This window comes from Astatotilapia calliptera, chromosome 2 (genome assembly GCF_900246225.1).
Source record: "Astatotilapia calliptera chromosome 2, fAstCal1.2, whole genome shotgun sequence".
NCBI lineage: Eukaryota > Metazoa > Chordata > Actinopteri > Cichliformes > Cichlidae > Astatotilapia > Astatotilapia calliptera.
This window is the reverse complement of record NC_039303.1, coordinates 2476601-2548689: the sequence shown is the minus strand read 5'-3', so window position 1 is coordinate 2548689 and position 72089 is coordinate 2476601. Positions and strand designations below refer to the sequence as shown.

Genomic DNA, 72089 nt, shown 5'->3' with positions numbered 1-72089 from the left:
AAGAACCGGTTTTACTGACATAGTTAAGCACTCAGATGGTAACTGAAGGATCTCTCCTATCTTAGGCAGCGGTAAGACAATCAGCCAATGACACCAAGGAAGGTCCAGGGTATAATTGGCCGTTTTTGACTACTTTGATTTTACCTCTATATTTCACCTGTAAAATATTTTTTTCTTGCCTTGTTTGGTACCATTATTTTCAGCACAGCCTCAAATATCTGAAATCTGAGTTATTTTTTCATTTTAGTATACTATATTAGCACAGTTGATCAAAATTCAGACAAAAAATTCAAAATTTTCATAACTTGAAATGCAAATAGAAATTGTATATTTCTAAATAATTATGTGTTTTTAATATAACCATTTAAATCTATTTACAGAACAATCAGGTGTTCTGCATCAAATAAGAAGGCACAGAAATTATTTGTGCCAGTCCAAAAAAATGGTTTGTGTTCAGTATAAGACAGAGGAGAACAGCACAGGCCTAAACCTGCAGGTCTGACAGCAGGAGGTGCATCAGTCCAGTTTTCCATGTGGGAACAGCGTTTACACTGGAATCTGCCTTTGACAGCTTTTTTGGAGGAAATGTGACATTCAGCAGTCTAACTGACACACAATACAAAACAATAACTACAGCCTCCAAACACACTAAATGTCACTAATGTCTCACATATGAAAACTCACTCTCTCTCTGTCTTTCGCTCGCCCGCTTTCCGTCGCAGGTGTCACTCCTAAAAACTTCCCCTTCTCCCCAAACAACCAAATGTCACATGTTGCCATATCATTGTTTTGATTGGCTGACATGGTAAAATCTAACACCAATAGGGAAGGGGTGTTTTTTCTTTTTCTTTTTTCACTCGCAAGCGGAGAGTGTTTGCTAGCGCTGTCTGTAGAAAACGCCGTTTTTACCGTTTTTACCGCTGTAAACGCCACTGTTTTGTTCAGAAAAAAACATCGTGTGTAGTTTTTATCATAACTCTGGTTTTACGTGGCCCATCGACACAATTCAAAAACTGGTATGTAGTTTGAAGTCCGCACTTTCGACCCAAGTTGAAATGGAGACTCTGAATCGCTGCGTCTTGTAGCTGTGTCGTCTTAAATTGGTCATGTGATTTTCCAGCGACCCAAGAGGGTTAAAAAAAAAATCTGCTTAGCTTGCGAGAAACCGCCTCTGTCCTCCGATCCAGCAATGTGAATTCTTTGCATTCCAGGATACTGTTCTTTAATAAACGGGAAGCATTATACAGGTTGTCCTTGCAACATTGGAACGTCATAAATGAATGAATTGCTTGGATTGCAAAAGTATGACGTCACAACAATGTGATTGGTCACTTGCAATGTTGAACCTGGAACAACATTTATTATGATGATGTGGGAACAACACCATCACAAGGATATCAGATCAGCCACCAAGGAAGGTGTGCAGGAACAAGGGCAGAAAGCACAAAGGGGCCCTGTGCCTGCGAGCCAAGTGCCTGGTAATGCTAGCACTTAGCAGAGAGAGAGAGCAAAGGGAGGAGACAGATATTTTCATATTTTATAATATTAAAAGATATAACACATCTTTAGTTATTTTTTGACATATTTTTTTTTTAATTTATTTTCATCTATTTTCCTTTTTAACATATTTTTTACACGTTTCAGGTCATCATATTGAACAAAGATATGGGTTATCTTTGTTCAAGGAAGCTGTAAAAGCTGCCTTTTGTATTTGCTTGGGTAGCAAATACAAAAGGCAGCTTTTACATTATTGTTTTATTTATTAGAGAAAAAAAACTATTCAAACCTACAGAATATCACCAAAACTGGTAGTATAAAAGCGAAAAATAATTTTAGTATTCACTAAAATGGAAGTCTTATTAAGTCAAAGTAAACTTTATTGTCATCTCTGCTGTATCCAGTGCAGCATACAGAGAGATGAGACGACGAAGCTCCGGCTACATCAGTGCAAAAACAAGCTAGTAAATAGATATAAAAAAGAGAAGAAAATAAATAAATATACGCGTGAGAGTTACTTTTCCCTTTAAGGTGGCAGCAGTTAAGACAGTGATTTTTTTTTTAAAGTAATGGTTAATCTAATTATAGGTCAAACTCCAAACTTCCTTTTATCTAAAAACAATCTCAAAAGATTTGTTTTAAAGTAGTTAACTGACCATCATGCAGTACTTCTCACAGCACAGAAACACTGTTGGACTAATTGTGTTTATATTACACATGCAGTATCATTCAAAGTGTCGCAGTCAGCAGACGCAGACTGTGTGAGTGCGAACAGAGGATCCAAATGCAGAGTACATGAAGCGTGGAAACAAAACTTGATTTTAACAAAAAGGCGAGCAGTTTATTGTGGCTGATAAAAATGGACAAAAAAATGGCGAGGCAAATCAATACGACGCTAAACAAAACCTAAACTGGGAAAACTAAAAACTAGATATGGAAACCTGGTGTCGATGGTTGGATACCTGGAAACACGGCGTGAACATTACAGACGGCCTGACAAAGAATGAACGACAACAGACCACGTAAATACACAGGAGGGTGACGAGGGGAGTGCAAACACACTGGGAACACGACTGATACAAATGACGATACGCCACACGGGAGGCTGAACTAAACACATTAAACATGGAACATGAGACTGTCGCAATAAATAGGAACTAGGCAGACTAAGACACTCAGACTTAAGAGTAACAGAAGTAACAGAAGAGCAAGAGTAAGGTAAATATATCCTTGTGCTTTGTTTCTGTCATCTACAACAAAGAAGATAATTACAATGTTCAAGACCAGAGCTGTCGACAGTGAAGCTAGCACTTGAGGACTGGAGACACTGGCTGGAGGGAGCTGAACAGACATTCATCATTTGGGACCATCATAAGAACCTTGCTTACCTCAAAGCAGCCAAACAACTGAACACCCAACAGGCTACGTGGGCCCTCTTTTTCACTCGCTTTAAATTCATCACCTTCATATCAGCTCCCAAAGGGTGAAACCTGACGCCGTATCCTATCATTTCTCAACTTCTCAACGAAATACCTCTTGGTGCTGTTTTGGATCAGGAACCACTGTGTATACCCACCAAACTGTTTATGAGTGGCTTCAGTTGCTGGAATCTCCTGAAATCGTTTTCTTCCTTGCTGTGACACCAAAGGACATACTAAGGTTAAACCAGAGGAGAAAGAAAATAAACACAACAGGATGAATATTACATGTGTCACTTCTGAAAACAACATTTCAACAGCTAAGAAAACTTCACACAGTTGACATTATTTATTTTTATGTTTTAAGGAGGCAAAACAATTTGTTTTGACAGAGTAAAAAAGCCAGAGGGTGAAGCCTAATTGAGGCTGCACAACAAAGAAGGGAAAGACAATAAGGCAGAAATGGTGAAAGGAATGGAGGATGCGAATAGAAATATGGGGAATCTCGGGAATAAATGCAGAACATATCACGGATCCCCACCAGTGAGTAAGTGCCTATCTCTTTGATTTCTGACCTCCTTTTCAGTAATGAGCACTTTAAATGGTTCCTTGGAATGTCAACTCCCAGTCTGCAACCAGTTTAGCTGTGTGTGGGTGGCAGAGAGACTGGGGGGATAGACAGCAGTGGGAACGAGGAGAGGGAGCATGGAGAGGAGAGAACTCTATACTCCGACCCAGCATATTTGTCTGATGGAAGTAATTATATTTAATTCTGCTTTGAACTAATTATGTTAACTGAGCCAATAGGGTCAGTGGAAAGCACAGATGTATGTGTGTGATTATTTCCTAAAACAGTTGGGAAACTTTGTTTCTCTCTGATGATAAATATCTGCGATTAAATATGTTTAGATTTTTCCTTGTGTTGCAATCAGAATAGTTTTCTGTAGGCCAAAAAATGCCAAACAGATTTACTTTCATGAGCAGAGCGTTATGGCATTCACTATAATACTTCAATTGATAATGATATATTATTAGAAATTTATTAGGATTTTTTATTTTGGATTATTACAACCATCACAGATAACACTAGGGCATGGGAAAGAAAAGAGGAAAGTGAAGTTGGAGAGAAAGAGAAGGAGAATCTGCTTCAACACCTGTTGAGAAAAAAAAACAACAGAGAAACCACGGCAACAAGCAAGATATGAATAAATAAATACAAGAACATTACTGAACAACACACAGTAGTACTAATACAAGCTATCGTTAGAGGCAGCAGCAGCTCATGATAGCGTGTCTGAGTACCTGTGTGCACACCTGTAAGCGCACTTGTGTTCATAAAGTTTCTCTATGTGGCTATTAGTGGGTGTGGGGAGCCACAGCCCCACCCCCCAGGACCTGAGGAAGGCATGGGGGAGACACAATGGAGAAGCCCCAGGGAGCTGCGGAGATGAACCTGCTCCGCCTGCAGCTGGCTAAACCAGAGCAGATTGAGCTCCAGCCCCAGAGATCCAGAGTTATGGGGCCCAGGCCCTGCCAATCAGCCATGTGGAGCAAGCCAGTACGCACCTGAGCACCCTGCCCCGGAGACTGAGAGCAACCAATTCACCAGCGGGTGACCACTGGCAGGGAATGTGGTGGGGGAAATAGGCCCCACACCTGTGGGAGCCTGAGATGTCCTAAGAGAGAGGTGGAGCCTAAGACCTGACCTGACACATAAACATACACAAACAAGCATACATTCCATCCCTCACGCACACATACACAAACACACACACATCCAACATGAAGACACACAGAAATGGACACTGTACACATATTCACCATCCCCATAGACAATCTGTATGTCCAGGTCCAGTCACTAATACCCCCAGAAGGCTACAGATACCGACTACTGAATGGAGTAGTTGTCAGCCACCTCCTATACATGGATGTTATACATACAACGAGACAACGATCCACTGATCCACACTACCAGGCTATACAGCAATGACATCGGAATGTCGTTCGAACTCGAGAAGTGTAGTCGGATAATAACGAAGAGAGGGAAGGTAGTCAGAACTGAGGGGATCAAACTACCAGAAGGCAACATTGCAGACATAGAGGAGAGCTACAAGTACCTGGGGATCCCGCAGGCGAATGGGAACCATGAAGAGGTCGCTAGGAAAGCTGCAACCACCAAGTACCTGCAGAGGGTCAGGCAAGTCCTGAGGAGTCAGCTGAATGGTAAGAACAAGATCCGGGCTATCAACACCTACGCCAGATACCCTGCTGGGGTAATAAGTTGGCCAAAGGAGGAGAGAGAAGCCACTGACATCAAGACACGGACGCTCCTGACCGTGCATGCAGGGTTTCACCCCAAGTCCAGCACAATGAGGCTGAACCCTAAGCGGAAGGAAGGAGGGACTGGTGAGTGTCAGCACCACAGTCCAGGATGAGACAACGAACATCCAAGAATACATTGGGAAGATGGCCCCAACTGACCGAGTGCTCAGTGAATACCTCAGGCAGCAGAAACCCAAGAAAGAGGAGGGAGAGGAGGAACCATCATGGAAGGACAGGCCCCTGCACGGTATGTACCACCGGCAGATAGAGGAGGTGGCTGATATCCAGAAATCCTACCAGTGGCTGGACAAAGCTGGACTGAAAGACAGCACAGAGGCACTAATCATGGCAGCACAAGAACAAGCTCTGAGCACAAGATCCATAGAGGCTGGGGTCTATCACACCAGGCAAGACCCCAGGAGCAGGCTGTGTAAAGATGCCCCAGAGACAATCCAGCACATAACAGCAGGGTGCAAGATGCTAGCAGGCAAGGCATACATGGAACGCCATAACCAAGTGGCCGGCATAGTGTACAGGAACATCTGTGCCGAGTATAACCTGGAAGTCCCGAGGTCAAAATGGGAGATGCCCCCAAGGGTGGTGGAGAATGACCGAGCTAAGATCCTGTGGGACTTCCAGATACAGACGGACAAAATGGTGGTGGCTAACCAACCGGACATAGTGGTGGTAGACAAACAGAAGAAGACGGCCGTAGTGATCGATGTAGCCAATTACACCCAATGACAGCATCAGGAAGAAGGAACACGAGAAGCTGGAGAAATACCAAGGGCTCAGAGAAGAGCTCGAGAGGATGTGGAGGGGGAAAGTAACAGTGGTGTCAGTGGTGATCAGAACCAGCATATCTATATATATATATATATATATATATATATATATATATATATATATATATATATATATATATAGATATAGATATAGATATATATATAGATATAGATATAGATATATATATAGATATAGATATATATATAGATATATATGTATATATATATATCTGTATATATATATATGTTAGATATATGAATGTAGCTTGTCTGTGCTTAGTACACGAGATTACACCACCGGTTGAAAGGAAACTTAGAGCTGCCACATGAACTCATTGAGAGCAAGTTGTCCATTGGTTTGATGAAAAGGAAAAATCTTATTTAGGTCTGCCAAATCTGGGAATCTTTATGGCATTATTCTGTTTTTTTCTTGCCCTTCATAGCTGGTTAAAAGGAAAGTTCTCAAGACATTTCAAGTGGTACTGTTAACCTTGATGCACCTTTAATCAGGTCTTCCTACTGAAGCTTATCTGTTTTTTCGTTTCCCCAAAGACATTCAGTGAAATTGCATGTTTCTGTAAGTAAACTTGAGATGTTGAAAATTATTCCTTACCAGTTTCTGGAAGACAGAAAATGGCAGCAATTATTGAGTGTTTTGAGATTTTCACTGGGAAACAATTAAATCTGAAAGCATGTTCTCAAATGATTTCCAGCTACAAGCACAACCACACTATGGAGTACTTACTGGGAGGTATACCCAGGGAAGACTTTTTTTTCAAGAGGCCAGAGAGGTCTGGGAAGGTACAAGTGACAAACTTATCACTCTGCACTGTGGGTTCCTTGGTAGTTTGTTGCTTGGAGACATCGACAGAGGTTTTGACATACAGAAATGTTTTGGCATATTGTGTGCAGAGGTCAAACAATGTTTACTAAAGGTGAATCATTGAGCTGTTAGCGATGTGGAGGAAACTTGAAAAACAGCACATTTGAGGATCCATGTTGAAAGGGTGGTTGGAAATATTTGTCACAGGTATGAAAAGAATAATAGCAAGCAACCTTGTGATTAGCAGATGACTCTTTCTCCTGAGCCTCAGTGTGTGTAAATATGATGATGGCTTTGCTTGCTAAGATAGTATGTAAAGTTTGTACACATGTTTTACATAATATCTAGAGGTCTTTATGAAGCTGTATTCTGCGTGGCACTTTTTAAACATGAACAATAAAGGTACCTCCCATGACGTCACCCAGTGTTTTGAGTTTCTTGTGTCTCTGAGTTTTCGTATCATGATCTTAGTTCTCTTTATTGCCCCAGTTTATTCTTTAGTCTAGTGTCTTAGTTTGGCTTTCTTGTATTCTCTTTAGTTTTCTGAGTATTTCGTAGCCGCCCTCTGTGTCTCCCTGTTGTTGTTCTCTGTGTTTCTTAGTTGCTCTGTCTCTCCTAGTCAAGTCTGCGTCTATGTTACATTTCCTGTTTTACTTTGAAGGTCTGTGTCCTACGTGAATGTATTGAGTTTCGCTTCCTTTGGGTCTCGTTATGTCCGATTTCTCCCAGCTGTGCTTCCCGTCTGTGTCTCATTCCCCTCGTTATTTCCCAGTGTATTTAAGCCCGGTGTTTCTCTGTGTCTGTGTTGTGATCTCGCTCATGCTGTGTGATTCTCCCCGTGTCTCCTGGTATACATTATAATTAGCTTTTCCAGTTTAGTTTTGTATTGTTTGTGATCTGTTTTCCAGCAATAAAGCTGAGCTTTTGAGTTCAAGTTCTGTCCCCGTGACTTTGCGTTTGGGTCCGATTCCTGCCACACGACAGGTAGACGACAGGTAGACAGTTATGTACAACAACGTTTAAGTCGTGTCATGTTTCAGTCTGGGTGCAACAACAAGAGAATATTCAATGTGTTCTAGGTAGCATGCTGCAGACCAATACAGTCACCTCGGGGTTTGATTATCACAGGCCACCATGTCATCTTTGCTCTCTGGTCCATGACAAAGGCATCACACATTGAAGGCCGTTTCCCTCTTCGTGGACCTTTCTGCTACTGTGCTCTGATGAGATGTTAGTCGACATGAGGAAGAAGAGGACACCCATACGGCACGATGTTTCCTCCACATTTCACCTTTAAAAACTATTTATTTGCCTTGTTTGGTCTCATCAGCACAACCTCACGTGTCTGAATTTACAGTTATGTTTTCATTTTGACAAACTGTGTTAACACAATTGATCTAAAATCAGGCAAAACATAAAGTCAGAGTAGAAAAAGTTATGTTTTATAGTTTAATGAATCATATTCCATAACTTTAAATGTAAATATAAATTGTCAATTTTAAAATCCTACGCACAAATTTTGTAAACAACAAAGTGATTTGCAGCCATTTACCTTTCACCCCTTTTTTAATAACCATTTCAAACTATTTACAGAACAATCAGCTGTTCTTCAATAAGATGCCACACAAGTTATTTGTGCCACTCCAAATATTTCTGTCCACTATAAAGGAAACATCACAGCCTGATACCTGCAGGTCTGACAGCAGCAGGTGTGTCACTGCTGTTTCTACCTGGAGACAGCAGTCGCCTCATTGTTCTGACACACAACTATCCACAACACTACACACTAACTACACAAGACAACACATGAACTACACACTCTAAACACGCTAAACTTCCCAAATCTCTCACATCTCAAAACTCTCTCTCTCTCTCTAAACTCTAAACAACCAAACGTCATGTTGCCATATCATTTTTGATTGGTCGACATGGTGCATTTTTCCACCAACACCAACGGGCTGTTTTTGTTTTGTTTTTATTATTTTTTGCTCATAAGCAGAGAGGTCTCGCTGCGCTTCCTTAGACAGTAAACGTGACGAAACTATTGAGGAACAAACAGCCGTATATCTTGTTTATCATGACTCTGGTTTTACTGGCCGATCATCACAGTTTATAAACTGGTATATGTCACCTTGTTGCTTTGTCTTTAAGTGGTCATGTGATTGTCTTACCACGACTACTTTGTTCTTCCTCAGTCCAACAGCAGCACTCGTGCGATTGTTTTGCCCCCTGAGCTCCAGGTGTTGTGCCAAAAAGTGATCGTTTACCAGAAAGTGATCACCGTCCGCGGGAACGCGCAGCTGCTTAAAGCTGCAGCGCTCAGATGACTTACAGCTACTTCTGTGCAGCTGATATAAGATGCTGTCAGCTGAACACAGCTTCAACTGTCTGTTTGTTGAAAAATAGCAACGCGACCGCATTTTCTTGTTAGTAACGGTAACTTCACCAATTGACTCCTGTTCTTTGTGTTGTTTACATGTGCAGTAAATTCAAAATGGTGCCTGGGTCATTTTGGCTGGTACATTCAAATGACTTTTACAGATCAAGAACTTGCTGCCGTTGTACAAGGTTCAACTGGCCAGTAACAGTGACCCAAATACCCCCTACTCCCAATGCACCTCCAATGGGATACCTCAATGGATGGCATCAAATTTAAGTTCAGTACAATCTAGTCAGAGTGGTAAGTAACGTGGACTCATGATATCACAACATCACACATTTCAAACCACAGAAAAATCACTGAGTTTGTAAGAGGCACAAAAGCATATGGTATTGTCAGGGCACCCTTAGACTCTCCCCGGTGCCGGACTCACCTGCATCTCCACCTCAGTCTGCTCTCTCGTCAACCAACACTTTTCTGGCAGGCATGTGGTCATATGACAAGGAGTCAACCGCCACGTCACCCTCGGCTCTGGTGGCATCAGCTTCCCTCACCCTCACTTCCAGAAGAAAGCGGCATCCACGCCGCCACCGTACTTTGCCACAGCCGGAGCTGAGGACACCACCGGAGCAACAGCTGGAGGTGTGTAATTGTGTTTTTTCTCCTCCCACTCTCCCTGTAGTGGAAAAGACTAATTCTGGGCAGGGCAGGGCAGGGCAAGGCAGGGCAAGGCAGGGCAAGGCAGGGCAAGGCAAGGCAAGGCAAGGCAAGGCAAGGCAAGGCAAGGCAAGGCAGGGCAAGGCAAGGCAGGGCAAGGCAAGGCAAGGCAGGGCAGGGCAAGGCAAGGCAAGGCAGGGCAAGGCAAGGCAAGGCAGGGCAAGGCAAGGCAAGGCAAGGCAAGGCAAGGCAAGGCAGGGCAAGGCAAGGCAAGGCAAGGCAAGGCAAGGCAGGGCAAGGCAAGGCAGGGCAAGGCAAGGCAAGGCAGGGCAAGGCAAGGCAAGGCAGGGCAAGGCAAGGCAGGGCAAGGCAAGGCAGGGCAAGGCAAGGCAAGGCAGGGCAGGGCAAGGCAAGGCAAGGCAAGGCAAGGCAGGGCAAGGCAAGGCAAGGCAGGGCAAGGCAAGGCAAGGCAGGGCAAGGCAAGGCAAGGCAAGGCAAGGCAGGGCAAGGCAAGGCAAGGCAGGGCAAGGCAAGGCAGGGCAAGGCAAGGCAAGGCAGGGCAGGGCAAGGCAAGGCAAGGCAGGGCAAGGCAAGGCAAGGCAGGGCAAGGCAAGGCAAGGCAAGGCAAGGCAAGGCAGGGCAAGGCAAGGCAAGGCAAGGCAAGGCAAGGCAGGGCAAGGCAAGGCAAGGCAAGGCAAGGCAGGGCAGGGCAAGGCAGGGCAAGGCAAGGCAGGGCAGGGCAAGGCAAGGCAGGGCAAGGCAAGGCAGGGCAGGGCAGGGCAAGGCAGGGCAAGGCAAGGCAAGGCAAGGCAAGGCAAGGCAAGGCAAGGCAAGGCAAGGCAGGGCAGGGCAGGGCAAGGCAGGGCAAGGCAAGGCAAGGCAAGGCAAGGCAAGGCAAGGCAGGGCAGGGCAAGGCAAGGCAGGGCAAGGCAAGGCAAGCTGATGTGTTGGAGTCTGATATGGACACTTCTGGTTGCTTAATATGTGCCCAGGAACCAAGTCATGGACTAAGTCATGTTTCTATTGACAGTTTTGCTAAGAATGTTAGTCATGTGGCCGAACCGGCCGCTTGGAGTTAGAAACTTTGTCATGTTTTAAACTGAAAAGACTGTGTTTAGCTTCCCTGTGTCGGAGGCAAAGGTCTGTGCTTTGAGGCCGGGCAGTTTTGAGACTGTTGAGACTGTTTGCTGTGGAACTGAACCACTGGCCAGGTCAGATGCAGAGGCTGAGCAATAGGTCTCAGTTTGCTCTGCATCCCTGGAGATGCTTTTTTCAGCTCTCCAACTAAAGACCTTCATTTTTTCTGGCGATTTTAAGCGGTCCTTGTTTTCAGTTATTGTCATAGCTGGACTGGCCATCGGGCATACCGGGCATTTTCCCGGTGGGCCGCTGGTGATTTTTCATTTTTATGGGCCGACGTTTTTTTGTTTGTTTGTTCTTTTTGTAATGGTATAAACAATAAAAGGTGGTGGATTGGCCAGTTGGTCATGATCGACTCTGGGCAGGACCAATTACAGACGATGAGGTCGAACTTTAAATTTCCGTATTTAGGTGTAAAGAAACGCGAATTGTCCTGAACTTCAGCAAAAATAAAAAAAATAAAAAAAGCAAAAAGACACAAAGCTGGAGTTAATCTTTATGCTGCAGCTGCCTCTTCTTCTCTCATTCTCTCCCCTCCCTCTCCTGTTGCTACTTCAACCATGAAACTGATCAATGATCAGCTGATTGGCTTTGCTGTCCTAAGTCCCGTCTCGTTTGTTTATCGTCGCGCTAAACAACAGCAGCACGTTTAAGCTTGATCAGCTGTTGTTAGAATTTATTTAATATTAATTTCTAGTATCAGCTGATGTTTGCTGGAGCCACAGCTGTAAAGCTGCTGGTCATGATGTCGGTTTGGATATGTGGTGAGAGGGAAACATGAGGATGAAACCAGGAGATGTCCTTACTGAATCATCAGAGCTGAACAGGTGATGGAGAAACAGGTTTACCTTTTAGGTGACATGGATGAGTTGAAGTTATGAACTGTTTCTGAGAGACGAATAACACCAGGATCCTTTTCTAAGTAGCTGACAGCTGGTAACTGTGCAGGGGCGGGTCTAGCAAAGTGTTGCCAGGGGGGCAGGTAGGGCATTAACAGGGAGAGGGGGGCACAAAGAAATACTTTTCTTTCTTATTCTCATTTAAAATTTCTCGCTTTTAAAAAATACGACCGAATCTTACAACCAAAGTGGTCATCTGATGTAAAATATATAAAAATTCATTATTGAATATAGTAAATATCAAGTCTAATATATGCCCTAATAAGCAATAGTACTGTTTCCTTTGGGAAGGTACCATGTGTGCAGTCTGCAATTCTGTTACAGAAAGATGTTGAATCTATTTAATGACTGTAGAAAAATAATTAGTTTCTGTGCATTTGTTTTACCCTGGCAGTAAATTAAAGTCGATTACGCTGATTCATCATGAGGCGGAGGGTGGGGGGTGGTTCCCTATTTTTTTGCTGGGAGTTGCCAACCTGCCAGTCAGGTATATGTAATTTGATATTTCCGGTAAGTACTGTTTAAAATAGCAGAATAGGGAGGATGGTGTAGGTTTAAGTTTATTAGACTGATACCAACATCACTGTCACGACAGCGTTTGTTTTCATTCAATGGCTTTATGGCTTTTCCTGTAATACTCGGTGGGCCGTAGTTAAAATGCCCGGGCTGATTTTTTGGCCCAGTCCAGTCCTCGTTATTGTCACTGTGATAGATAGATGGATATTACTGTGGTCCCTTTAGCATCATTATTTCAAAATAATAAGTTTGTGTCCACATCCCTGGTTTCTTCAGATTTGCTTGGCATTAAGTTAATGAGTTTAAAATTAACAACACACTGCTTTGGTGTTAATGAGATTAACAACAGGTGCACAACAGGGGGGTGGGAGACCACCCCCAAAACAGGTGTGGTTTTATTAAGTCATGGCCACCAACATTTGTTTCCCTCATCATCTTTTTTACACTGGTGCAGTGGGTCCTGGGTTCCTCCTGGTTCTTACCAATGCTGGGCCACATGTGGAAAGAGTATGCAGGCAGTTCCTGGTGCAAAAGGAACTGTTGATATTGATTGGCCCCTATGTTGACCTCAATCCAATAGAGCACCAGTGGGATGTTATGTTTTGGTCTGTCTAAGGCCACCAGGTTGCACCTCCAACTGTCCAGGAGCTCAGTGATGCCCTGGTCCTGATTATCTCATTAACAGCATGCCTCGACGTTGTCAGGCATGTATACCATCACGTGGGGCACATAGAAACTACAGTAGCAGTAGCACTGGCTGAAATCTCTCATAACAGCAGTAGTAGCAGAGTACCCTTCTATTATTGCTAGAAAGAAATGTGGGCAAAATGGACTAGCCTGATGGCCGAGCCGAGGTTGATCATTTTTATTTTATTATTATTATTATTTTATTTATCTAATGATGTGGCATCCTTTTGTTTTAAGCAGTGCATAGCTAAATAAGTCTGTCTGTCTGTCTGTCCGTCTGTCTGTCTATCTCCTGCAGGGTACATGTTCCCATTGTGTGTGAACTACCATTAGACTGCTTTATGTCTGGGTTTGTCTCTGTGTGTGTGTAGAGGTATAAATAGAGTCTCTTACCAAGCTGAATTGATTAATTGCATGTTGCAGCCAAAAAGAATGTGTTTGGAGAGGTCACTGCTGGAAGAGAAGAGACCCATTTGGATTTCACGATCATGTTCATCAGCTCACTCTCTCTCTCACACTAACACACACACACACACACACACACACACACACACACACACACACACACACACACACACACACACACACACACACTCCCAATACACATCTTGCATAAAGTCTTCTTCCTAGAGAGTTGATTCAGATTTTATAGAAAAGGCAAATCAAAGACAAATGTGCACATTCACCTGTACATGCACATTGTAGATCTCTGGCAATTGCAGCGTTGAGAGGTTTGAAGAGAATAAACGAAGCCACCTGCCTCAATTAACTTGAGGATGGTGGGGTAGATGCAGGGAGGTAATGACAGTGGGAGAGACATGAAAAGAGAGAGTGGGTGGAAAGAGGCTGCAGGGAGGCAGAGATTGAGGGAGAGAGCTCTAGTATAACAGAGAAAGGCGTGGGTGGGGTAAGTGGGGTAAAGAGAGATGTTTGTAGGTGTTAGTGAAAGCGAGCACATAGGCAGCAGCTGATTGGAGCTTTTAAGGCTGATACCGATGCCTCCAGATTTGACCTGAAGCTGTTTATTTCTAGTAGTTTGATACTCACGTGGAGAGGCCATGTTTTCCTTCTGGTATTCAGCCCTGTAGACAGAGCTACAGTTAACAGGCTTGTTTAATAGTCAGCTCTCTGCTGACTCTGCGGAGAGTGTTGGAGAGTGGCCAGCTTATTATCCCAGCAGGCTACCTGATCACGGGCAGGGCGTAGGTGTTGATAGCCCGGACCTTCTCCTTACTGTTCAGCTGACTCCTCAGGACTTGCCTGACCCTCCACAGGTATTTGGTAGTTGCGACTTTGCTAGCTGCCTCTTCATGGTTCCCATTTGCCTGGGGGATTCCCTGGTAGCTGTCCTTAATGTCTGCAATGTTGCCTTCTGGTAGTGCAACCCCTCATTCCTGACTACCTTTCCTCGCTTTGTTATCATCCGACTACACTTCTCCAATTTGAACGACATTCCGATGTCATTGCTGTATATCCTGGTGGTGTGGATCAGTGGATCAATGTCTCGTTCACTCCTGGCATCCAGCTTGATGTCATCCATGTGGAGGTGGCTGATGATTGTTCCATTCTGTAGTCGGCATCTGTAGCCAGTCAGTGATCCCACTGAGGGGGTTCGGTCCTATGCAGAGGAGCCCTACATTAACCCTTCATTGACAAATTTAACAGCCTACCTTTGGCAGCAAACATGACAAAGCTGTCAGGAAGATTAACAGTTTCTTTTGTGCAGGCCTTGTACCTGCTTTTTGTTTTTGTTTTGTTTTTTAACTTTTGAACTCACTTTGGCCATAAAACTCTGATAAGTGACCTATTAAAATGATAGATGACAAGGTCTGGGAACAGTGCCCAGAAAGCTATGTGACATAAGTGTTGGAGGTGAAAAAAAAGGGAGAACAAATACATAAAAATTGACATACTGACTGAATAAAACTTTGACAAGAATATTGAATCAATGAGAGTTGTAATACTGACATGTGTGAAAATGCTTATAGTTTAAACTTAAAACTAAATAAAAGACAACGAGTGGAAAGTTTCCAGCAGCTGGAGGCAGGGAATCACTGGAATGAGCAATGACTGTATGTCCCTATTGAAAATAAAGCCTTAAAAAGGCCCCCAAAAAATATTTTAAAAAGATATGCTCCGATCAGTCTGTCACTTAGGGAGACTCTGCTGTGCTTAAAGGCTCTTCACCCCGGGCTTTGCTTTGCTTGCTTTGCTTTACGTTGTCTTGCTGTTCACATGATTCTGTTTGTTAAACTCTGTTTCAAGAGTTTAACAAACAGAGGATCTTTTTGAGTGATTTGACTTTAATTGGATCTAAAAAGCTGGCTCTCCACATCATTGGCTAGACAAGGTTATCATATTTGCTTCAAAATTTGTGAACCAACTGTAGCAACATCCACTCAGCACAGCTAAGGTCTTCTTTGGGAGATTAGGACATATTCACTTTCGCAACATTGACTACAAGCAAACCATTCACTTGTCGGGACTCCTCTCTGCTGTTAACAGTATCCTTCAGCTCTTGGGATTACTGGCACTAGGGCTGGGTATCGTCACCGATTTCTAGAATCGATTCAATTCCGATTCACAAGGTCCCAAATCGATTCGATCCACGATTCGATTTAATTTGATTCGATTCGATTTAAATCTGGGAAATTTTGACAGTCAGAGATATAATTCAGATCAGAACATTTACATATTTTTGTATCTATAAAAAGGAAGCTGACACTCGCAAGACTTTATCCAAGGTGTGAGCATCACAGCAGAGGCCTTTGTGTCAAAGTAGCTGAGGATAAAACACAGAAAAACATGAAGGTGATTTTCCTGGCCTGGGATTTTATAAAAATATTCTGCAGTACATCAAAAACGAAAGAAAACCATTAATTAATGAACATTACCTCTGACGTTACAGCGGTTTTATTAGAGACATGGCTAAGCATTTTGCATTTTGAATAATATTAAAAAGTTTAAATTTATTCAGTATTGAACAGCAGAAATGAGGTTTTCTTTTCGGAAGAATGTAAAAGGGAAAAAAACAGCGGCCGACAGCCTGTAAACAACAGTAGACTTGTGCGTAACAAGCAAGCGAATAATGAAGAAAGCGAAACTGTTCGAGAGAGAGAGGGGGGGGGGGGGGGGGGAGGGAGAGAGGGGGAGGGAGAGAGGGAGAGAGAGAGAGCTGCGCATCGCAATGGAAGCAAAACAGTAAAAGAGTGAATTCATGACGATGTTTATGTGAAGCGTTTGGATCTTCTTTTGCTGCTGGTTCGGTCAATATTGTTTGGAGAGAGATCAAACTAACAGCTTTAGAATCAGCGCATAAAGGGCGTGAACACAAAGCGCGGACCCGCCGACAGATCAGAGTCAGCGAGCTGTCGGCTTTCAGCCCCGACTGTGAGAAAGGCGACATCTAACTGATTCTGATCCGCGGGTCGCGCTGTGTGTTTAAGTCTATGTGCAGAATCCCTGTACCTGCTCTCATTTACTGTTTGGTGGTTCTTGAAATTTTGTGAGGTTTAACCTGAGATTCTGGCATTTCGGACAAAATAAATTTATATTAAAAAATCGATTCAGGATTTTAATGAATCGATTTTACGTTATCCAAGCCAGAATCGATTTTAATCGATGAATCGATTATAAAAACCCACCCCTAACTGGCACCTGCTACAATACACGAAGAGCTCTTCTCAGGGAGCCACTGAACAAAATGACTGGGACACTCCACTACCCAAAGAGAAGCATGGAAAACAGGAATCCTGGAGTGACTTCACTCCATGACCTTAAGCAGCTTCTTGTTCCCTGGATGTACACAAAGCATCACTCAGCAGAGCTGTAAATACAGATTTGCATGTGTTTACAGATGCTTCACGTAAAGCCGTTGGTGCTCAGGCTTTAAAAATGAAGGACAAATTGAAGTGGGTTTTGTTAAGGCTAAGTCAACAATCCATAGGCTTAAACTTTGTCATCTTAGCAGTTGAGATGGTAAATCCCAGATATGAAACTAAATGAAGTCAATTCCAAAAGTGGATTCTGTTCATCTGGACGCAGCGTTTTGTGGGAGAAACGTTTCATCATCATCCAGGTGACTGCAGGTTTCAACCTTATAAACGGGACATTTGCACAATGACTGAATATTAATGATCAAGGAACTGACCTCTCAGCCCATTGTTCATTCAGTGGGCTAATTTCAGGATGATTGAGTTTCAAGACATAAATAAAGTCAAGTTCTACACTGAGAGCAAGGTGGTTCTTGGCTATACAGTATATGCAATGATTCAAGGCCAATTTAGGGGAATTGTGTGCATACAGAAGACACCAGGAAACTATGCTGCAGATGAAGCTGCAACAAAGGCAGGAGGATACATCCCACGCAGAGGGCTGCTGCAGAGGTCTAACTACCTGATGATGGCTGGTCCACTGTGCTTTATCAATTACAAAAACAGCACAGTATTAGAAAGAAGCCTGAAAAGCAAGCAAGCACAAGAAAATCCTGACCCATAAATACAGATGAAAACTGCTAACCAGATCAATGAAACCTTTCACTAGCTCCTTATATCAGCGATTAGACTTTAAAAGGGCAAATTTCACCTTTAACACAGCAACACTTTCAGCTTGAATCAGTCCTTCACAATCAAAGAGCAAGGTCTTCATTTAAGAGCTTATATTTTCCACTGCTTTCTTTGTAATCACAAAGAAAGAAAGAAGCTGTAGCATGCAGGCTGAATTATTCAGTTATGTCCAACGTGCTTTACATTCCCTCAAATGATATTCTTCATCAGTCACAGAATCTTATGGCCCCTTCCCTGCACACAGACAATCTGATCTCGTATGACAAAATATTAAAGAAGCGAATTATGCCGATATAAGGGTAAGCAGGGTAACTTAATTCTTTAGGGGCTTGAAGAGGTTCAACATCTTTATCTTTCAGCTGCTCTAACTTGTTGCTGCTGTCAGTGTCATCTGCAAACATCATAGTCCGTGGAGCTCCTGCCTGACGTTCAGCCTGTCCAGTCCCTCTGCAAACAAGAAGCAGCTCAGAGCAGACGTAATCCAAGCTTCACTTTGGACTTATCTATCACCTACTGCACACATCACTACTGTCTCAATGTCCTCATACATGTGCTGCACCACCCTCACATACTTCTCCACCACTGCAGCACCCCATCAGATGCCTCCTCCTCACTTACAAATCCAATGCACTTCATGAGGTGCAGACTGTCTCTCGCTCTCATTTTCTGCATTTATCAAATACTCAAAGTACTTGTTCCATCTTATCAATGCACTCTCTTCACTTATTAGTACATTTGTAATTATATTCTTAATCACCCTAACCTGCTGCACATCCTTTCCAAACAATACACCTTTTCCTTAGTGTTCAGCCTCACATACAACACACTATAAGCCTTTTTTCCCTTTGCCACCAGATCTCCTCGTCTTCTTTCATTTGTTGCGAGGGTTAATTTATTTTATGTTTTTACGATAAATAAATTATGCTTTAGAAACTTTTTTTAAGAAGGATTTTCACTTCTGATCGAACCATGTTACATGTACACAGAAAGAAACCATTACTAATATCATTTCGTTTTATAGTGGAAAAGCTGTTCCTGCAGGGAGAGGATCTATTGGTAATTTTTTGGGGACTTCCTGTTTAATTCGGTCTTAATTTTGTCAGTTTTCCACATCAGCACACACATTCAGACTTTTGAGGCACTTTGATGAGTGAAGCCACAGGGAATTTGAATTTGAATCATTTGAATTATTAAAAATGTATCCTCAGGGTCACTTAGCAAGTTATAAGTAAACCAGTCGCAGCTTGCTGGCATTTATGTTCTTTTTACTACAATTTAAAACCATATTCTTCAGGGATATTCTGTTTACACATTATCAGTGTGGCAGTCAAAGCCAACACACATGAATGAACAGGAAAGGGTAACAGTTGTTTCCTCTGTAGTGTGTCGTTACAGAACCATCACAGCATGTTGTGTGTTTCTAAAAGGACACCTTTACATAAATGTTGTGTTGTTCCTTGACACTTTGAGGATTGCTTGAAGACAAAGCACTGGATGAGAGGCCTTTAACAGCAGTCTGCTTCTAAGTAGGTCCCGTTCCAATTTCTTTAAAGAGCAACTTGCGAGGCGGTGACCTCAGTGAATCAATGTGTTGAAAAATTAAACTGTAACCAGATTTTCCAGAGGGAAATAAGTAACATTTGTAAAGGATATAACGGACTACAAAATTCATAGCTTTGTCATGATATCAAATGAAGAAGTGCAGCTATGCTAGGTCAATGTCAGTTATAGGAAATATGGAGACAAACAGTAGCTTTTGGCTCCGACACTGAAAATGTAAATCAGTACACAAATGATGGACTTTAACATTATTAGCTTGTTATCAGGTGTTACACAAGCAAGGGATGGGAGTGGGAAATGAATCTGTGGTATGAGAGGAAGCGATGGAGACCTGAGAAAGAGTCTCAATAACTGGTGTTAAGTACTGACTACATTTATTTTAAGCAATACTTAAAGTTAGCTCGCAGGTATGACTATCTAGATAGTCATACCTGAGAGTGCGAGAGATATATCTGTATATCGATATGTTGAGGTAGGGCTGCTCGATTATGGCAAAAATGATAATCACGATTATTTTCACTGAAATTGAGATCTCGATTATTTGACGATATTTATTTAACCCTTACGACCTACTATAGAACCAAGTCCACCAGAGCTTATATTATTTTTGTGGGAGCATTTCAAGTTGCTATACATCAATACAACTGTTATAGCCCATATTTTAATAATATGTATGCATTAAGTCCATAGTAACTACATTAATTGCAAAAAAGTGCAATAAACTACAAAAAAATAGAAAATCGTTTTTGTTTTTTACATATATTTCTACTTGGAGAAATTTAAGAGGTTTATCCCTCAAAACTTTAAATACAAAAAAGTTGCAAAACATAGTTTACAACAACAGGAAATTTATTTTGAGTGTCTTCATAGTTTTATTTTGGAGATACAGCAATTTTTATATACTGCAGGAAAAACGAAAAAACAATCCTATGATGCAAATTTGCAAAGAAAACAGCAGGTGCATCAAAATAAACTATTTCCAGCAGTGCAATTAGAGTTCTAAGCATCACAGAAACTATTCAGAAAAGTCAAACATGACTTATAAGAAACACCGGTATAGGCTCTTAAGGCCTACAAGTAAAAAACGACATTTTCCGCGAAAATGATGTCACTTCCGGTTTCGGGCAGGAAATGGCGGACATGCGATAGTTAGGGTGACGTCTGTGTCAATGTGGGAAGTGTTATGAACAGCTGATCGGATCGGTAAAGCGTGTTTCTGGAATATTATGTTTTTGTTCCTGCAAGAGCTTTTTATGCAGTTTTTGCAAAGCTTTATGTGGAAGGAAACCGTGACCGAGGACAAGCTGATGGCATCAGATGTAAGTACAACTCCTCCGGTTTATTGCGCTAGCTTACACAGTTCTGGTTCTACAGGGATTTAAAAATAGTTACACAAAACGGAGCGTGCTGCTCTGACCGGCTTTAAAGGGTTAACAATAACAATGTATTGAATAATGACTTTAAAAAATAATATAAAATAGTGTGCAACACCACTGAAGTTTTTTTTACCTCTCTTTTCAACCAACGGCAGTCACTCTCCTCTCCAAATAACTTCTGCTTAGCTTTCCGAGCTTCCCTCGGGTCCTCTTAATCAGCGGTCTCCAACCTTTTTTGCGCCACGGACCGGTTTATGCCCGACAATATTTTCACGGACCGTCCTTTAAGGTGTCGCGGATAAATGAGGGAGGGGCTAATAATCGGCTCAGTCATTTTTAATGATTGTTGAATGATTGGTATGTCTTGATAAGTCAAATAGATAAATAAAACTGTTTCAACCTTGCCTCACTTGCACTGAGGTCATCGGAGCTCTTATTTAAAATGTAAGTGAAAAGAAATACAGTACAAGTGAATTAACTTCAGATATTTGCTTGATTGATCTTATAAAAAAGAAGAGGGGAGCAGCCTTCACCGACTATCAAACTGCTTCTCTGTCAACTGTTGAATTCATTTTGAGCCTGTGAAAAATGAGGAGCCATGTTTAAAAATGGCAGTTAACTGTAAGTTCAAAAATATGTTAAAAAGCACTTCAATGACAAATCAGTGATTTGATTTAAATCTACTCTGGTCGTGAACAGAGGCAAAACAACATAAACTGTCTTTGTCGTACAAACAGTAGACCTAACCTTCAAGAGGATGATGCAAACAATATGTGGTTCATCAAGAGATACTTACATGTAAGAACTGTAAAATCTGGTCAAAAGAAAAAGTAGAGTATGAGGTCTGAAACTCAACCCTAATTAATTTAATCAATTTCAAAAGACTGCCCTCCACGCCTTCAAAACACAAATATATGCATACATATAACACAAGGAAACAGCCTCCTTTATCTGAGGACATCCCATCAACTGTTCTACACTGAAAAACAAGATGAAAGATATGAGGAATGCAGGAAAGAGGTGGAAAATAAAGAATTAAAAACAAATGGGGTCTAGCAGTCCCCAGGGGGGGTAACAGTTGCTTGGGCTCCAGTTTATGTTAACAGAGCAGAAGGTTTAGGAGTTAGGCAATCAAGACCGGGCCAGAGTGCAACAGCAGCTGGCCAGCAGATTCTGGGGATAGGCCTCCAAGGTATGGAGGCCTATCTCCCCCCCTCCCCCCCCAACTTCCCCTGCCAGTGGCGGACTCCCTCAGGTGTCGGTGCGTTGGTGGTTCTTTGTGTCCGGGGATGGGCGTCCAGGTACACACCGGCTCACTCCTTGGCGGCCGCTTATCGGGGCCTGGAGCCTGGGGCTCGCTCGGGCCACTTCGGAGGTGGGGTGCCCCCGGCCTCTCGGCCTGGGGCTCGGTCACTCAGGCGCAGCTGGCTGCCGGCGGAGCTCACGGGCGCGTCACTGCAACTCCCCCTGGCTTCTGCTCCGCGGCTGCTGAGTGAGCCCTCATCTGGGACTCTCCTCAGCTCTTTCTGGGACAGTGGCGCAGCTGCCCCTCTGTTGGTCTTCCTTGGTCTCTTGTGTTCTGGGGGCCTCTGGATGTCTGGAGTTTTGATCTCCTCCATACCTGCTTCATGCCCTGGAGGACGGGGCTGTGGCCCCCCCACACCCTCTAGCAGATCATTACATGAAGGAACCTTTTAAAAACAAGCGCGTCCATGCTCACAGGTGTACACACGGGTGATCACACACACAAACTACACCCTTTTTGGCTCCTACCTCAAAGCACACTGTGTTCTGTTGATCTTATGTGCTGCACAATAATGTTTAATATTTAGTATTTACTGTCATATTCCCATATATCATTGTGATGTTGTTTATTCTATTACTCTTGTTCTCTTCTGCTTGTTTTCTTTTTTCTTTCTCAGCAGGTGATCCAGGTGATTGATATATGCATTTTTTTTTCTCTGCCCATTCTGTTGGTTTTTGTATTTTGCCCTTCTCCCCCGTCCCTCTTCTCAGCTGTTTCTCTTTCCCTCTTTCTTTCTCCCCTTCTTTCCCCCAGTCAAGTCTGTCCCGTATTCAGTAAGTGAAAATAAAATAAACAATAAAAGGTGAATCAAATGGACCGTTATGGCAAGGCTGGGATGGTCAGTTTGGTAAAGTAAATCCGTTGGGCATCTTTCTTTGCCTTTAGACAACAATTCTGATGCAAAAGAGCCAAACGGGACAGGCAAAAAAAAAAAAAAAAAAAAAAGATTCTGGGAATTGGATTTGATGTACACACACGCGCACATTCAAACATGCACTCTAGTTACAAACCTAATTCACAAGGGACACCGCCCAAAAATGATCAATTAGAAACAGTATACTGTGTTCCACAGCTTAATCTGCCTCAGGATACAGACTCACTAACCCAGCCATCTACACTAACCCATCTATGTCCTGAGAACCTCCAGGACTGAGTTATCTAGATTCAAGTGGCCCTTTTTTACTCCAAAGGTCTTCAATGAAAAGTGTTGATTTAGTTTTGTGGAAACCTAACAGGCAATGAATTTAGCCTACTAGGAACCACTGTAATGTGACCTGTGAGATATTATTTTTTTAGTCGGCCATGATTATTTGCCTGCTGGTTTCATAATGTACATTTTAAATGTAGTACATTCATTTTCGATATCCTAAAGATGAGCACCTATTGAGCGATTCACAAAAACTGGATATGAATATAGTAACATAACGAAGTAATTATTATACAGACAGTAAAAAATATTATTAGAAGAAATAAGTGAGGATTATACGTCATATTTAGTGAATGAGCATGGCTGAGAGCCCTTCAGATAAAACTGGAGTCAGGGGGATTCATCATTGTGATGTGTGATGTGTTAAATATCAATTGTCTGAAATGAAACATTTCAATTCACATATTGGAAACACTTCAGGCCCAGTTTATCTGTGGTTTCTCCTCAGTTGTCTCTGTCGAATTTATTATAATTGATATTATCATCAATATTACATCCATCAACATCTCCCTCTGCCTAAATGTTAGAAACTGGTCAGCAGTGGCCGCTCACAGTCACTATCCTCTTAACCCCCAATCAAATTCTTTAATGTACTGACTCCAATGTTGTTTTGACTTCATATTTAGCATAACAAATTCAAAAGTCACTATAATTATTAGAATGACAAGAATTATTATAATCCTGTTTGTTGCATTTGGCAGATGGTTTTGGATGGTGATACATCCTCAGCCCACCACAGTCAGCAGGGGCAAGAGGCAGGCCCAGGTGATCCACCCAGGGAACTTTTACAGGGGCAGAAAGCAGCAGAGGAGTTATTACTAGCAGCGCGGTGGGCACCTATATGTCTCATAATAGCTCCAGTCCCAGGGGCAAAGTGGAAGAAAACAACCAAAAAGAGGTGGAGCATTGGAGAAAGGAAGTTGAAGTTAACCTTGTGCCACCGAAGCTCTGCAAAGGATGTCTGGGGTGATCTGTGGTGTCTAACATGGAAACATTAGCATCTGTTTTTCAACATTAAATCACTATATATTTCATTATAGCATATTTGAACTGTGTGCCAGGAGGTGGCCAGTGGAGGCCCTGGCAGGCCGATTAATTAAGGCTGAGGATTGGGGCATAAAATGTCACGTCCATGGTGGGGAAGGAGCCTGAACTGAGTTTAGAGTCACCAGCTAAATATCAGACTCAGGAAAGACTAGACAGTGGACATGATCCCCACCAAACGTTACACTTGGCACAGTGCAGTAAAGAAAGTACTGTCCTCGTGGCACACTGAGCTCCTGACAGTGACCCATTCTTTCACAAATGTTTATGAAAGGAGTCTGCATGCCTATGTGCTTGATCTTATAAACCCGTGGCCACGGAAGTGATCGTGGACCTGAATTCAGTAAAACCTCTCAGTCAGCACATGTACATGTTGACTGATCTTCATTACTGATAAGGCATACCACTATAGTATCACCAGCAAACTTTATAAAGTGGTGTTGAAATTTCCAGAGCATTGTCTGTCAACATTGTGAACAATAATAGGCTTTAACACAATCCTGTGCTCACTATTATGTCTGTTGATGTTGTGCTGCCTACTCTGACCATCTGCTTTCTCTGCACAAGAAACTGTAGGATCCAGTTACAGGTTCCAGGATTCCCAGTCCCTGGGTTATTGGGGTTGAATGATGTCATTTTTAGCTTTTGGTTCATTCAGGAACACAGATCCAACACGAGGAAATGAACAGCTCCTTGGAACCATTTCAAGTTAACACTGTACTGTACAGTATGGCATGTTGTAACTAGCTGAATGCAAGTGTTATTGAACTGTTACTGTGTGTCCACTTAAACGGTTGATCATTCATCATCTGTCTTAGGAAATAAGCAAACACTCATGTTGCTTTGAAATATGTATTTTTCAGGTGAAATAAATTTGATTTGAATTCTTCGCTCATGTGAGTGAGCAACACCTGAACTGAAGAAGCTTCTCAGATGAGCGGTGAAACGTCTTCAAGACACTTGAAGTCCAGACGCTTTTCTTTGCAAGCTCTTTCAGCAACAGCTCCTACACCACTTCTATTATTGCTATATTCCTCCATCACATTCAGTTCCATTACATTGTATTGCTGACCCTGTGAAGCTGGATGTCATGTTCTTCTTTGTGCCAGCTGAAATGTCATCCATGTTCCCCATTGGGTACATGATCCCTCCAAGAATAAGACACAATTGGTCACATAGGTATTTTATTGTTTGAATATGTGGCTCTATTGGTCCTTTCCCCCTTTTTCAACATCTCATCTTTTTCTTATTCTTACCCTCTACATTCATTGACCTTCAGCAGCAACATTCTGGCCAACATATAGTGGTGTATGATAATGATGCTATCTGATTTTCTTCACTCTTGAGAAATAGGATGGACAAGGAGGAAACACACACACACAGTTACCCTAATGCCCTAAAGATAGCTGTAGAGCATACACAATGAAGGATGACTTGACATTGCTTGGAGGAAATGTGTTCAAATGTGTCTGCATGCATGTTGGTGACTTTTTTTTAAAATCAAAGACAAATTTCAAGGAAGATTGGGAGAAAAGCACAAACAGAACAGAGCATGATGCTGAGCAGCCCAAACTCAAGAGCAAGAAAACGAACAAAACATGAATAATGTAATCAAAGGGTGAATATAATTCCAATGAATTAAATCAAAGGGACTGTAAATACATCACTATACAATAAATGTTATCATTTTTAATCTGTTTGTCAGGAAAGTCAGGTTACCTTTACATAAAACATTTTGAATATAATTCTGTGTTTCTCTTTTTTCTTTCTTCAGGTTAATTATTTTTAAATCCAAACATAATTTAAGAGTTGTAATGTGTAGTGATGGGATTTCCGGCTCTTTTTAGAGAACCGGCTCTTTCGGCTCCCAACCGGCTCTTCAGGTTATTTTGTTGCTTTAATTAATTTATTATTAACAACAATATAAAATTATGCATGAAAGGAATTACTAATGTAAAAAAAGTGGTTTTATTTATATATGTTTATATATAAATATATGCGGTGGCCCCTAGAGACAAAACACGTACAAACTCCAAAACACATTTCTAGCTTGAACTGAACTTCCAAAGCAAAGCTACTAGATCACTTAAATTACACAATTGAAAGCATGTGTATGGTTTGTGTATTTATATACAGGCACTCATATGTATTCAAATAATTAAAAAAAAATGTTCATTTACCTGTTACTACCACACACTAAATCCGGTCATTGGTACTTCCTGGCTTGTGTAGCCACGAGGTAACAAAAGCTCAACACTGCCCCGTAGCATCCTGGAGCACTTCTGTTGTGTTTTGTATGTGCTTTGTCTCTAGCGGCCACACTAAATATACTTTTATTTATTCACTCCACATAAAATGTAATAAATAAATCATATAATACAAAAAACAACTATTTACATTTAAACTTTGAACTATTTAAATTTTCAGCTTTTTCCTTTTAAACAAATTTAAAGTGAAACAACACAAACACTGCAAACGACAACACAATTAAATATAAATTATAATATGAAAACAAAAAGAAGATGCACATCCTCTGTCATATGGACCTGCATGAATAAACTTTCTGAATCCTTTATCATCTGCAACTGAAAATAGTTGTGGGTGATTACTATACCTTTCTAATGTGACGTTGTTGTCCCTGGCTCTCTCTCTCTCCCTCCCGCTCTGTTCCTGTGCTACTGACTGTAACTACCGCCCCTCCCCCCTCTGCTCAGCGCAAAGCACAAGGCTCGCGTGCAGTGAAGCGGGAAAAAGTGCGAGAGAGAGAGTGAGAGACGAGGATGAGGAGTCGGCTCGCGTCGTTCACGTCAAAGATCTGGCTCTGGCTCTAAGAGCCGTTTTGTTCGTGACCAACACATCACTAGTAATGTGTCTGGAAATTTCTTCACTTTGTTTCTCATAATATATTAAAATCTGAGATTCTGGAGTAGAGGAAAGAAGGTGATTGAAAGAGGGTAATGTAGGAAAACAAAAAGAAAGAGAGCCATTTTCCCCGTTGTTCCTCTTATTTCTCTGCAGGACAACAACAAATGATCTATGTTTAACTGGCAGTGTTCAGTGACCAGTTATTCTCTGAATAGATGTGCACTGAGGTGTAATGCACTTCATTGTTCCCAGTCTAATCCTCATTGGCAACTGGTAACTTCTACAAAAAATAATTTTTCATAATGACAGAGTTTTGAGATATGCAAACACATGGCTGGGCATAACATCAGCCTGCTAACGTAGTCTTCCTGCAGCCAACAGTGGCCTTTTCTAGCTTTTATTCAGAATTTAAAAATTCTCCAATTAGTATATACTCTTTTTGTTGTTGTTGGTTAGAAGGGGACCGATATGGACTCGTACGTATATGCTACCACACTACAGACACAATAGCAAAATGGAATGTAAAGGAGAAGGTACAAAGCCCCGTAGTGACAACAGCTGACTGAAGGATAGAAAGAAAACATTGTGTTGCTAAAACTAATAATCCAGAATGATGCAAATACTGTAAACAGGCTCCTGAATATTCAAGGATTTATTGATTTGTTTTTCTTTCTCTTGCCTGCTCGGATGTTTTACAGATTGTTGAGAATAAAGCCACTTCAACGCCGCTTTCAAAGGTTCGGTCCAATCTGCGATGCACTTGGTAATGAAATGTTAAAGTCTTGTTCCGATCAACATGATTGACAAATATTAGTGTTCTCTAGTGTTCAAGAACAGTTAGCATTGCCGTACTTTAAAATATTGTCTGTGCTTGTCATTATTTTAATTGGCTATTGAGCCGGTGTTGTCATGTCATAATGAGCCAAAGGATTCTGACTACACACCAAAAACATCAACAACTTTAGTTATCAAGTGTTCTGCCGGATTTGGTGAGTACAGAAGCTACACAAGTGTCTGTACTATTACTGCTCACCGTGTACACCTCAGTACATCTCTGGGTCACACCTTGAAAAATACTCTGACTATTCTGTTTTAGTGTACGTCGTGTGAGTCCATGCATTTATTTCTGCACTCTCTGCAAAGCATTTGTTTTCTCCTCTACTGATTTTCTTATATTTTCAGTGAATAAACAAATGACTTTCTATGCAAAAACCCTCAAAATAATCCAACACCGTCCCCATTATCACTACGTCGTAGCAGATAAGCTCCTGGCCACAGAGAGAGATCCACTGTCAGCTAAACATGTATATTTTAATGAAACAAAGCACAGAAACACTTGATTATCACTAATGTGATAATATAGATGTATACAAAAGCCTGTGTTTTGCAACTATTCAGTACTCAGAAATGTATCTAAAAATGTTTCTTATCCTGATATTTTAATGCAGACGTCACTTTATGCGAAAAAAAATAGTTATAGATACAAAAAAGACTTGTGCTGGTGCAAGTGCACTGCTCAGAAATGGATCAAAAAACAACAACACACAGTGAAATCCACTGACCAGGCCTCCAAATTCCCCAGATGCTAGTTAAGCATCTATGGGATGTGCCCGAGATCTGCCAACATGCACGTAACAGACTGAATTTTGGGTTTAATGAGTGGTGATACGGTCCTTTACTGCTGTAAATGAAAGTGCTATTAAATAGGGATGCGAATGCCTAAATTAAGGAAGACATCCTCGAACTACAGCTGAGGTTTAATGAAAGCAGTGTTTTTCTTAGAAAAATGTCCTTAATGATGTTTTCCAATGTTGTCTTGCCACTAAACGAAGAACCTCAGAAAATACTATTTCCTGCTACAGGTAGCAGCAAATATCCTCACATGATTTAGAGGAGTTTTTAGGAACAAACAACTGGACATGTGGGTCGTGCCGTAAGCAAAAATGGAACTGACTTGTCAAATTTTGATTTTGGGAAGAAAATGATTTACTGGCCTCTCCAAACAAAAAACAGCGAATGTTTGGTGAAGTGCGATGGTGTAGTGGGAGAACAGAAACAGGAAAGTGTAGTCTTGACTTCTGCCCATCATGATTGATTCTGTTCCAAAGCCTGCAGGCATATCATCAGTTGCATAAACAGGAGTGTGTGTACAGTCTGTGTGTCTTCTGAGCCATATTCAGCAGCACAGAGTAGTTGGAAGGGAAATGTTCCTAATTTCATATGCTTCACATACACATTTTAGCTTAACATACACATTAAATGTGTAAATGAGTGCACCATTTCCCACCCCCCGTGCATATATACATTACATTCATTCTACTCAAATGCTGAACATATCCAACAGTATCAATGAAGCTTGATGGATGAGGTTACATGGGTGTGTGGAAGAGGAAGGGGGGGGGGGCAGATAGAGAAAGGGGATTTGCAGTGGACGCATCAAGCTGCAACAAGCCAAAGAAAAAGAGAGGAAAGGTCACCCCATCCTTTTAAATTACACTTTGCCTAGTGGGTAGTGCTCACGTTCTGTGACTATAGTGCAGCCGAGTGGGCAGAAGGGTCACATTTGGGTTGGAGAGTGTTCATTCTCTCGTTTCTCCCTGTCCTTCTCCCTTTTTCTTCCTCTTTTCTCTTTGTTGTGAAATACATCCATCATCTGATGTGATTACAATGGAGTAATACAGGACCTGTACAGGATCAACCGGACCTTAAGAGCCTTCATCAGGAACTCAATGGGAACGTGGCGTACAACACTAGAGGCCAACTTCAAGTCGATAGCACAAGTCACCATCAAGTGCGGGATCTACCAAGGAGATGCTCTTTCTCCACTGTTGGCCGCTAGGAAAGCTGCAACCACCAAGTACCTGCAGAGGGTCAGGCAAGTCCTGAGGAGTCAGCTGAACGGTAAGAACAAGATCCGGGCTATGAACACCTACGCCCTGCCCGTGATCAGGTAGCCTGCTGGGATAATAAGCTGGCCAAAGGAGGAGATAGAAGCCACTGACATCAAGACCAGGAAGCTCCTGACCGTGCATGGAGGGTTTCACCCCAAGTCCAGCACAATGAGGCTGAACGCTAAGCGGAAGGAAGGAGGGACTGCTGAGTGTCAGCACCGACCCAGGCACCAACCGACTGCATGCTCAATGAATACTTCAGGCAGCAGAAACCCAAGAAAGAAGAGCAAGAGGAGAACCATCATGGAAGGGCAGGCCCCTGCACGGTATGTACCACCGGCAGATAGAGGAGGTGGCTGATATCCAGAAATCCTACCAGTGGCTGGACAAAGCTGGACTGAAAGACAGCACAGAGGCACTAATCATGGCAGCACAAGAACAAGCTCCGAGTACAAGATCCATAGAGGCTGGGGTCTATCACACCAGGCAAGACCCCAGGTGCAGGCTGTGTAAAGATGCCCCAGAGACAATCCAGCACATAACAGCAGGGTGCAAGATGCTAGCAGGCAAGGCATGCATGGAACGCCATAACCAAGTGGCCGGCATAGTGTACAGGAACATCTGTGCCGAGTATAACCTGGAAGTCCCGAGGTCAAAATAGGAGACGCCCCCAAGGGTGGTGGAGAATGACCGAGCTAAGATCCTGTGGGACTTCCAGATACAGACGGACAAAATGGTGGTGGCTAACCAACCGGACATAGTGGTGGTAGACAAACAGAAGCAGACGGCCGTAGTGATCAATGTAGCGGTTCCGAATGACAGCAATATCAGGAAGAAGGAACACGAGAAGCTGGAGAAATACCAAGGGCTCAGAGAAGAGCTCGAGAGGATGTGGAGGGTGAAGGTAACAGTGGTCCCAGCGGTGATCGGAGCCCTAGGTGCGGTGACTCACAAACTAGGCGAGTGGCTCCAGCAGATTAGTTATTTAGTCAATATAATTTTCATGTCTGTCTTATTTGATTTAGTTTATGAGTAATACGTTTAACAGTATGAATTGAACTAAAATGTAAAAAGGCTGCTGTACTAATAAACTCTGACTGATAATTGAAGGGAGAGCATGTTGCAGGTGTTTGGGTGGTGCGGGGGATCAACTGAATGAGCAAATCTGGAAAACATCCATCACTGCTGCTCCTGGACTGGGAATGGCAGACTCTAGAATGATCACTGTGAAAAAAGGTACAATACGCTGGCTGACACTTTAGCACTAGCTCAGAGTTTCAGCTCACAATTCTATATGAAATACTGATCACTGTAAATACCAGTCCAGCATATTTACAGTGCTGTGCTTAGTGTCCTTTAGGTGATCTATGGCCAATGGTGAACAGCTGTGGACATGTGATGGATGGCTGTTCCATATTATTCTTTTAATTATGTACATTGATTCGCCTGGTGGCTGCTGCCTTGTTTACTCCCTGCCTGTAATGCATTTGTGTCCATTGCTGCATTGATGAATGTATCCTAATCTTAATCTGTGCACAGCAACATCCATCTGACTAATGCAGGACACTTGGATAAATCACTTGGGTCCTGCTCTGAGTGTTGCCAGCCATCTCTCTCTCTGCCAGATTTCTGTTCTCTCTCGTCTCTATCCTTTTTGTGTTTTCTTTCCTTACAAAACTTAACTACTTCTCCCACAAACTTTGACTCTGCTCATTTGATTTTGCATGTTCTTGGTCTTCCTTGCTTGAGTTTATAATTGCAATCTTTTCAATACTGATTCAAAGTAATAGTTTGCAAGTATAATTACATCCAAGCTGAAACTGCATGTCAGGTGGTCCCAACATTTTGAAATGTCAGGTCACATGCTTAGAATAATACATTACACAGACACTTGTTTTCCACCTACCATGGCACTGCGCCCACTAACAGCTAGCCAAAAATGCATACTCAGCCAAAAAAAACAATTTATTTTAGAAGTATTTAAAAGTCCTGATGGTTAGTTTTGTGCTACTAATACAACAGACTCTAAAATTATATGTACAGTTCAGTTCATTCATATCTTCTGCACTGTAGCCATTTTTGTGATTTGCTTCTCTTTGACAGGATTCATTATTCAGTCTTTACATAGAGCCCACCAGTCACTCAATAATGGCTCAGAAACCAGCACCTGCTCCCAAATTCAAGCTGATCAAATATTAGCAAATGTACCAGAACAAGCAGTGACAAGAAACCCCACACTGCACTTGGCAGGAAGTAAAAGATCCATTGCCAAAATTTAAGTACCAGCATTTAAAAGACTGTGTTTAAAAGATGGATGTAGCTTCTAGGTTTGAAACGAGCCAGAAGTGCCTTAAACCTGCATTCTATAGAATTATATTTAGCTGTAGAGATAATACTGCAGTGACTGCTTAGCAAGGACCACCTTTGACTTCTCACCTTTGACTGCATTTAACACAGTCCAGCTGCTGTAAATGAGGAAGAAACCACAGAAACTGCAGGTAAACTAATCCACTATCTCATGGATTTATGAAACAAATTCATAAATATTTTTCTTGCCTGCCTTGTCAACCCAGACCCCGACCCGACGGCCAGATCCTCCTCCCAGCCCGCCGCTCCAGATGGCAAACAGAGAACAGGAGGATGTGGAGACCCAATGCCTCGCTCCGTGTGGTGGTGGTGCGTGCTGTTCTAAAGTGCATTTAAAATATGGGAGGGGCCTCTATCTGACCCTCTGCCAGATAGCAGCTGGTGTCAGCACAGCCCCTCTAGAGAGCCCTCAATATCTACCTGTTAAAATTGGGAGGTGGGCAGCTGTACCAGAAGTGAGACTGAAAAAAACGACCGTCTTCTGGACGCCATTATGGGCCTCCAGGGCCCTATATGTATGTGAGGCATGATGGTGTATTGTGTATAAAAAAGTGCACACCAACCAGGACCCAAGGCCCAGCCAGAACATCAGTCTGGAGGCGGAGCTGCCCCAGAACCTCAGAAGTCCTCAAGCCCACCCCTGCAGCTAGGATACCAGGCCAGTAACCCATGTCCACCAGCACAGACCCTCCCCCAGCTCTGCTGTACGCAGCCGCCAGAAAAACACCACCCAAGAGGCACCAGAACCTCATCCAGGTCATGACCACGGCCCCTGGGTCGAGCCCTCCAAGAAACCGGTCTCGAGGGAATTCCCAGACACCCCAAGCCCGTACCCACCCCAACATCAACTACAATAATGAAGGCAGGACGAAACCACCCCCCACCCCAACTAGATGATGTGGCTGATCAAAGGAGCCCAGAGGAATTGATCTAATGTGGTGGCAGAGGCTGTATCAACACAGCCTTATCTCTCAGACGGTCTCTCTATTGTTTAAAATTAAGATTATTTTTATTTTTCCAGTTAATGAGGACAGTCTCCTTGGCAAGGCATAGGGTGGTGAGAACCATGTGGACTGTATTTATCTCTGTAGTGACATCATCTAAGTCGCCCACCAAGCACACTAAAGAAGAGGCTGGAATGTTACATTTCAGACACTTTGAGAAGTCTTCACATATCCAACACCAAAACCTCTGAACTGGTGGACAGAGCCAAAGAGCACGGATGTAACTGCCAGGTGTATTACCTTGAAAGTGTGAGAAGTTGTTGGAAGACAGAAAACCCATCTTGAAGGGGTTGAAAGGATATTAATTCATCTATTTTAAAGAGGTTACTGAGGCAGTTAAACAACTCCTTTGTGGCAAGGCCTCTGGGGTGGTTGAGGCTCGCCCCAAGTTCCTGAATCCTGTGGATGTTGTAGGGCTGTCCTGGTTGACACGCCTCTACAATGTTGCATGGAGATCAGGAGCGGTAGCACTGGACTGGCAGATCGGGGTGGTGGTTCCCATCTTTAGGAAGGGTGACCAGAGGGTGTGTTCCAACTACAGGGGGATCACACTCCTTAGCCTACCTGGGAAAGTGGGCGACCGTGGCTCAGGGGGTTGGGAATCGCATCTGTAACCGGAAGGTTGCGGGCCCTCTGTCCTGGTCGTTGTGTCCCTGGGCAAGACACTGTACCCTACTTGCCTACTTGTGTTGGCCAGAGGGGCCGATGGCGCGATATGGCAGCCTCGCTTCTGTCAGTCTGCCCCAGGGCAGCTGTGGCTACAACTGTAGCTTGCCTCCACCAGTGTATGAATGTCAGAGGGAATGAATAGTGGAATTGTAAAGCGCTTTGGGTGCCTTGAAAAGCGCTATATAAATCCAATCCATTATTAAGTCTATGCCAGGGTGCTGGAAAGGAGAGTCTGTCCGTTAGTCGAACCTCGGGTACAGGAGGTTTTCGTCCTGGTCGTGGAACATTGGATCAGCTCTTCATCCTCTCAAGGATATTTGAGGGTACATAAGAGTTTGCCCAACCAGTCTACATGTGTTTTGTGGACTTGGAGAAGGCATTTGACCGTGTCCCTCTAGGTGTCCTGTGGGAGATGCATCAGGGGTATGGGGTATTTGGCCCATTGCTACGGGCCATTCGATCCTTATACAACCGTTGAAGGAGCTTGATCCGCATAGCCGGCAATAAGTAGTATTCGTTCCTGGTGGGTGATGGACTCCGCCAGGGCTGCCCTTTGTCACCGATTCTGTTCATAATTTTTCTAGGCGCAGCCAAGTGGCGGAAGGCTTTCACTTGGGTGGTCTCAGAATCTCATGCTTTTCGCGGATGATGTGGTTCTGTTGGCTTCATCAGGTGATGGCCTCCAGCTCACCTTGGAATGGTTCGCAGCCGAGTGTGAAGCGGTGGGAATGAGAATCAGCACCTCCAAATCTGAGGCCATGGTCCTCAGCCGGAAAAGGGTGGAGTTCCCACTCCAGGTCAGAGATGAGTTCCTGCCCCAAGTGGAAGATTTTAAATATCTCCTGGTCTTGTTTACGAGAGACAGGAGAGGGAGCGGGAGGACACGCTGGAGAAATTATATCTCTGGCCTGGGAACACCTTGGTGGTCCCCGGAAGAAGATGGATGGATGGACGTCTTTTTCACAAGGCAATAAAAGTTTACATGGGCCATTAAACTCCACTGACCTGAGGGCTGTTAGGTTCGACACTGATACTTGTTTTCAGCAGCGCTAAAACTTTGTATCAATGCACATGAAAAACTTCACAATGCTGATATGCTCACTTTTCTTCGCTGGAGGTACCACAAACTCCTTTAAAGGCTTACAGACATAAACTCTCAAACATTTAAACATATACACACACACACGGGCAAAAACGTCAAAAACCTGAACCACCAAATCTACCTCGTAAAAAAACAGTTTTTGCCTCCTACTAACGTCAGAAACTCTTCCAAGAAGAGAGTGTAAAGGTACATTTTCATGCCTTAGTTTGAGTTGCATAGATATCATATTTTATTTGACTTTAATGTTTGACTGTCCTTGCGATTATTTATATATTTTTGCATTTAAGAAAATGTTTTCTTTAAAAAGAAAATATTATTATGGCACCTAAATACAATTAAATTATTTAGTTGTTTTGTTTGTTTTTTTCACCATCCTGACAAATTTATTTATCAAAATTTCTAAAATGGAAACCAATGAGCAGTTCATTTTGAGACACTGGTGTTTTATATATTTAATATAATATTTAGTGCTGTCAAACAATTAAGATTAATCACAGGTTGTTGTGGATTAATTTTGATTAATCATGATTACATTCCATTCATTTTTAATCTACATTAATCACATTTTCTTTTGCATGAGCACAGAGACTCAAAAAAGGGAATATATATGCATTAATGTTCAAGATGTTTAATAAACATGTTAGCAAAAAACTCTCTGTAAACATTTATCCACATTAATGCGGCCCTGTTCAGCCAGTTACTAAGACAAACTAACTTGTTGACATTGTGCGAGAGGAGAGCTGAGCGCTTCTTATTTACAATTTTTCCTGCAACCAGTTGTGTCAGTCAGTTTGTCTGAGGTAGACCTACTGAGGCCCCGACGCTCTGTGAAGGTGGTTTGTTGCAATCTGGGCGACGCGTTAGCCAACAGAGATGGGCAGTAGCGTTACTGTAATCCGATTACTTTTTTCAAGTAACGAGTAAAGTAAGGGATGCTATTGCAAAAAAGGTAATTAGATTACTGTTACTTTCCCATAAGAACGCTGCGTTACTACGTTACTAAAACTGTGATTACGTCATTATCATGAGACACTCATGATAATGACGTAAGTGAGCGCGATGTTCGTGGCAACAGCTGTGTGCAGATCAACAATGGATAATATAACGAGTGTGGGAGAGAGTATGAGCGTGCAGCGTACTGACCTTACTTAAAAAGTGACAAAAACATTAGTGTCCGCTGCTCAGTGCGTGGGAAGAAACTTCTTTTTACAGCGACAAAACCCAAAACGTCCGAGCAAGCACCGAGTGCGCTACCACAGACTGTGAAACACAGAGAAACTCGCGGATTCTTCCACTGACCGCGGCACACCTGCACCAGGGTAAACCTCCGCCTACCCAACTCCTGCTTTACAGGGGAAAATAGAGCAACAGGACCGCTGAGTCTTTGACTTTATTTATTTTCTGCTGTGTTTTACTTGCATCTATTTGAAAGACTGAGTGTAAACACAAAAAATATTTTATTTTATGAGCTGGAATGTGCAGAAAATAGGTTTAAATATTAAACAAATTTCTTCCAGTCAGAGAATGTTGCATATAAAATTTTTTTTGCTTGATGCATAAAGTTTAAAGTTTAAAACTAATAAAACAAGTTTTAAAGAGAGACTTTTCCATTTGATTACATTTTATATGATGGATTAGGCAGAAAGTAGAATTGGGCTGAAAGATCTATCGCTTTATCACCTATCCAGGTTGTAAATCATATTTTAAAAAAGTAACTAAATAACTAATTACTTTTGAAAATAAGTAATCAGTAAAGTAACAGGATTACTTTTTTGGGGAAGTAATCAGTAATTAGTTACTGATTACTTTTTTCAAGTAACTTGACCAACACTGTTAGCCAAAGTGCTAGCAGCATTCCTGACTAACGTATGCTTTGCACTAATGTGATATTCTAACCTGGATGTGCTTCGGTGAAAAGAAAATTCCTTCCTGCACAATACTTTATGTCGGTCGACTGTTCCGTCTTATTTTTTTAATACTCAAATTTCCCATAAACTGGGGCCAATGTGCTGATTATCATCTTCCACACTGAGTTGATTGGTTCAGCTGCCCGTCACGACCAGATCAACTGCCCATTTGCGCGTGTGCGAAGGTAACTCTGCTTGGAAAAACTGCCCGAAATGCATTGACAGAAACATTTCAGGGATTTTGAGTCATTCTGCACTGTGGATGGGTCGATTGCCTTAAAAATGTTGATCAGATTATTAAGAATGATGGATTAATCTGCATTAACGAGTTAATTTTGACAGCCCTAATAATATTAAATAGAATTTAATATATTACTAAAATAATCTATAGCCACAGCCCTACTCAAGACTGCTTCATTACAAGAAACTTTTTGGAAGAAAAATTAAATAAAAAACCTTTGAGTGCTGTATGAAGCAGCTGTATGTTAGGAATGGTATTGGCATGGTTATGGCATTCCTAACAGTATTGAATTTGCTGCATTGTATTAACATATACAATGTTAATACAATTTATTATGTCACCAAAGTTTTCATCCTTCAGTTTAGATCATATGATAAAAACAGAGTTAAAGAAGATTCTAAGATACTGTAACAAGTAAGGGAGAGGAGGACTCATATTTGGTTTGTGAACAAAGGCTTTATGCAACTGTTTGTGAAATTGCAGACATAAGGTATGTGCTATGCTTGTGCGCCGCAGTTCCATCTGAAAGCTGTGTTTTTGCTGATGTGCAGGTATCACTCTCATGTCAGCCTTTTAATTTTTGAACCACCAGTTTTTGTACCGTAGTTAAAACAAGCACAACACAGTGTATTGATAGATCAAAGTTTGATAGTTTCATTTGAGTTCCCATTTTATTTATCTGCACAGGAAAAGAACATCCTCTGGTGGTATCAGAGGATATGTTCCCAGTGCAAACCTCTTGGAAACATAATGAAATTTGCCTGGACAGGAAACCAATCCTTACTGTACTGGGAATTCTCCCTTCAGCACTCCTGCTAATAAATTTTTACAGCAGATAATTCAAGTAACCAGTTCTGGATTGTCCCAAGTTATTAGTTATTAACCTGAATTAGCTCATCAAATAATACCTCAAATCCTTTAAATTAATTTGTAAGTTACAAAGCTTTATGAGTGTGGGCGCTGGTGGTGGGTACATGTAACACATTTTACATGCTGGTAATTAGCAAATAATGACAGAAGAGGGAGAAGAGCTAGATGAGTAGGAGTTGCCCCCCCACCCCCACCCACCAATAGACTAGCCACTCATTATTCTTGTTCAGTGGGGTGGAGAAAGCCTTTCTTGAGAACAGTTCCACCAAATACACACACACACACAGACACACACACACATCATGGGGTGTTCCTGTGAAACATTCCAAGTTGATTTTTGTGGAAGAGGTAGTTTTAAGTGGAAATAAGGTTGTGAATTTCATAATGAATTGGCTCCACTGGGGAAAATGCCATCAGAAAGATAGATGGTGCACTCATTACAGAGGCCTGACCAAGGCCAATCAACAGTGATGGAAGGAGGAATTGTATTTTTGTTAAGTCATCTGAGTTTTCTTGACAAAAATGTAACCTAAGATGGTACTACACAAAATATTTTATTAAACTGGTAGGTCTACCAGTACCTACCAGTTATTGGCCGGTAGTTGGTTATGACCATTCCCCCAGGGGATTCTTGGTGATCAGGACTGTCTGGACTTCTGAAACTAATCAGTTCATCAATACCATGACGGCAGTGATCACTGAGATGATTGGTTCCAAAAGGCACTGCCGCAAGGAGCAGAATCCTCCATGAAGAAAGAGACTAGAGGCCAAGATCAAGGCAGTGTGATCTTGATACCCAGGCTCGGGCCAGGGTGATGACTTGTCCTCCTCTCCATGATCCGTCATCCTGGCTCCCCGTTGTTGTAGTGTTTGTGTTGTACCTGTTCGATCTCCAGTTGTGATAGCTGTTGCTTCTCCCGAATGTTGCAACACTGAGCTACGAGTTGTTTCGTTGTCAGTCTGGATGTTGGGTATCAAAGATCCCACAGGTCCCACATCCTCTTCACGTAACCCCTTCTGGCAGAGTTACTTTTATCGTTACATTTATCAACACCTTACACGCATCTTTATAATCCGAGCAACGTCCGAGCTGGTATTGCTTCAGTTATCTCTCTCTTGGTCATATCTGAGGTACGCTTGGTTAGCATGGGGGAGCCTTGCCTAGGGGTCCTTATTGGATTCAGACGCCCTGGCCAGAGTTGAACCCCTGACCTGAAATCCCAAAGGCAGCTGGATGGCATAGTGGTAACACTGCTCATCTTTGATACTTCAGGTTCAGATCTCGACTCCCAAACAGGCTGTGCAAATCACAGCTGCGCCTCCCCTTATACCCCAAGCCTACCTCAGACATGTGTGACAGATATATAACTGAAGCCCCTTATATATTACGACATAACAAGGTACGCACCAGGTGTTGAGGAATCAGGACACACTAAAGAGAACTTGGCTCCTGAAACAAGAAGGCATAAGTGGACAAGAGATGAGAATAGGTCACTGTTGGGATGCTACTATCTAAGCAACGTAATAATAATAAGTAATGTTGATTCCTGAACTTTTCTGTCAATAAGCGTTGCTGGTTTTGCTGCCGTTAGCTGTCATTAGTAAAACTGTCTTGGTGAACGAAAAGTCCAGGTCTACTTCGTCCAGATGGAGTCAAGAGCTGGTTCTTGTAAAGAATTCTTTGGAATTTACAACCCACAAATTACATGTTAGTACAGGGAACTTGCACCTTAGTCACTCCAAAACACAATCCCCAGAATTACAGGTTACGTACAGAGTTCTTGTTTCATTGTTTCTTGCAAAAACCTGACTTGTTGCCCACACGTAGGTACAGGGTACTTGCGCCTTAGACACAGGTTGTGGTATAACGTGTTACCCAATCAGCTTCAGTTTGTGTGGTAAAATATTTGGGGTGGTCACGTGTAGGGCTGGGCGATATGGCCTAAAATTCATATCGCAATATAATTTGAAGCATGTGCGGTAACGATATATATCGTAATATATTCTTTTCTTCTGTATAACGTATTTTCCACACTATAAGGCACACTTAAAATCCTTTAATTTTCTCAAAAATCGAGTGTGCCTTATGTATGAATTCTGGTTGTGCTTACTGACCTCGAACCGATTTTGGCTGCAGAAATCTGTTAAAAAATGTTTTAGTACAACTTTGGTTGACGGATTTTCAGAGCATTACGGCTGCCATAGTGAGGAGCTTCACGGAGTATCTGGGTCCAAAACTCCGTCAGCTTCAGGTCCCAAAGTCAAACAAACACAGAGAGTTAAAAACGGTCTAAATTCTTTCATCTTTAATAAAATCATCAGCGTTGCTGCTTTACCAGGTGTAACAATTAAGTTTAACATCCAGGCATCCATGAAAACAGAAGTTATTACATTTAACGGAGTTAGAAGTTAACAGGAAGTTAGCTCGTTTTCGACCAAAACAGGTGCAGCTTGATGACATCATCAACATGCGCTATCGCGATAGAGCGGTATAGTCAAACTCTCTATCATTGGCCAAATTCATATCGTTTCTATCGTATATCGTTTAAATTGCCCACCCCTAGTCACGTGGGTCATGTAGTCAAGCGAGGCTGCCATATCGCGCCATTGGCCCCTCTTTTAAAAATGCAGCTTAAACTGTGCTGTTATATCTCTATGGCACAGCCTATGTTGCTCACTCTCAGGACTATTGCAAGTTTCCATAATCTGATATTACTGTAAAAAATGGCCCATTCAAATGAAGAGAGTGATGATACAACTCTTCTATTCAACAGCACTGGATTCAATATGTCACATTGAATGTACGTGAACTTCATGCCAGAAAAAGAGGTTTAAAATGACTAATTGGTTAAGTGACTTATAGGCAGACATTGTCCTCCTACATACATACACTCACTTCTCCACAGTTCCCTCACACAAACTCAGCTACACCTCAAAACAAAGAGGCATAAGCTTATAAATGAACAGAAAAATAAACTTTACCAGTGCACAGATCCATTAGGTATATTCATAATAACAACTTTATCTGTTCAAAATCTGGATTTATGTACTTTATGTAGATTTATGTACCAGGAAACACTTGACCCCTGTTTCAATCCAGGGGGTCAGTGTTGACATTGTGGAGGACTATAAATACCTTGGAGTACACATTGACAATAAACTGGACTGGGCTAAAAACACCACAGCACTTTACAGGAAGGGCCAGAGTCGTCTCTATTTTTTGAGGCGACTGAGGTCCTTCAACATCTGCCAGAAAATGCTGAGGATTTTCTATGAGTCTGTGGTGGCCAGTGCGATCCTCTATGCTGTTGCATGCTGGGGGAGCAGGCTGAGGGTCGCAGATGCCAACAGACTCGATAAACTGATCCGTAAGGCCAGCAATGTTGTGGGGATGGAGCTGGACACCCTCAAGGTGGTGTCGGAGAGGCGGATGCTGTCCAAGATAAAGACAATGTTGGATAACACCTCCCACCCACTCCATGACATGCTGGTCAGTCACAGGAGCACGTTCAGTGAGAGACTGAGATTACCGAAAAGCACCACTGAACGACACAGGAAATCTTTCCTGCCTGTGGCCATCTCCCTGTACAACGCATCCACTTAACACACTGTTTGCTGCTACAACTACACATGTTTCTTTTCCAAATATTTATTTATAAGTGACTTATGTATGTATATATATGTATATATTGTACTATTCTTAGTTAGCGTATTGTCTGTCTTGTCTTAATGTTGGTTTAAAATGGAGCACTGTAACAAAAAATAATTTCCCCCAGGGATCAATAAAGTATTCTGATTCTGATTCTGATTCTGATTGCTATGGACCAAATGTTGATGACCCCTCTTTTTTTCATACCGTCTTCACTTCACTTTCGACTGATTCTGACACAAAGCTTACAATAGGAGATTTCACCCTAGTATTTAATTTGAAAAATGACAGGCGCAGTGCAGCAGTGAGTCAAATGAACTGGCAGCCTACAGACAATCTTAAAAAATACATGAATGATTTTGGTCTTTGCAATCCTTGGCGTTCACATCATCCCACTCTCAGGAATTGCACCTTCTTTTCACCAGTACACCACTCACATTCTCACTTGGACTACTAAAAAGTGCTCCATTATGATGGACATTACAGGCACAGATTCATCCTATCACTATCACGCACCAGTGGCTAAGTCTCTGACTCAAAAGAGGAGAGAAAAAAGAAAGGACTCACACCACCAACAGGAATTGTTGATTTAATCCATCACTACTGAAAGAACAAGATTTCATCAATTATTTCAAAGAGCAGTCGGCAACATACTTAAGAAATAAATACCTGCTAGGAATACCATCATGTGTTTTTTGGAAAACAGGAAAGGTTCTTATATAGTAAAATAATATCTTGCAGTTCACATGAGGAAAATAAAGAGAAGCAAAAAACATTTGTGTTAAAATCGAAAAATATATATACTAGACCTGCCTATGCAGTCGGACCACAAGAACACATAAATATAACAGGTTGTGTTCATCATTTAGTTTTGGTGCCTGCGCACTCAAAAGCACATCCATCATTTCGAGTCTCTGGGAGCTTGAGAAAATGGAAGTGATGTAATACATCATGGCAAAGCGTGTAATAGACATGCCAGTCCACTGTTTGCATGCCACACTTTGCCTCTCCAAGGCCTGAAATGGGAACGTATGCTTAAGTTGCAGTACCAGCAGGGGGAGATGATATATTTAAAGCCAAGAGGTCGCTGGTGTTTGTATTCGGGTCCTTCTATACCAGAAATGACTAATTTAGGAGGCTAATATGTATTTACATGTAGATGTGTTAGTAATGTTAAAGTCTTCCTTATGATTATTGGGTTGAAATAAATATCTTATTTTGCTGGTATTGCAGTTTATTGCACAGTACACCAGTCACATTTTCATGCCCTGGATCCACGTTTCCCTAACCCTGCAGCGGGGTGTGGGGAATAGTTACTAAGCCAGTGGTTATTCTGACCTCCCCACACTCGTGATGGGATTCCCGGCTCTTTTTAGAGAACTGGCTCTTCAGGTTGTTTTGTTGCTTTAATCAATTTATTATTAACAACAATATAAAATTATGCACAAAAGGAATTAATAATGTAAAAAAAGTGGTTTTAATTATATATGTTTATATATAAATATATTAGGGGTGCAACGATATTCGTATCGATATTGAACCATTCGATACAGTGCTTTCAGTTCGGTACGCATATGTATCAAACAATACAAAAAATTGTATTTATTTTATCAACTTTCCTTCTGACGATGCTGTCTGTGTTGGGCGCTCAGTGGATCTGCACTCGACAGTGCAGCCTAGGCAGTCGAACGCAGATTCACTGAGCGCAGGGCAAGCTAGCAGACAGAAGCTAAGCTCTCGTTGCAACATGGCAAATTGAACCTCCCCCACCCTCATTCAGATCTGGCCTTTGGAACTATTTTGGTTTTCATGTGACGTATGACCCTGAAGGTAAGCGAGTCATGGACTAAAGTAAAACAGTATGTTGGATGTGCCACGCAATGCTCAATTACATTGGTGGGAACTAGTGCGTTAGCGCAGTTAGCTCGTTAACGTGTTGACGCCGTCTAGGCCCACGCACGGGGCAATCCGCAGTAGCTCGTTAACGGAAATTTGCCGTGTTGTGGCGTTAACGTCATTTCAGATTAACGCTGAAAGCACTAGTGGGAACACAACGAATATGACTGCACATTTACTCCGACATCATCCTAGTGCAAAGACAAGTGGAGGCAGACAAAAACAACAAGCACGCATGCTACAAACTTTACCCGAGTCATTTAGACAGCCGTTAGCACATGCAGTGTTGCCAACTCCTCAGTAAGGAAAATCGCTATTGGCTATCCTAAAAGTTGCTAGAAGTCGCTAAATGACGTTTTTGCATAATTGGTCATGCTAATCTAATTGTAACCTGTGTTCTTGGAAAGAGAAATAACATCGTGGAAGAGACATAAAGTGAGTAAAAAACGTCCTAAATGCAGTTAGAGTTTATTTAGAACTACAAATTAAATTTCTTTTAGCAATTATTGTTTTTTTTAATGTCACAATTCCAACCCTGCTCCTTTACCCGGGCTTGGACCGGCAAAAGTGACCCGAAATAGACACTCTGGTGGAGTTACTTTGTGTGTGTGTTTATAAGTAGTTTTAAACTTTGTGGTCCACAAAACAGCATAAGAGTAAAAGAGTAAAAGAAGAACTGACTGCGTTACAGCACCCGCTGCTTGTTGAGAGTAAAAGCGATACGCGCTTTCACGTCTTTTTTTTAGCGACTTTTTTTAGAAAAAAAGTCTGAGTTTGAGTTAAAATATATATTTATAATTTTAATAAATGACAAATTAAAAAAGCATGAACATTTTTTTGTATCAAAAAATATCGAACCGTGACACCAAAGCATCGAACCGAACCGTGAATTTTGTGTATCGTTGCACCCCTAAAATATATGTGGTGGCCCCTAGAGACAAAGCACGTACAAACTCCAAAACACATTTCTAGCGTTAACTGAACTTCCAAAACAGAGCTACCTAGATCACTTAAATTACACAATTGAAAGCATGTGTGTATTGTTTGTGTATTTATACACAAGCACTCATTTATATTCAAATAATTCAAAAAAATGTTCATTAACCTGTTACTACCACACACCAAATCTGGTCGTTTTTAATTCCTGGCTTGTGTAGCCGCTAGGTAACAGAAGCTCAACACTGCCTCCTAGCATCCTGGAGCACTTCTGTTGTGTTTTGTACGTGTTTTATCTCTAGTGGCCACCGTAAATATACTTTTATTTATTCACTCCACATATGTCCACAAAAAGCTGATCAGCTGATCATTGATCAGTTTCATGATTGAAGTAGCAGCAGGAGAGAGAGAGACGCAGTCGCTCCATATATTGGTTGTTAAGCTTAACGTGGGAATGCTTTACAAACATTCAGAGATGAACTTACACACTTGCTTTACTTCTCTCTGGGATCACTTCCTCTGAGATGAAATGCTGGTTTGGTAGCGAGGCTACAAATACACACAGCCGTTCCACACTGCTCCGACGTGCTACGGTTATGAGCCGAGTTACGCAGTGTCGCAAGTTTTTGAGGTGCTTTTCTGATTTTTAATGGATGGAGATTACATTTTTTATTTCTCTCTGATATCTGATCCAGTGATTTATGTCAGTATCGGACCGATACATAATATTGGATCGGTCCATTTCTAATTAATAATAATGAAAATGAATAAATAATCAGATAAAAGAAAAAGGAAAGCACAAATAAGAGAAGCCTGTAGAGCAGTTATGAATCTTGTCCTGAAAACGGGTGTATGTTTGACACAACGGTGCATTCAGATCAGAATTCTGATTGAAAAAGCTGCCGGACAAAGCAGAGTAAAAAACACCATTAAAAATGCAAAAACAAAGAAACTGTCTTTGAAGTGAGTGCTGGCTACACAGTACCAGACTTTACTGTTTTGTACAGCAAATGTTTTCTTTTTAAATAAATAAAGTACATAAAAGCCTCCAAATTAAAGAATTTCCAAATATGCGATCTGTGCAAATATGCTCATCCACATGAGTTAAAATGAAACGTGCACACACATGCACACTCACACTCAGTGTGCACTCATATGAAATCCCTCTCTCATGTTAACAAAGTCTCGGCATCCCACCGATAGCCCTAACAGGATTTGAAAATGGGTTTGCTCGTGGTAATGAAATGCGTATAGTGGCAGCTTGTGTTGCCCAGGGCAGCTTCAAACATGTCAACAAGGATGTGTTTTGAGTAGTTTCTCTCTCTCTAAGCAGGTTAGGACCACTGCTCTCACACCATTACTTCTGCTGTATTGGGCTGCCAGGAAAGCTTCGCACATGTGCTTCTTACCCCAAACACATCTCATAAACGCTTTTGTCTTACCAAGACCAGGGATGGTCGATTTCAGAAATCCTCTTGTTGACTCTCCATATAAATTACATTCATTAAAAATATGTGACATGTTCTATTTCTGATTGTAACGTTGACACATCCACTGTCAAACTCAATTTTTAATTTTTCCACTTTCAATTGCAATTTCACATTTACAAACTTTACAAATTTTGTGTTTTGGCAACATCATAAACTTTTTATGAAATGATGTGTTTCAAACAAAAAAACTGCATCAAAAATATAATCTATAATGAAAAACACAGATTTTATAACTTTTCACAAAGCCTGTGATGAAGCAGCGGATCTTTGGGCTTTCATGATCAAAAACCAAACCGTTATAAATGGTTTATAAATTTAGTGTAGCAACGTGAGGCCTGAAGTCTTACTCACTCTAATCCAAATATAAATGAAAGTGATGTATTTCCTTGAAATTTTATTAAAAACCAAACACCATTAGGTGTTGACTTTAAACTCTTAGTGCTGCCCAGTGGGACACAAACTTCTATGTCAGAGGGACGGTAATGTCACAAACCTACTATTACCATTTTTTAAATTCACTTTCAAAATAAAAACATGTAACTGTACATATGTGGTGTGCGTTGGGTCATTGTTCATTTACAGTGTGAAGCAACATCATTCAGTTTTGCAGCATTTGGTTGAACCTGAGCAGAGAGTGCAACCCTGAACACCTCAGAATTCACCTCTGTGGTAGTTTTAGCTTAAATCCACGGTGGTGGTGTAAGAGGTTTGTCATGGTTCTGGATCATGTGACCCAGCTCTTTGAGTTTATTCGTTTTTGAGATCCTAAGTTGTTTGAGTTTCCTCTTGTGTACTGTTGGGTTTAGTCCTTTCTCGTGTCTGTTAGGTCCCTCGCTCTCCCTCTGTGTCTCGTCTCCCTTAAACGTTTCCATGTTTGCCTCTTTGTGTCTCCTCCCTTTCTCAGTCTGTCTTGTTCCCATGTGCATCAGGCCACATGTTCTACTCTGCGTCTCGGTGTATTTCCTGTGTTATTTTCACAGCCTCTCGTCCTGTGTTCAGTGTGTTTAGTTTTGCTTCCTCTGTGTTGTTAGGTGTATTCATCCCAGCTGTGTTCCTCTTGTGTGTATTTGTTGTGTTTGTCCTTTGTCAGGTCGTCTGTTCATCTTGTATCATGTTCCAGGTTTTATGTTCTTATTCTCGAGTATTTAGTGTTTTAGTTCTCCTATTTTAGTTCTAGTTACTTTTGCAAACTAACAAAGGTGTCGCCCTGCTTTGTTTTCCAGTGAAGGACTCACTCTTGGTTAAAGTTAAATTCTGTTTCCATGCAGCTGCTTCTGGGTCCACGCTACAACCTCACACAGTCTGCAGCCGCACACTATGACAGAGTGAGTGTCTGTGAGGAAAGGCACCGAACAGTAAGATTGAAAGAGGCCTAACATGTTAATAAAGCTCAGTTTAAAAGTCAGCTGTTGTTACTGAAAGCTCCACTCATTTGATGCTCATAGGAAACTAGAGCTGTCTCTGTGGTACCTTTTTAGTACTTGGTAAAGGGTACCAAGGTGTGTGTGTGTCTCTGTGTGTGCGTGTGTGTGTGCGTGTGCCTGTGTGTCTCTGTGTGTGCGTGTGCGTGCGTGTGTGTGTGTGTGAACTGATAAAAGTGGAGCAAAAAGACGGAGAAATAGAAAAGTTGTTGATATCACGAACCAGCAGATGAAGTCATGTTTGATGTGACTGATGAAGAATGAAGTTCACATGTTGATGAGTTAAAAAGACGAGAGAAGTTAAAAGGTAAAAGTCAAAAGGAGAGAAGGAGAATTCTCTGTTATCAGAGAATCAGAAATGAAAAATATTTGTGAAGTACATTAAATGATAGATGGAAACAATGTACTTGTAACTGAAATGATGTTGAATAAATGTGACCATTGTAAAGAAGTAACTTTTGCTACAGAGATAATTCGATTTATTCCATTTGTAACACTTCTAACACTCGTATATGAGTGTTAACATTCATTGTTTGAGGTTCTTTGTGAATGCAGAAAGCATCTTTATAAGCTCGGTGAAGCAGACATGGATCGGTAGCAGTGAGGAGGGAGTTTGGAATCTTCATCCTAATCTTTATGCCTCTTTGGTGTCTGACCAGGGCCTCTTCACAACTCCATCTCATCGCACCACTGTGCAATATGTGCAATAACCTAAACTGTAAATACATAACACTATTTATTTACATATTTACTTCTTCTCTTTTTTCCAGGTTTGTGTATTTGTACATTTTATATATTTGTTTTTCTTTTTTCTAAATACTGTTCATATGTATATAGTGCTGCAGAAACTGTGCCCCCCCTTTCCCACACGTTTGCACAGAGCTGGAGATGCTCTGTATCTCATTGTACATCTGTATAGTGACAATAGAGGCAGTCTATTCTATTCTATTGTATAAATCAGATTAGTTGAAAAAGAACAGAGGAAGTGAAAACATTCTCAGAAACACAGAACACCAGTGTCACTGCCACTCCACTCACTGTCTGCCAGATTCCATTGAAATGCATCAAACCTCCGTCCCTTTAATTAGCTGGAAACTTTCCACCAAACACGTGTCACAGAAATCACAGGAATGTTTATCTGTTTGTTAATTCCCTGCAGGCAGAGCAACATAGGCAGCAGGAGAGAGGGATGGAAACGAGGTAAGCAGCCAAGCATTCACTTTTCACTTTTCCACACAGTGTGCACGTCTGTCAGTGACAAAATGGGAGTGAGATCCCATCCAGCGCCCCCACCCTGCTGCTCTTGGGGGAAAAGGGCTGTCACAAACAAAGCATGAAGGTGTGAGGGCTGGGGCTGGCATCCTGAGGGTGATTAGTACTGTAGAAAAATGGGCTGGAGGCATAGACTGTGTGTGTGTGTGTGTCTAAATGTGCAGTTGTGTGTGTGTTGGTGTCATGGGAGCTTAGCTCGTTAAGAAGAGCCTGTAAATTGAAAGTGGCGAAGCAGCAGACATGACTTAAGAGTTACAAATCGCTACAGCACACTCCAGTCAACCTGACGTCTGCTGCTCCCTGCTGCATACACAGACAACCACCTAATTAGACTATATGCAGCACTAGATTTGTGCTTAATAACATGTGCGTTTTTTTACACTGTAAAATGCAAAGTGTGTGTTCGTGCAGTCACATGAACACTTCTTTCACATCACAGTGATTTACTGGGCATCTTTGTTAATGTCTTGACTTTTCTTTGCATTTCCCTGGGTGTGTGTGTGTGTGTGTGTGTGTGTGTGTGTGTGTGTGTGTGTGTGTGTGTGTGTGTGTGTGTGTTACTGCTTGGTTTATTTTGATAGTCCCTCGTCTTTTCTGCGTGTTTTGCTTCCCCTTTTTTGTCAGTAATATTCTGTTCACCTGTGCTCCCTGGTGTGAGTCCATGGCGCCCTACATTACGAAGAAGCTACAACAAAGGTGGAGCTTAAACATATACATACTGCTCAGTCTGTGGCTTTCCGTCCAACTCGGGGGCCACGGTTGTTTGTGTAGGTGTGAAGTGAGGGTGAGCAGATAGGAGCTGTGAGCTAGTGTTTCAGATCTGCAGTAGAAGGTGTTAAGGTCATCAACAAGCTGGGGGCGCTCCAGGCCTCTCCAAATTGGACTTTCTCCCTGCAAAGGTACTCTCATTCGTGTTCTGGTTTTGTTGTTTAAGTTCTAGTTTTTCCCAGTTTAGAGTATTTTCAGTTCTGTTTCTCGCCACACCTGCTTTGTGTTGTGCTCCACCCCTTTGGTTAATAAAGCTCGCTCACAACTACGCAGTCTGCATCTTGGGTCCATTTATATTCCACACGGCCTGCCTCGGCACCCCGTGACAGATAGATAGATAGAAGATAATCTTTTTGACTATACTGAAATAAAATAAACTAAGAATAAGTACAATAGTATTGTATTTGAATGAAAATAGAATAAGATACAAATCAGCGTGATACAATAGTTCACATGCAGAGTCCAGCTCTTTAAATGTTAATCCTAGTGACCTCTAATCTCCAATTAGTGTCAGAGTCATTTTTTATTTGTTTAATTTATATCTTTTAACAACTTTCAAAACCATGAAAAACAAGAAAAAGTGAAGCGTCTCAGTTGGACGTCTTTATTCAGAATGATAATATTTGCATATAAGAAATTAACTTAAAGTTTCATAAACATTGTCTGCTAAACATTGCTATGTGAAAGTTAGCATCCTATTTCTAACATTCAGTATCTGAGGCATTTTGTGTCTTTGCAATAAATGTTCAAATCTGTTTGCGTACTTCATGTGCAGCACGATTCACCTCCCCAATTTGCTGTGTTTGCAGCTTTGCCTGTCCTTCACCATACAGGTCATCATTTTCTATATTGCTTCCACTCACTGTAATAGAGTCATGAGTTTAAAAAACGTTACCAAGTTTTGTCTGTGAAGGTTCTCAGTCATCCAGGTCGTAGTCAAAGGAGCTTGCAAAGAAAAGCGTCTGGACTTTTTCAAGTTGCTTGAAGACGTTTCACCTCTCATCCGAGAAGCTTCTTCAGTTCAAAGGTCAAATGGCCGAGAGTCCCAGATTTAAACCCAGTGGGAGTGACCCCCACAGAGGGTTACAAAGTTTTCATTTAAAAGCTGTTGTTTTTTCAGGCCTCATTTCATTTCACTCATATACAGTCTTGCACTTAAATTTGCTGAGACTAAAACGTCTGGATAGACAGAGCTAATATGGGCTTATCTACCTAAGAAGGTGGACCGTTGTATCTTCCAAAATGTTAATTGTTCCGTGAGAGTATATCGGAGTTTCTACACGGTGCATTTCAAGGTCCTGCACCCATCTGTCGGTAAACTGTACCTGGGCTTGTTGCAGTGACCTGAAGTTACTAAACTTCATGAGTGTATGCACTCACTCCAAGAACCGTATGATTATAAATATGAGCGTGGTGAAAGTTGGGCAGCACGCTGACGTCTTTTGTCCCTCTGTGTGCTCGTAAGGGTCTGACCCTTTCACTCCTTTGATTTTTTCCTCGTATCTTTTTTTTTGACTTTTCATCAAGTCTGTCTTTGTACGGACTGGCATTGTTCTCCTTCGTTTTGTACAGAACCTTTTTGGGGGGGCAAAGAAAAAGCAAGAATTTATTGGAACCGAAGAATGGATGTTTAGCGATGCTGCAAATGCTTGCATTTGATGCGGTCCTTGGATTTTTTTGCCACGAGTTTCCGGCATGCAATGCGCAAAAGTCACGTGGTCTGTCAATCTCTATAGGAGTAGCAGGTGACGGCTGCAAGTATGTAATTCCTTTACATTTTTAACTGTTTAAACGTAATAAATTATATTTTAGTGAGCCAGTTTTTAATTCTTTTCCCTTGGCTGCTCCACTGCTCCGTCCGTTTTTGAGGGTTTCCCTTCTAGAATAATACCTGTGTTAAATCACAATCACGTCACATCCGTTACACATGCATGTTTTTCAGTAATAAATCAGATGATGCCCTCTGCATCTGGATAACACCTTTGCATTTCTCATGGGAAATGGTCCACATGCTCGTTTTGTGGAAATCATGTTAAAGTGTAAATCAGATGCTGAGGCTCGTGTAACATTTCTATCAGTGTCCAGTGATACAAATGTAGCTCCCCGACCTCTAGGGCATCCCAGTGAAGTCTTGACAGCTAATTTGCATTGAACTTTTAAGGAACACGTCTTCCTGCCATAAAAATGTCAAACAAGCTCTACTGGGAAATTTAATAAATGAAGACCATCAGCTTCTTTTACCATTCTGTTTGTCAGCAGCATGCAGGAAGCTGCTTTGAAGAATACCCACGCTCAGAGAGGAATGATCCATCTCTTACAGTCAAGAGGGAACCAATACATCACATGCAAGCAAAAGGAAAAAAATGCTAATGCTTCATCTAAAATGTTATGTTTTCTGGAGTAGGCAGTGCCACAAAATGTTGTGATCTGAATCCAGTAACAAGTATCACCAAGCTCGAATCCTCTTCCATCTGGTTACGTCTCCTTTTTATGCCTGTGAAGATCAACAATATATCAGTGCTATGGATCCATCATTATCTTAACCATGTGTCCAGTTCAGGGATTTGGGCTGTCTGTGACATTGTGCAACAGTCAGGGTAAAGGATTCGACACAACACACAAATTATGACAAATGTCAAATACGTGACGCTTGTATGTCACGATTAGAGAAATGTATGTAATTTCTGTGTATTCATGTTTGCAAACTAAATGCACTCATTGTTTAACCATCTCTGCTTAGTTTTTTCTAAACAGCATCCAAACATATAATAATAATAATAATAATAATAATAATAATAATAATAATGGCTTCATAACATTACTATGAATATATGTTATTTATCAAACACTTTGTCTCTTTTGGACAGAAGGAAAAAAGTAGGAATGTAAGTTTGGTTGCTGTTTATGGAAGAAAGTAGAGTATGTAGACTCTAAGATTAAATGATATCGGTTCGAGGTGAGTGTGTGTGTGTGTGTAGGCAAGTCCTGAGGAGTCAGCTGAATGGAAAGAAAAAGATCGGGGTTATGAACACCTACTCACTGCTGTTGATCAGATATCCTGGTGGAACAATCAGCTGGCCAAAGGAAGAGATCAAGACAAGGAAGGTCCACATCATGCATCAAGGTTTTCACCCCAAATCCAGACTGTACGCTAAGCAAAAGGAAGGAGACTAAGGACTGGTCATCGTGGAAGGATGGGCCCTTGCACTGCATGGACCACACCAGAAAGAGGTACAAAGATGCCTCTGAGGCAATCCAGCACATAACAGCAGGGTGCAGGTAGGGCATACATGGAACACCATAACCGAGAGGCTGGCAGAGTACAGAGCCTTGAAAAAGTATTCCTACCCCTTTGATCATTTACACATTTAGTCATTTTGGTTTTGAAAATTTTAAACAAACAAAAATCTGAAAGGTGTGGCGTGCATTTGTATACAGCCCCCTGCATTAATACTTTGTAGTGCCACCTTTCGCTGCTGTTACAGCTGCAAGTCTTTTGGGGTATGTCTCTACCAGCTTCGCACATGTACAACATGTACTTGTACATCATTGTAAAATAGCTCAAGCTCAGCCAGATTGGATGGAGAGTGTCTGTGAACAGTAATTTTCAGTAACATAAGTAATAAAGTAATATAACTTTCTACAGGACTGAATATAATATCTTTATGTAAAAGTCCAGAGCCTCTGGGGAGTATCTGAGTATTTATAACATTACACAAACCAAAGGTCTCCATCACAGTGTTCATGAAATGCTGGGTGTATCCATCTCCTGGGTCGAGCCTCGCTCCATCTCAAGTCACTACTGCACAGACTCTGGCTCCAAAAATGCAAGATGGCAGCCTCCACAAGCAGGATGGCTTCATTTTTGCACAATGGGAGGAGGTGCTGTTGCGTTGTCCGTGTTTTCTACAGTCATTGGTCAGGATACACCTGTGGGACTTCCAGATACAGACGGACAAAATGGTGATGGCTAACCAACTGGACATAGTGATGGTAGACAAACAGAAGAAGACGGCCGTAGTGATAGATCCAGCTATACGAAGTGATAGGAACATCAGGAAGAGGGAATATGAGAAGCTGGAGAAGTACCAAGAGCTGAAAGAGGAGCTCAAGAAGATGTGGAGGGTGAAGGTAACAGTTCATACTTAGTGCTGTAAGTAACTGAGGTGGAGGAGGCCAGACGGTAGATCAGTAATGTGAAAGCTCAGAGTAGGAGATACTAGCTGTTGAGGAGCTGAAGTAGGTGAAAAATGACAATATCCAAGTGCACTATGGGTAAGGCGTAACATGAGATAGGGCTTACACGTTGCTTACTTACAGGAAGTTATGGGATTTGGTTTCCTTGGTACCAGCTGCCATGACGAACACCAGCCTGTCAAAGAAATCATCTATTTATCTACACAGGCCTTCCATGGACTCGGCAGATTAGGCAGCCTTCCTGCACTCTGGAAGGTGAGAGCTCAGTTACTCCTCCTTGGGCCAAGAACTGACTGAGCACCAATCTTCTCTGGATGACGACCATAGTCTCAGACTTGGACGTCCTGGTCGTTTCACACTCTGCGGCAAATCTGCAAACTGAAGGTTTTGATGAGGCCATAAGAACGTTTAATCTGGAACGAGATAAAGGCCACCAAAGTAGAGACCCTCCACCTGGTTGCAGCTAGAAATGGTAAATGGCCTGTATTTGTATAACGCTTTACTAGTCCCTAAGGACCCCAAAGTGCTTTACACAACCTGTCATCCACCCATTCACACACTCGCCTATCCATAAAAGTTGTGAGCACAATCTATAACAAAGAGCAGCCATGGTGGAGCCCAACTCTCACAGTCCAAATAACTAGTGGAAATACAAACCAAGCTCCTGCTATGGCCTGCTGTTATGGGCCGTAGCCCCAGAGCGCTGCCGACAAGATGCTCTGAGGCTTGTATCCTGTGGGCAGCTGTGGCTGTTCTGTGGCTAAGAGTTTCCATCCTGGCTCTGCATAAACAGAGATGCTCTATAACAGATTTACAGCAGCTGTGCCGGTTCCTGCAGCTGAGCTAAACCACATCCCACTATCACAACAATCAATCAATCTGTATCGCCATTTTTCTCGTGAGGCTGGCCTGGTCAGTATATTCACACCTCCTCGTATGACCCGCTTAAAAATAAATAAGAATCAAAACGCTAATTAACAAAATTCAGAGACGTAATAATGCAGGCCCAGCCAAACGGTACGTTTACCCTGATAACCACTCCTCAGCACACAGATGTGAGATTGATATCCATCGTCAACCGTGTTTCATGCCTTTTGTAAAAATTACAAAATAGTTAACCAATGATATTGGCTTCATGTACTTGTAGATTTAAATGCTTTCTAAATAAGGATGCAGATTCTAGCAGCTCTACAAAATATCACGCTGCTAGAGAAGTTGGCTATCTGCACTAATGTAAAGAGACAGGAGGTGAACGCAGAGGGGCTGTCAGAGAAACGTGCAAAAAAGAGTTACTGATAAGTTTTCAAAGTGTTGGATGAGTATGAGCTGTCATACGCATTTACAGGCACACTTCACTCCCACACACAGTCGGAGCATGTTGTTACAGCAACAGTGCCGTCAGTGTGGGAACACATCCATTGGATGTTTGCACCACTAAACACAGACTGCAAAAACACTCCAGTGGTCACATTTGCCTAAATAAAACAAGACGAAACTTTTGCTTTACGCTGTACCTGAAAACTCCATTAAAGTTTGAAGGGGTGGTACACCACCAACACACTCACATGATAGGTGTGGAGAGCTCTTTATTCGTCTCGCGGTGGATTAGCAGTAAAGTGCTGTGACTGACAGAGCTGGGAAAAGAGTGGGAAGCAACTAAACCCGACTCTCCCCCAGCACAGACACACAGAAACAAACAAACACGAACTTGGTGAGACATTATGGATCGTTCCAATTTGTTTTCTCAGTGCAGAAGTGAAGTAGGATGTAAACGCGCCCATATCTCAGATATGTTTTAAAAAAGGAACAAAGGATGAGTTCTCATGGCTATAATGCAAACGAAAGTGCATTATAGCCATGTTTTGACCAAAGAGCATTTTAAGGTTTCACACTAAATATGGCAATCAGAGGCTGCCTCACTGAGCCACCTAAAAATGGAGCTCCAGCCTGCATTAGGCTCAGGGCAGAACCAAAGTATATTTTGGCTAATTTAGCTTGAAAGTTATGCATAATCTTAACTTGTTAAAGCCAGTGTCTCGCCCAAGGAGAAGTATGTACTTGCTTGGAAGAAGCATTCCCAGATCCATCCGAAAGTGGGACTTGTCCTGGACCCAGTCAGTTTTAGGATGGTTTAATATCTGAGGACTCAGCTCACCAATGGACCCATTAATCTGGGATTTCATGTGCTCTCCATTAACCTGGGATGAAGTAAAATATATACTTAGGTAGGCAGGATTATGATGGTATTGTTTCTTTGCAAAAATTCCCAGTTGGATATCTCAGAAAAGTGTCAGTGTGGGATTTTATTAATCCAAAGTTTGCAGTAGATTTTCAAGTACGAATTGTGTCACATGGCCACAGCTGACAGTGAGAGCCATGTCTATTCCAGAAGGTGTGAACTCTGCAATCAAATTTGAAGTGTATGGGACACCACGTGGTGTTGAGCCTTGAAAATAAGCAGAAACTAACAAATAGGAATAAGGACAGCGATTCTCAGCCCATCCCTTCCATCACTGCAGGAGCATCATCCGTGCATATGGTTTTAAAAAGCATGAACTCCCACTGACAAATGCTTTGCTGTGCGCTCTGCTGTGTGAGAGAACTTTTTCCAAACATCTGGAAAGGCCTTTTGCTACAGGATGCAGTCTTCATCCATCTTAGGTAAGTGTCATAAGTGGGCCTTATCTATTAAAGTAACAGATGAATGTCAGGAGTATTTTTTTTTCAGCAGCACATTGCAACAAGATGATAAATTATTAGCTCCACCTGTTTAAAGATGCACTCAGTAATTTCTTTTGAGGTTAATACATAAAAGAACTGTGTACTCATGCATAGACCAACCATGAGAACATAATGCACAATGCAGAGTGACAGAAAACAAGAAACTCAAACATGCAAAGACACACAATTACACAGAACAGAGGGGACACAGAGAGACATGAAGGGCAAGGGATCAAAACTAGAAGCCATAGAATAAATCACACACAAGTACAATAATACAAAAATCACAAAGAACTAAAAACGCTGGGTCAGGAGACCCAGGACCGTGACAGTACCCCCCCCCCCCCCACAAGGGCTGGCTCCAGACAGCCCAAACACAGAAAAACAAAACCAAACAGAAAACAACCCAGGGCGGGCGGCGGGGGCCCAGGACGGAGGGCTCGGAACAGAAAACAAAAGAAGAGCACAGCAAACACCAGAGCCCAAGAAAACAACCCAAACACAGAGCAGTTCAGGGGGCCGACCATGCGGAAGGCAACGGCGGAGACGTGGAATCAGTTCAGGGGGCCGACCGCGCGGAAGGCAACGGCGGAGACGTGGAACCAGTTCAGGGGGCCGACCGTGCGCAAGGCAACGGCGGAGACGTGGAACCAGTTCAGGGGGCCGACCGTGCGCAAGGCAACGGCGGAGACGCGGAACCAGTTCAGGGGGCCGACCGTGCGCAAGGCAACGGCGGAGACGCGGAAACAGTGCAGGAGGCCAGCCGTGCGCAAGGCAACGGCGGCGACGTGGAAACAGTTCAGGAGGCCGGCCGTGCGCAAGGCAACGGCGGCGGCGAAGGAGACAACGGAGCAGTTCAGGAGGCCGACCGCGCGGAAGGCAGCGGCGGCGGCGAAGGAGACAACGGAGCAGTTCAGGAGGCCGACCGCGCGGAAGGCAGCGGCGGCGGCGAAGGAGACAACGGAGCAGTTCAGGGGGCCGACCGCGCGGAAGGCAACGGCGGCGGCGAAGGAGACAACGGAGCAGTTCAGGAGGCCGACCGCGCGGAAGGCAGCGGCGGCGGCGAAGGAGACAACGGAGCAGTTCAGGGGGCCGACCGCGCGGAAGGCAGCGGCGGCCCTCCAGTCTCAGGCGTGCTGGCCATGGCCTGGTGGGCACAGGACCAGACGAGGCAGGACCAGACGAGGCAGGACCAGACGGTGGCGATGCGGGGGCCGGACCAGGCGAAGCACAGGCTGAGGCTGGACCAGACTAGGACGAAGACTCGGAGGCCGGACCAGACGAGGTTGCAGAGGCTGAGGCTGGGCCAGGCGGAGCTGCAGAGGCTGAGGCTGGGCCAGGCGGAGCTGCAGAGGCTGAGGCTGGGCCAGGCGGAGCTGCAGAGGCTGAGGCTGGGCCAGGGGTAGCAGAGGCAGAAGGCTGAACAGGCTCCTCGGGCCCTCCAGCTGACGTGGCAGAAGGCTGAACGGGCTCCTCGGGCCCTCCAGCTGACGTGGCAGAAGGCTGAACGGGCTCCTCGGGCCCTCCAGCTGACGTGGCAGAAGGCTGAACGGGCCCCTCGGGCCCTCCAGCTGACGTGGCAGGAGGCTGAACGGGCCCCTCGGACCCTCCAGCGGAGACAGGAGGCTGAACGGGCCCCTCGGACCCTCCAGCGGAGACGAGGAGGTGCTGGCCGGGCTCACTGGAACCCCCAGCGGACGAGGTAGATGGCGGCGTGGGAGCCGCGGAGTCCTGGATGAGCTCATCCGAGCTTCCAGCAGGAGCTGATGTAGAGCCAGAGAGGTTTGGGACCCCTGGCTGAATGTTAAGCCGAACAGAAGACCGTATTGCTATCGGGGACTGGGCCAATGGTTCAGGTGCGAGCTGAGCTACTGGAGATGCGGATGAGAGTGGGAGCTGAGCTACTGATGGTGGTGAAGTAGATAACTGCACGGGAGACTGAACTGAGGGCGTCTGCACTGGCACAGGGGACTGAACTGATGTCTGTTGTAACGGAGGTGGTGAGAGTGGAGTAGGCAGTGGAGTTGATGACTTCACAGGAGAATGAACCAGAGGTGAGTGCACAGGAGACTGAGCTAGAGGTGGTAGAGATAGTTGAGGGGAAAGTGGAGCTGGTGATTGAGTGGATGACTGTGCTAAGGGATGCTGCACTGGGGACACTGGAGACTGCGCTGGGGACACTGGAGACTGCACTAGAGACTGCAGTGACGGTTGTAGTGGAGGTGTAACGGGTGGAGGAGTGGCTGAAGTGGCTGCGGGTCGGGCAGCTAGTGGCTCAGCTACAGAGTGTATTAACGGCAGGGCTATGGGTTGAATGTCTGACTGAATAGCAGCCTGAATGGCTGGGTGTAGTGATGGTGGTGGTGGAGGCGGCGACTGGGCTTTAGGCCGGGCGGCTAACTGAGCTGAGGGCTGGGGAACACACAGTTCATTTTTAACCGAACCCTCAGGACCCTTCATTTCAGTTTGTAGCTCACAACCATCTGAGTCTAAAACAGTCTTTGGATCCTTGGAGTTATTGAGCACAGAGACACCAATCTTCCTAGTTTCATGGATAGGCTCGAAAGGAACAGGAGTGACACAGTTTGAATGGCTCAATGGGCCAGAATAATTGTCCTTAAAATAAGCAGTTCTTTCATTTCCGGTGCCGCTTACACAACAAGCCGGCCCGGAATTAACAGTTTTTATTTCTGCAGGAGCCAAAAGAGTAGCTCCACCACTCACCCTAGCCGACTGTACAGGAAGAAATCCAGGCCCTCGCTGGGGCTGTGAATGCTGGCGGGGTGTCTGCCACTTCCCTGTTGAAGAGGGAGAAGGGCTGGCTGAAGGTGATGTGGGAAAACTCGGCTGCAGTTGCTCCTGCTGCGGTGTGGAAATGTTGGGTGCACTGGGGGGAACAATGATAATCCCCAGCATTTTATAAAATGCCTGTGCTGGCGTGAGCTGGTTGCTCGCAGGCTCATAGTGTTCCTCGCGGTGCCGCCTCGGGTGCTTTCCTCGGGTCCGGGTCGCAGGCGTCAACAGTGGAGAGGAAACAGAAAAGTGAGTAGACGGGTTAGTGGCAAACGAAGACGACCGGCTACACGGAGGACCCCCAAGAACCAACCGGGTCCCATCAAAAGCCAAGCGGCGCCTCCTCATTGAGTCCGCTGGATCCTTTTTGTGGTCGCGTCGTTCTGTCATGAATCGCTGTGCGGCAGGCAGGAGTTGAACCCAAAGTGCAGGACTCACAGACTCAGGGAGGTGAACTCAAAACTCAGCTTTATTTGCTGGCAGGGAAAAAACATACAAACTAATCTAAACTGGGAACTTGGAAAACTCTCTCTCTCTCACACACACACACTCTCACACACACACACACACACACACACACACACACACACACACACACACACACACACACACACACACACACACACACACACACACACACACACACACACACACACACACACACACACACACACACACACACACACACACACACACACACACACACACACACACACAGGGCGATCCACACAGCATGAGGGACGACGCGACACTGACTCAGAGAAACACAGGGTTTAAATACACTGGGAAGTAACGAGGGGAATGAGACACAGAAGGAGGGCACAGCTGGGAGAAATCAGGACTGACGAGACAAGCAAAGCAGGACGCATTCACATGAGACACGGACCATCAAAGTAAAACAGGAAGTATCACACAGAGACGCGAACTTGACACAGTGGAGACAGCAACTAAGAAATACAGAGACATAAACCATAAGGCAGAGGTCTAAGAACCAAAATACACAGGGAAATACTCAGCTGGGAACACAAGAGACTAGACTAGAGAGAGTAACAAAAAACCAACCATGAGAACATAATGCACAATGCAGAGTGACAGAAAACAAGAAACTCAAACATGCAAAGACACACAATTACACAGAACAGAGGGGACACAGAGAGACATGAAGGGCAAGGGATCAAAACTAGAAGCCATAGAATAAATCACACACAAGTACAATAATACAAAAATCACAAAGAACTAAAAACGCTGGGTCAGGAGACCCAGGACCGTGACAGTAAGAGGCTTATCTCAAAGTAGGAGGTAGCTGGCCTTCTGATACTGCCTGAGAGTACATGCAAGACAAGTGCAAGATGATTAAAAAAATCAAATCACATAACCACAGCAGCACTGGCCATTTGCTTTGCCAGACTGCAGACTTCTAGAACTTCCCTGACCTCTAAAACAGATAAGGAACTACAAAGATTAGCCAGGCGTTTTTTAATTCTGAGAAGGTTTTGTTGTTACATCGTATCCTAAATAGGCTACGATTTGCTTCATTTGCCTTGAAAATAATGGGCAGGGGCTTGGTTGTGCACGACAGATCTTCCTGCTCCACTTCACAGTCTGTGTTCAGCTGCCAGAGGCCTTCTGGAGGAGCTCATCTAAGAGGCCATCTTTCACAGATGCTGTGTCATCCTGAGTGTGGCTCTGACTCTTACTGTACCGATCCTCACCCCCCCCCCCCCCCCCCCCCGCCTTTGCTCACAGAGCCTTAAGGTGCTGCAGGTGTGCCTGTGCTCACTGTGAGGAGTTTTTGTGTCGTCACATCAGTGGCAGCTATCGCTTCATGTTGCCATCTTAAAAAAGCAAATTTATCAATTGAAGGATTTTTTTCCACCCTTATTTAAACATGTTAAGGGAGTAGTGGGTCTCCTGCCAGCGGTGGGGATTAGCAGGAGACTAACTGAGGACAAATTAAGACTGACAGCAGAACGTAGGATGGTGTGAAACGCTGAAAGCATCAGCTTTCACTTACTGATCTCACACATATGATCATGAGAAAAAGCGAGAGCAAACACAAACACACACCTGTCTTTGTTATTCCTCCCAGGTTAGCTTTGTGTTGTGTTACCAGGCTGTGAGTCTGATAGTATCTGAGAGCTCTCTGTTCCTAATCATGGTGTATGGGGGCAGTGTGGGATCCACGGGGCTGTGTCTGTAATTTGACTCAGTTCTTTGTGTCTGATGTGTTTGTGTTGCAGTCATCTTCATCTTCATTGTCTTTTTCTTTTGATTTTTAACTCTTTGTTATTATTGTGTTGAGTCACTACAAATGGTTCAGAAGAGTAAAAGCAAACCAGCAGAGTGCGAGGAGTAGATTATGTCTTCTGTGATCCCCTGTGGATGATTGCTAGCACCAAATTGTTTAAGGAATACAATGACACCGTTGGACTCCAGTGTTTATTTCAATCAGATGAACATGCATACGATTCTTTAACCATAATTAGCACAACAACCCAGTGGGAGTCCAACACAATTTGATTTAAAAAAACGAATGCCCGTAGGAACTTTTATCTCCACAAGTCAGGATGAGGAGTTTTATTATTGAAAGCACTGTTTTCTGTGGCACCAGACGTGCTTTGTCTCATTATATGTGAATTAAAAAATGTTCCCTTATCCAAACCCAAGCTGCAACATCAGTAGGTTAGGCACTATATTGTAGTGGTATTCCAGTTTCTCCTGGATGTGAAGGAGCACTGGGAGCACTGGTACTGCTCTGCTTCCAGATGTCAGACCTCTTTGCTCTCCGAGGCTGAGACTGGCCGTCGGACTCCATTCTTTCAGGTCACCACTCTGAACTGGTGACAATAAGGTGAGGGCCGGATTATTGATGAACTGGTAAATTGAAAGCTTTGTCTTGCTCAGCTCTCTCTTCATCACAGCAGTTCACACTTTATTGACACACTAAAATAAGCACGGGAGCCTGAACATGCTGTCCCCTGAATTTCACTTTGACTCCACTGCATCGGTGCTTTCTGCTGGATGTTACTGAAAACCACACGCATGAGATCTGCAGTCTAAGTTGTCTCCTTCGGATATGAATCAGCCCAGTACCCTGCACTTAAAGGAGACCCTTCATTTTTCCGCTCACTATGAATTTGGATAAGTAGTTCAAAGGCTGCGCAGCCTCAGATCTCAAACACCACGAGCAAAGATGTTTTAAATTCACTTGTAGCAATGGGATACGTGACCTTTGACCTGTCAGGGCTGATGTAGGCAAGCCTAGGAGATGCCAGCTAAAAACACCCAAATGACATAAAGGATCTTCTAGCTAAGTGTGATGTTTTCAGTCTCTTCATTCATGATGGTTGTTTGTTACACAGACCCAGTCAGTCAGTCCTACATTCAGATGCTTTTAGATGCACTGCAAGCAAAGCGCTAAATCCTCAAGGTTATGAAGACGCAACAACACTGAAATACAACCACAACATTCATATGACTCAATGTGAATGTGCTTGGAAAAAGGATGAGATGCAGTCAGACGTTGATAAAAGAAGGTTAAAAAACAGAACCACTGCTCTTCTTCCCGTCACCTGGCAGCTGTGTTACTTGGATGGAGGCTGTATCGACTGACAGCAGGTCTTTGCAACCAGTGTGTATTTTCTTGTCTGCACCGTGACACGGGTCAAGCAGCAATTGCGGTGGGTCAGTTCATCCAGGCAGGAGAAAATAGTCTGTTTTATTGACAAAGAGTCTGGCTGATTGGTCCTCTGGGAGAGAAGCTGTTACTGTGGCAATCAAGATAGCATGGCTGGGCAGGCGCTATATTGCTGACTCTCCTGGGACCTGCACAGAATCCTTGAGTGACTTTAAAAGAACTGGGAGTTTGTAAATATACATTCATTGCACTTTTGTCATCTCTGTCATGGTGTGGCATGCAGCCACCAGAGCGTACTGGGAGTCTGAACAGTGGTAACATGTAGCAAAAGCATACGGCACAGCTGAATCGCTGAGGGAGGAAAAACATGAAAGTAAAAATGAATGGTGACTGCTGCTGTCAGGGAGTGCAACAGCCATAGTGACTGTGTTTGATGTGCAGCCATGGATAAGTGGGCCTTATCTATTAAAGTAACAGATGAATGTCAGGAGTATTTTTTTTTCAGCAGCACATTGCAACAAGATGATAAATTATTAGCTTCACCTGTTTAAAGATGCTCTCAGTAATTTCTTTTGAGGTTAATACATAAAAGAACTGTGTACTCATGCATAGATTAATGTGCAGATGTGTCAGATTGTACCAAGCCAACATAAATTACAGTGAAGTAGTGCAAGACTGAAGTAAGAAAGTGGAACGGTTAAAATTGCATAAAAGGTGGAAACAAGAACTGCTTTTTCATAAAAGCTAATCTCAGCCTGATATTGGTTTTTCTCATACAATACATCTTTCTGCTCTTCTTTAATTATCTGACTCTCTACTTTTATCTCCTCCAGGGAGTTCTGGCTCTTATGTTTCTGATTCACAAAGTTAACGTTGCTGGCGATATTTATGTGAAACTATCTGCATAGCAAAACTGTCAGCTAAGTAATGGGCATCAGCCATCATTCACAGACTCGTAATGCAACTGGGATTTGCCACTGATAGGCCCATTACATCTCAATACATCTGTCATTTCACACCCAGCCTGAGTTCTCCCTACCAGCTGAAACAATGACAGTGTAGAACAAAGCAGAGCTTTCTGGTTACCCATTAGCCTGTCAAGAAAAAGTCACTTTATTCCTGTCATGTCTCCTTTCAATACAACAACATTCACTAAGGTCACGTTGGTTTTCACCATGCTATTTTCTGGTTAGAGGTGATGGAAAAAATGCTTCCCTGGAACTCACACAGGTTTGAAATTTATCATGCAGGATTTAAACACTTGCAGGTGGTCTCAAGTCCTAGCAGACTGTTCCAGTTTTAGTGTCGTCTCTGACAACAGCTGGGAGCTTTGAAGTTTACCGACAGAAGTCAGTTGGATGGACGGCCTGGCACACAGGAGCTCTATCAGGAAGCGAGAGATTCACTGGGATCTAAAAGGAGGGTGTGATTCATGTGAGAAACAACTCAGTCTCACTTGAGTTAGGAATGAATGGAGCCAATGAAGTCTTGGAGGTCGTTCGTGGGCAGCTGGCAACTATCACAGTTGGTGAAGATGGCAGGTGAGCTGGCTCATCCTCTGACAAGTTACCGAGAACTGTTGAAACCTCTAGTCTTGATACGGTCCAATCACAGTCGATCAAAAGTTTAAGACCACTTGAAAAATGGCAAACAATCATATTTTGAATGGTTGGATCTTAACAAGCTTCAAGCTTCAACATCTGAGAAATGGGAGTAAGACCAAACATTCTTTTGAGCATGCAATTTACTGAACACAACGCTTAAACGGAAACAAGTTGATCAAAAGTTTAGGACACACGCCCAAAAAGAAAAACGTAAACCTTGTCTAAGCTCTGGTCAGTGTAATCTCGGAGAGCATCCAGATTCTCCCTGCTGTCCTCCAGGGTGTTGGAGATGATTAAGGTGATATGGTTAGATATTACGCAGTGGCTGCATCTTGTTGCCTTGTTAGCTTAAATTGGTCATGTGATTTGGATGCTCTGGTGCGTCCGTCGACCCCAAAGGGTTAATCTTTCCTTACCCATTATTGTAGGGTGTACCTTACAATATAAAGGGTCTTGAGTCCAGTGTTGTTGTGATTTGGTGCTGTATAAATAAAAATAGAATAGAATAGTTTTCAGTGCACAGGTGTTTCTTTGTAGCCAGTGTAATAAAAAACGTATAACGTTTGTTTCATACAGTAATCTTCACTCTGTGTTAATTCACTTGCTAATTATATTCAGAGTATCCACTCACTGTGTCATATTTAAAATCGGTTGTGTGCCTCAGGCCTTCAAGCTGGCAGTAGTTAAACCATTAGTTAAAAAGCCATCACTTGACCTATTTTACCTATTTATAAGCCAGTCTCCAACCTCTCTTTTGTCTAAAAAATCTTGAAAGAGTAGCTGGCTTATTGGAAGAGTTTCAGTCAGGGTTCAGAGCTCATCGCAGCACAGAAACAAATTATCTTCTTATGGCCTCTGACAGTGGACTCGTCTCCTTGTCCTGTTAGACCTCAGTGCAGCGTTCTGGGTGGATTAGCTAACCAGCTGAAATTTTGACTTGATTTTCACACGAGTGAATTGGTCAAGAAAAAAAAGGCATCATGGAAAACAACCATTCAGCTTTTACTTAGACAACTTCAGCTAACAATTCTACCACACCAGATGATTTTTCTTAACCCATACGTACTGTATACTGATATTTCTTTAAAGAAAATCAACTAAAGACACAGTGTGCAGCTGCTGAAGTTATTGTTTTTATAGGAGGAACTCTGGCTTTACAGGCTGATCCTCAGGTAGGTAAAGAAATATAATGTCATTTGGCTCTTGAAGTGACTTTTTGTTAGGGAGGATTTGTTTGCTGTTGAGTGCAATGTTAAAATATGTTTGTTTTTTTTATGTAAAAAATAATTTAATATGAAGACAACATGAGCAGAGAGTATAAACCTGCTGAGGGACTGGCAGTGTTAGTTCAGTGACAGAGTCAAAAACTAAAGTGTACACTTTTGTCTGCATTTTATTTTGGTGGCCAAAAGGCTAACTCTGATTGGTCAGTCTCGCAGTCCTATAGTAGGCATGACCTCTCAGGTGAGTCGAATTAGTGAGTGGGAGGGGGTCTCCCCAGAACAAGTCAACAAATAATCCAATGAAAGCATGAAACTGTGAGAAGAAAATACTTTATAAAAGATTAAAGATGCTAAAACACAGCATCCCATGCAAAATGATTAAAAACACCAGGTTACAACATTAAAACAATTCCACCTTCTGACAGGTACATCATGCCACAGGGGCAAAGATGTTGTTACGGCCCTGGCCATGTTTTGGATCACGATGGCTGGATTTTGTTTCGTGTGTCCTGTGTCTTTAAGAGTCTCTGCAGGTCCTTCCTGATTGGAGCGCTGGCAGCTGCTGATTGGTTCCATCACCAAGTAGCTGTTTTAAAAACCGTCTCCAGCAATTGTCCAGTGGCAGCAACTGACAGCAGCAGTTTTATATATAGTGTGTAGATACTCTTTTACTCATAAATAAGCGCTGCTGCAGGAGGAGTGAACTGCCTTATTCGTTTCTGTACTTTTTCTCTTGTTTATTCAATCAGGGAGCTGTTTTTGGAATATCTTGTTTTGTTTGTTCGTTTTGCCTTTGTTCACCTCGGAGTTAAAGCTTTCAGTTTTTGGTAGAAATAAAACCACCTCAACCTGTAAATTGGTTTCTGGATATGGCTTTGGGGACGAGGGCAGGGTTACTTTCCTTTTAACCCTTATGCTGTGCTCCTGTATCCCTAGACCAGGACGTAAGAGATGTAAAATCATTCATGCCTACAATTTTGAATCACCAATTAGCTCCACCTCTCTAGACTGGGGGAGAAGGGAATGGGGAAAGCATGGAGACTACACATGATAAAGCTGGCTGGAGGCCTCAACCCAAGACGCTCTTTGATGTGAGGTAACAGTATTAACAACTGCAACACTCAGCTACTTGGTTAATAATAAACATGTTAGAAATAGAGATTGTATTAACATAACATTTTTATTGAACATTTTTAATGCATAATTGATTATTAACCATGATGCAAATTAATTAATCTGGTATAATTTAAAACGTTTGATTTGTATAATAATTTTGAGTTCTGACCTGTGTTGGGTCTTAGGGAGAAGGAAGTGCAAGTGAAACTGCACTTCTTGAATCTCGGCTAGCTAAATATCCACACGGGAGTCATTTTGTCGGGGAGACCTCACGGTGCCCATATTCTGTCTATTTAAACCAAAGGACTTTATCCAGAGTAATCCTTAATTAGGCCCTTGGCATTTTAGAGCACACTTTGACTGCACTCATCTCAGCCTCCTGCCAGTACAAAGCAACACTTTAAACAGTATTGATCTATGAAACTGCAGGGGACTGCTGGCTGTCCACATCAACATGCATGTGTTTATGCCTGTTTATGTGCTTGGAGCTTACTTGGAAACGGTTTGAAATTGTATTACAATCTAGCTGCGCTCAGTGACCCATTGTCCAAGCACACAAATGAGGAGCTGCACTGAATAATGAAGGGTAGACCATTTAAAGCACTTGCACAGATGCAGAGGCAGAGGATTGAAAGTGGACAGTGCTGAATGCTAACCAAACTAAATGGATTTCAAGTGGGATAGTGTAACAGATGGGTGTCATTGTTAGTGCTAGTGGCCTGCAGCCAGGAGGTATGTGGGCAGACTGCCATCTCTGTCAGTTCATAAATGCTCATTGTTACACATCACACAGACCTGAGCCAAGGTGTTCGGGGCCTTAAGCAGAAAGAGGAATCATAACAAATGATAGCAGAAAACTGAAAGGCCTGAGGATGGGAGATCACCACTATAATACCCAAAACTAAGACCAGAATATTAAATATACCCGAATCAGAAGTAAAACCTAAACGTTGGGTCACAGACCAAAGACCCCAACAGTTATTATATTAATAGAGCACAAGGTTCAGTTACATTTGTACAAAAATGGTGAGTAGAATTGTCCTTCAAGGAGCTACTTTTTACTTTCTTGCTTTTTCGCTGCATTACATCTACTTTTACTTGAGTATTTCTAAACACAGGTGTCTGTACTTCTACTCGAGTAAAGAAAGTCTGTACTTTTGCCACCTCTGGTTATCTAGCACTTTACTAGTTTTAACAACATCAAAGTAGTACAAGTTACATCCACAGTGACTTATCATCACATATCGACTATACTGTATGTATTTCTGAAGTCATCTGATCAGTGTTGGTCAAGTTACTTGAAAATAGTAGTTACTAATTACTGTTTACTTCTCCAAGAAAGTAATCCAGTTATTTTACTGATTACGTATTTTCAAAAGTAATTAGTTAATTCTTAAAACCATGATACACAACCTGAATATGTAATAAAGCAACAGACCTTTCAGCCCAATTCTATTTTTTTCTGCATAATCATCATATAAAATGTAATCAACTGGAAAAGCCTCTTTTTCAAACTTGTTTTATTAGTTTGCATCTTTTAACTTTATGCATCAAGCAAAAATTAAATTATATGCAGCAGTCTTTGAAGAAATGTGTTTAACATTTAAACCAATGTTCTGCATATTCCAGCATATAAAATGAAATGATGCTTTGTGTTTACACTCTTTCAAATAGATGCAAGTAAAACACAGCAGAAAACAAATCAAATCAAAGACTCAGCAGCTCTGAGTCCTGTCTCTCTTAAATCTATTGTCACCTTTTTAGCAGGAGTGGGGCGGGTGGAGGTTTGTCCACAGTGGTCATGTCAGTGGGAGGATCCGGGGGTTTCTCTGTGAGCGTCACATTTCCGTGGCAGCGTGCTCGCTGCTCGCTCAGATTTGAAGTTTAATTTTTCGCTGTTAAAAGAAGTTTTCTTCCCATGCAGTGAACAGCAGACGCTGATGTTTGTGTCACTTTCTACAGAATCAAACTCAAAGTAATGTGATTACTTCCACGCTTTAAACGCTGCATGGTCGTACTCTCTGCTGCTCTCCATATTATCCATTGTTGATCTGCACACGTCTGTAGCTGCTACAGACGTCGCACACGTGTACGTCATTGTCATGAGACACTCTCACAAATAGTAACAGAGTAACGCAGCGTGCTTACGGGAAAGTAAGAGTAATCTAATTACGTTTTTTTGCAATAGTAATCCCTTACTTTACTCGTTACTTGAAAAAAGTAATCAGATTGCAGTAGCACATTACTTTTAATATCTCTAATATCATCTTTGCGTCTGATAGAAACATCTCAGACATAGCATTGATCACAGATCCCCGCAAACATGAACACGATCAGCAAAGTTATTGCGATTTATCCAACATTTTTAAAAACCTGTGATGTGATTGGTAAAGATTGTTGATGGTATTTAAACCTCTAGGATGGATAAAAAGTAAATGCAGTAAATGATATGTCCTTGGCTGTTAGCTGTGCTGTGTTGAGTAAATGACGCCTCCATATGTTTTTGATGTGCATTTAAAAACAGATAAAAAGATAATGCTCACGGTTTGATAGGCTGACAAAGTACATAAGACTTGATCAGCCTACGAAACACCGACAAGCTTCATACATAAATCCTCTTTAACAACACACACACACGTGTGTGTGTGCTAACAGCAGCATGGTCTTATGCTGATTTAATCCAGTATCCATGGAGACCAATCTGTCCATCGCCCTAGGGACAGGAAAAGATCAGTCAGCATCTGTTTTGCTGTTCTTCTGTCTGTTTGTCCATCTACCCATGAGCCCATCTGTCTGTCATCCTGTTTGTGCATGTTGCAGTCTGTCACAAAGTATTTCCATCAACTGCCAACTGAATAAAAAAATGACATATTTATATCACCAACTGTTTGCCTTGACATCAACTGATCCAATCATACTTAAGTTGTGACCAGGCCAACAACAACAATGTGTTTAACAATGGAATAATTTCAAAACAAGCCACACAGTGTGAGACGTGACTGCCACCAAGGCTTTGAAAAAGGAACGAAATGGCTTTTGGAGGTTAAATTCAACTCTCCATAACAACCAGTCAAAACATGTCACAGACATGAGTTTTTAAACATCAAATATCAACGGAAGTCAATTCAAAAACAAAATGTGACATTTTAAACATTTTAAACAGTCAACATTTTAAAATCCCATTAAAGGTTTCTGACATAATAAATCTCATTATCAAACTTTATCTTTTCCTGCCCACACGACATTAGAGGTACACACAGGCCCGCCGTAACAGCGGATCAGTGAAATCCACCAATGGAAGTGAGTGACTGAGGTTTTCATCAGTCTTTCAATTCAGTGTATTAAACACCTGCAGTTTCACACAGCTCATGGTCTTGGAAGCTCAATATTAAGTTCATGTTAAATTCATAATTCAAAGATGTTCGTCACTGATCATTTTAGGATTAATAACATGCACAGTTCAGTTCTGTTTACTTACAGTTAACCAGCTAAAGTAATGATTAGGAGATAAAATAGGTGTCTGCCTGGTTCAGTGACCCTGCACATTAGTTAGTTATTAATAAAGCTTTATTTTGGAATTTTCATTGTTACTTTTGTCTTTAGTTTGTAATAAATAAGCAAATCTTTAAGTTTTCATTCAGGTGGAAGATATTTCTTTTTGGATATCTGAACATGTGTCAGCCATAGACTCCTTTCTTGAATTTGGATTATTGGAAATGACCCTACTCTAAGGTAAAATAGAAAACCATAGCTCTGCTGAAACAATGGAGATGAGGATCATGGTCCACACACATTGGAAGGCCCTTGTGTATGATTATGTACCCAGAAATGCCTTAACCCTGCGCACACAATAAGTGCACCAGCCAATTTCATTCTGAGCAGCATGTCAGCAAATCAAACAGGCTTGTAGCTGCACTGAACACGTCTTTCTTTTTCCTTATTTTTCTTTAAAGGTGCTAATAACATCACATTCTCACTAGATCTCCATAGCAACCCATCCAAACCACACATGCAAAGAAATCTAACCACAGATGTCCATAAATTGTGTGTAAAATAAGAAATGACACAGGGGGAAAAGAGCAGAACAAGTTTCTTTAATAATTCAGGCCTTTGTTGGTGATGACAGCTTCAAGAAGGCAAGGTCGAGAAACTCGGCGCAGGCTTTGCTCGGGTCCGATTTTGGCCCATTCGTACTCCTTTGATTATAAACTACTCTTTCTATAATTTTACTAGTGAAGGGAAGGTTAGAAATAGGCAGATAAATACGAAGTGCAACTTAGTCCAAGTTTCTGTTTCTCAAGCTTGACAATTGCAGTCTTTACTGATGCAGGAAAAATAACAGAAGTGGACACCTCCACCACCACCTTTGAGCACCACCCAATCCACAAAGCACTAAATCCCTGTGGGTCATCCCACAAGTGGTGGAGGCCACAGCAGGAATTAATGTGGCTCATTTGTTACGAGTGCTCTCAAATGATCTCCTCCCCCAGGACACATAGGAATATGTGCATGGACAGACACACTATAGGTTTGGTCATTATCAATCCACCGTAGTCTAACAATGATTTCTGTCGTTTGGAACATTTCACCCACATTTTACACATTTGTTTCTTTGGAGACTTCAGTCTTTTATGCTAGGTCATATGCTATAGAAACAACTGCTGGTGAATGATGCAAATAAAAGATATAGTCAGTCATATAGCTTTGGATAAAAGTTAAGCTAAGCATAATGTTAGCTGTATTGTTGACATGTAGTTTTTGGTGTTTGACTTTTGTACACCTGTGACGTGTTTTTATGGCTGAGGGTACGTTTGGGTGCATATTGGTTGCTATGAGTGATTCGAGACTGAGGCTACGTTCACTCTGCAGGTCTTAATGCTCAATTCTGATTTTTTGATCAAATCTGATTTTTTTGTCTGCTCGTTCACACTACAAATAAAATGTGACAGCAAACGCGCTCCAGTGTGAACGCTCAAAGCGCCTGCGTGCGCAAAAGAAGACGTCACACACAACGCGCTCTGTTTAGACCCAGAGCAACAGGATGTTTGACTGATGGCCTTAATGTAAAGACTTCGGACTTTATGTTTCCCAATTTTTGCTTTAAGTTATTTTGTTATTTACATAATAATGTAAATAACCTAATAATGATCCTTATTGCTGTTTAAGAGAGGAGCGGAGCTTCAAAGGATAGCTGCAGATTTCTGTCAGAATCTGCAGATTATACAGAACAAATAAAATGTTCACGTTTCTCCAACGTTGTCTTCCCAA

The 72089-nt window shown here is 42.5% G+C and overlaps 1 protein-coding gene across 1 annotated transcript; it reads right to left on the bottom strand.

The window, feature by feature from the left end:
- Positions 1 to 33764: 33764 nt before the first annotated feature.
- On the bottom strand, positions 33765 to 59631 carry LOC113009451 (proline-rich protein 36-like). The gene is made up of 2 exons (XM_026147739.1): positions 58167 to 59631; positions 33765 to 33844 (listed from the first exon to the last, which is right to left on the bottom strand). The coding sequence occupies exons 1-2, from the start codon at positions 59629 to 59631 to the stop codon at positions 33765 to 33767; spliced, it is 1545 nt and encodes a 514-aa protein (XP_026003524.1).
- Between the last annotated feature and the right edge of the window lie 12458 nt (positions 59632 to 72089).

Bases quoted from the DNA above. Each gene is read 5' to 3' on its own strand.
- LOC113009451 (XM_026147739.1), bottom strand. From the start codon at position 59,631: ATGACAGAACGACGCGACCACAAAAAGGATCCAGCGGACTCAATGAGG. The intron at 33,845-58,166 runs CCACGCCGCCAT...ATCCCCCTGTAG, and splicing joins CATCCAGGACTCCGCGGCTC to TTGGAACACACCCTCTGGTC.